This window comes from Pinus tabuliformis, chromosome J (assembly GCF_031772625.1).
Source record: "Pinus tabuliformis cultivar Carrire ecotype Pingquan chromosome J, CPIR1, whole genome shotgun sequence".
NCBI lineage: Eukaryota > Viridiplantae > Streptophyta > Pinopsida > Pinales > Pinaceae > Pinus > Pinus tabuliformis.
Genome location: NC_142295.1, coordinates 1,292,702,350 through 1,292,774,438, shown reverse-complemented (window position 1 = coordinate 1,292,774,438; position 72,089 = coordinate 1,292,702,350). Strand labels below are relative to the sequence as shown.

Here is a 72,089-nt window from a genome sequence, read left to right as displayed (position 1 = left end):
TAGCCTCTGGAGGCACTACGTCAGCCCTTAGAGCCTCTGTGTCACCCACGCTGGCTCTCTAAGGCACTACACAACTCCTGGATGCCTCTGCATGAGCCCTGGCTAGCTCTGCATCCCTCTCTTTGGCTTTTGCACTGATTCTCTTGGTACTATCTCTGCCTCTCTGGTTTTGTATTCACTGCCCCTCAGTTGCAACTCTGATCACTCTTTCGACTTCTTTAGCAAACCTTGCCCCAAAAAATCAAAATCTTGATCAACTTGGTGTGTTCTCTAAGTGACCCTCAAGCCTCCTCTTATACTTTTCTCGTTGACAATTCAATGACCGAGATTAAGTCCCGAATCAATGGCTAAGATTAACTCTAGCTTGATCCATGACTTTTGGACCCTTCTAACACAATTTTATATTAATTCACATTAATATTTTATTTTCCCTAAGTTTATACTTAGGTACTCCATAAAAAATATTAATTATTTTAATATCTCCCAAATTGTTTAGAATCTGCCCAAACCATTTCTGGGTATTGGAGATCTCATGTGCTTTAGCCTCTTCATCAATTTTCGTGGCTAGAGCACATCCGATACTACCCCAAATAAACACTCCCTCTTAGCGAGGACTGTGCTCTAGTAATACTCCTCACTGAGCATCACCTTGATCATCCGGCATTGGTCCGTGTGCTGATGCTAGTGTTTCAGGGAAAACTAGTGTCGATTCGAACTGCTAGTCCCACTAAGATGGGTAGCTACCTTAGAAACAAACAATCAAAGAAATTCGAGATTTCCTTTAAGTGTAATAGATAAGAGGGAAGAAAAGAGGACCAACCTGGATCTTCCGCTTGGATCCTTGCTTGATTTCTCTTTCCCTTGATAGAATTTGCCACTTCTCTCCTACTTGTCTCGCTTCAAAGAGTACTTGTAGAGTCAAAGTAACAGAAAACCATCAAAGCATCTCTATCTAAAACATCATAAACAATGCAGAATCGGAAACACATTGACCATACAATTGCATTCATAAACAATAAGATTCACAAATACACGATGATATGGAGGACAACTCAAAGAACTTTATTAACAGTAGAAGAGAGGATTACAACCCAACTGTCTGATCTAGCATCATCCTCCCAGCATAGAAGCCCTCTTCACCTCATGAAAAGCAAGATCACCCAACAATACAATGTCTTTTCTCACAGATAAACCAACAACACTTCCTTACAAATTACAAAATTCCAGCCTCTAGATCTCTCAGATGAGGGATCCATTTATAGATGTCTTGCAAGGGTGTGAGTCAGCTCTGGGTTTTTGATTAGTGTCATTTCACTGATAGTTCTTGGTTCCACTTGGAGATTTCATTGATCTCTTACTCATCCCTGGGTGAATTCAGAGAGGCAAGTGTCCTGGGAGAAGTTTCTGGAAGATTCCATGAGCTTCCACTTAGCAAATTGTCTCTACCATTTGTCTATTCTTGCTCATCGCACCCTACAGAAGGCCATTTCAATATGCATCGCACCTGGCTAGTGTGGCAGCCAGTATGCATCGCACCTTGACCATGGAGCAGTCAGTATGGTCCAGTTTTGGCCAGTTCTGAGTGGTTTTTTAGGTGGAACTTCTGGGAAATGATGTAATCAGTTGACCATGATCCTTTAGGGTATGAAACAACACTTTTAGGGACTAAAGAGCCCTTGGTTTATGGACATATGAGTTTGGGGTTACAGTGCCCAAATATGTCTATAACAGCTAGGCTTGCTGCCTAACATTCTTTACATTGCTGCATCATGTACTGCTACCCATGGCCCTGTCACTGCCACTGCTGCAATTATACGGCAACCCCTCTCATCATGTTCCATCGTGCTGCCCATAGCACTACCATTGCTAACTGCTACACTGCAACTCAGTTACTGAGAAGTAAGTAACTGATCTCCCAACTCTGACATCTCTGTAAGGCGAGAGACACCCTCGATGCTAAAACTCCCTTTGTCGCTAACAAGTGCACGTCCTCTAACCTCTGCGCTGCTGCAACAACTCCATGCATCTCGCATTGTTGCCTCACGCTGTCCTGGGAAACCTGCACTATAGCTCCCTCTGTCGCTCCATCCGCATTTGTCTCTACCAACATCCGTCAGTCCTGCTACTCTTCGGGGCTCTCGTAGCAAGGTATAATCCAAGAGGTTGGGTACCTCAAGGATCTTGCCCCTCATTGCCTGTAGTCTATCTGACTACAGCTCGATGTCTCCCCACTTTTGCTCAAGTCGCATGTGAGCACTCATGGCACAGTCGTCATCTGTCTCCACTTCCTTCTCTGCCCTTGCTAGCACAACTTTGGTCTCGGAAGCCTCTCCCTTGCTCTTCTTCCTTGGACACTGGGTCGCATAATGACCCGGTTCCCAATAGTGGAAGAATTTGACCTTGGAGAGGTCCTTCTTCTTCCATTTCTCTTGCTTTCCCTCAGATGATAGGGCAGCGTCCTCCTCTTCCTCCTTCTTGATTCTGACCCCCTTGTCGTTGCTTCCCACCTTGCTCAGCCTTTTGATCTCTTCTTGGAAAAGAGACGCCCACATTTCCTCTCAATCTGGAAGGGTCGCCCTGCCCAGTATGCTCTAGACAAACACTTCCCAGTTTTCTGAGACTGCGTTCAGGGTTGTTCTCACCATCAATTCTTGATCTAGCGTGGCCCCTATGGAAGTCAGATGATCTCGGATCTCCTTCAATCAACTGAGGAAGGTGTCGATCTGTTCTTCCTTTTGCATCTGGTATGACCGCAACTAATTTTCTAGTAGCATCTTCCTCTGCACAGAAGTATGATGATACAACTTCTTTAGGGCCTCCAACATCTCATTTGCCGTATTCTTCTCGACAATGTGTGGTACTACATGGTCCTTGACCCCACCAAGGATGATTCTCTTGGTCGTCGCCATTGCGTCCTCGTACTTATCATTATCAGTCGGGTCAACTGGGACCACTATTGTCCTCAAGGCGAAGTGCTTGAGATGGTTCCTGTCTAGAACAGATAAGATTCTGGCCTTCCAAACTATGAAGTTCGAGGCTCCATTTGGTCTGTCCTGGTCTCTTAACAAGTTCACTGCCATCTCGCTGCTCTTCTACTTCCCTTCTAGAAGTTCTCGGTGTGACTCCCTCTGAGCCTCGATTTCCCTCCTGGAAACCCCTTTGCCAATGTTGAGATGCCCCCACTCCGATCCTTAGTGCAACTGCACCACTGATCTGGATTTCTTGGCTAGAAATCCTCGGTAGCAACTCCATCCTCCTTGGTCCTGCCCTGTTAGGTACTGTTATGACTACAGTGCCCCACCAGCTTCACTCTGCAACTTACCCACAGCCTCCTAAGCCCTAGCAATTGAAGGTTAGAGCTTCTAGGCTCTACGCAATCCCGACACCAGCAAAATTTGCACCTCCTAGACACGGGCGTCAATCCTTCCTAACTTAGAAAGATGACTAGGCACTACGTAGGTCGAGTTTGCTCCCCACTGCCACTGCGCTGATTCTCTTTCCGGCTCAAACTTGATGATGCAGGCACTGCATCACCCCTTCCTTTCTTCTTCTCTATTAGGAACAACTTCTATCACTCGAGACAACTATTTTTTGTTGTTACTGCTCTACTCAGTTGATGTCCTTAGTTCTCCTTTGATTTGTAACCACCCTTTGGTACCATGTTGGAATTTCTAAGTCTAACTGTTAGAAACCCTTAATGTACTTTTCTTATTTATTTCTGCCTACTTGTTATAATTAATTAGCACGTTATTTACCATGTAAATACTGAAAATAAATACAAGTACATGCTCAACACATTGCAGATCATCAACTGAAGGAAACAAAACAAGCACACTAGTGACACCGTTGTTTTTGGACCAATGTTCCTGGAAAAACCTAATGCGGGAAAATCGATGCAGCTATCTGAGGGTTTTATTATTATGCAGTTTTTGAATACAATCTGGGTGCCAAAACTAGTTGACCCAACAGATAATAATCTCGACAGTGCTACCTATCAGTCGGAGACAGATGTTCTGGCTGAAACCCCGGATAAACACTTTGACAGCTCCCAGCTCCAATCTGCCCCACAAAAACACCAGTGTCAACCTCTAGGGACTGCGTCAGCCCTTTCTGGCCCAACGTCTACCCAACGTCACCCTAGCTCACCTTGCATCAGCCTCTGGAGGCACTGCGTCATCCCTTAGAGCCTCTACGACACCCACGCTAGCTCTTTGAGGCACTGCGCAGTTCTTGGCTGCCTCTGCTTGAGCCCTGGCTACCTCTGCTTGAGCCCTGGCTACCTCTGCATCCCTCTCTCCAGCTTCGGCGCTGATCCTCTTAGTACTATCTCTGCCTCTCTGGTTCTATATTCACTAACTCTCAGCTGCAACTCTGATCACTCTTTTGACTTCCTTAGCAAACCCTACCCCAGAAAATTGAAATCTTGACCAATTCGGTGTGTTCTCCAAGTGACCCTCAAGCCTCCTCTTATACTTTTCTCGTTGACAATTCCATAGCCGAGATTAAGTCCCTAATCAACGACTAAGATTAACTTGGGCTTGATCCATGACTTTTGGACCCTTCTAACATAGTTTTATATTAATTCACATTAATATTTTATTTTCCCTAAGTTTAAACTTAGGGACTCCATTAAAAATATTAATTATTTTAATATCTCCCAAACTGTTTAGAATCCACCCAAACCATTTCTGGGTATTGGAGATTTCATGTGCTTTAGCGTCTCTGCCAATTTTCATGGCTAGAGAACATCCGATGCTACCCCAAATCAACATCTTCTACATCCTTCAAGGTCTGACACACTTCCCTATTGGTCCTACCACTGGTGGTGGGAGGTTCAATCTGTTCCTGCTGCTCTGTCTGCTGATAACTTCTTGGATCTCCTACTACTGAGGAGATGATGGTACTAGTCATTGTACTCGAATCCTTTGACTGTTCCCCTCCTTGTTCTACCTGTGGTCCCTATTGTTGTTGGACTAATGGAACATCTGATGACTAATCTCTTGCAGGCATCTTTAGAGATCTTCCGAAAGCTCAATCTTCCATGAACTTTACATCTCGCCTCACTACAATCTTCGTGCTGCCAAGAACGTAGATTCTATATGCCTTTGAGCTCTCGCTATATCCTATGAGATACCCCTTTTCTACAGTCTAATCCAACTTACTGCGTTTCTCATCTGGAATGTGACAATATGCCACTCCCGAATATCCTCAAATGACTTACCTCAGGTTTCTTCTTGGTGAAGACTCCCTCTAGCGTTTTCTTCCCCAAAGATCTATGAGGTGTCTTGTTTTGAATGTACATGGCTGTGTTGCAGGCTTCTACCCATAAAAATCTAGGAAAATCCTGATCATACAACATGGTCTTTGCTACCCCAACTATAGTTATGTTCTTCTGTTTTGCTACTCCATTTTGTTGTGGATTATAGGGAGTTGTCCACTCTCTTTTGATACCTTTCTTTGCATAGAAATTTGTGAAGTCTTTATCCGTGTATTCTCCACCATTATCTGAACGTAGTACCTTGATCTTTTTCCTTGTCATGTTTTCTACGAGAGCCTTGAACTCTCCAAACTTATCAAAGGCCTTATCCTTGGTCTTTAAGAAGTAGATCCAAGTTTTCCTGGAATGGTCATCAATAAAGGTGATGAATAATCGCCATCACTAAGAGCTCTGGTGGACATAGGGTCGCAAATATCTAAGTGTATTAATCCCAACACACCATTGGCTCTGCTGTCACTTCTAGGAAACGTTGTTTTTGCATACTTCCCAAGTACACATCCTCGGCTAGATCATCGTGCTCGGTGCTGAGAGTTGGAACTCCTATTACAGTGTCTTTGAGCATCCTAAGTGCTCCATGGTGCAAGTGTCCCAGCCTCCTGTGCGATAGATCATTCAGCTCCTTCCTACTGGTGTTATCACTGCTTATCAGTGCCATTGGAGATCCAATCTGCAATCTATATAGTTTATTGCTTCGAGCTCCAATATGTCTCACCCTCTTCGAGATGGGATGCTTGGCATATACTTCTTTTCCCACAAAGTATACATCGTACCCCTTGTCTTGCAACTGGGATACTGAAATTAGGTTCATACCCAAACTTGGCACATGTAGTACATTCGTGGTGCTAGTGCTGGTTCCTGCTTCCATCTGAAAATCTATGGTGCCTCTCCCTATTGGAGTACACTTGGTTTTGTTGCCCATAGTGATCTAGAAGTCCATTTGCTCCTTTTGATAACTCGAGAAATATTCCCTTACTCCAGTCATGTGAGTTGAAGCTCCGTTATCAATATACCAGACACCAATTGATGCCGATCCTGACAGACACTCAAACTCATCTTCCAATCTGAAAGATAATTTTGAGACTTCTTGACTATCCATAATTCCTTGTGTTATTTTTCCTTCCCAACACTTAATCGCAACTGCAAAATATATGCCCTGCTCTACGTAGAAACTGCGACGCTACTCCCTCTGCCTCTGAAAAATATCGATCCAGAAAATTTTATTCTTTGTCAACTCACTCAGAGAATTAATTTCCCATGAAAATTTGCCAACCTAGCCAATGGACTATGCAGCCTCTCTGGGGTTTCGAACTGCTACCTATGCAGTTATTTCGAAATCCTTCTTCCATCTGCAACCGAGCTCTTCCTTCTTTACGAGTGCTATGATACCATGTGAAAATTTGGTTACTAGAATCCCTACTGCAACAACTAATTAAATTTCTCCTACTTGTTAATTTCTGAATCAAGTTATTTATAGTGTTACACAGTAAATATCGAAATAAAATCTACTGCAACCTTCACAACATAAAATACCGCGAAAAATAAATGCAAGGAAAAATATAACCAGAATGACCCAGTTATTTTTGGACGCTCGTCGCCAGAAAAACCCAATGTGGGAAAACTGATGTAGCAGATGAGGGTTTCTTTTATTAATCTTCAGCAATAATTTATGTACAAGATATGGATAGCCAAAATAGAGGAAGAATCACTGAGAGAAATTTAGTGATGAATTTCTCACACTCCACAAGGATTTTTAGACCTCGAAGGGGACCTTCTGCCCTTTTGTTGTCCTCACTGCGTCACCTCCTGCGTAGTGACTGCATAGAGCCTGCGTCACTCCTCTGCGCTGATGAACTGCGTCCCTCTTTTGTGCTGCCTCTTCCAGATTTGTCCTTCACTCTCAGACTGTTGCTAATGCCCTCTCTCTCCCACCTGCAACTCACTCTCTAACTCGATTTTCTCTTGCCGAACTTCAACCACTGAGAAAATCGATCTGCTTGAGCAACTGAGTATTTGCCCTGGTGTGTTCTCCATCTACCCATAGACTTCTTCTTATAATCTTCTATTGGAGAACCAATGACCAAGATTAAAACATAATCGATGGCTAAGATTAACTAGAAATCGATCCCTGTCTTCTTCTAGAAGATTTTCACCATGATTTAGTTAATACCCTTTAATTAACCAGAGTTCCTAAGTTTAGACTTAAGAACCATTAGAAAAAAGTTAGTTATTTTAATTAAGTCGTCTCTAGGTGGAATTTCCAGAAATGATTTATGGGTTTTGGAGAATACATGTATTCTAGCCTCCCTACAAAATTTTGTGGCTAGAAAACATACGATGCTAAAAAAATCAACATATATCACTATCAAGATTAAGGGGAAAGCAAGTGGAGAAAGCATCATCTACTCAAGTAAGTATATGACTTCATCTGAGTCTATCAAAATTGTTCAATTTCCATGACCTTGGGTCTAGGTTAGAGTCTTAAAATCATTGACGCTACCAAACCAAGAATCTCAACCATACACTACTTTGCACAACGGAAATATAAAGTAGTAAATCACATATGCACAAATATACACACTTTTTAACAAAATTGTACAATATTGTACAATCACTAATCTTCGTTATATTAAACCAAATCTGAAAAATACAACTGTCTATGTTATACAAGATACAATGACAAAATTCGTTGCATCTTCTATGTCGTATTTTGTCCTACTGGTCCTTCACTTCTGTACTGCTCACTAGTAGTGCCTTATTCCATCAAGGCCACTACACATCGAGACTCTAGGAGGGCTGCCACCTAACATTGTTGCAGGTCACTTCTGCTACATGTACACGGGCTCATAAATCTGCTCTCTAGGGTGGTCAATTCCCGAGCTCCAATCTGCCTTCTAGTAGCCTCTTTTGTCCATCAAAGGGCTACACATAAGGTTGCAAACTTCACCCAATCATGCACCAAACAGCATCCTTCTTGTATGATTTTCTAGGACTACTTTGAGTAGCCAACACGCTACCCTCGACCAGACTAATGGCACCCAATCCTACACTGCGGAATATGCATCGATGAAGGCTTATGGTCACTCAAACAAGCCTCCAAATTGGCTCCCATGGTTGCGTAAACAAACAATCCAAACTAGTCACTTCTTGACCCAACACTTCTCCAAAGTACTGCTCCAAATTATGTTTTCATACTGTTGTTTGTGGCAGTCCTAGATAGGGTTCTTCCTGTAACCCTAAATTCATCCAACAACCAACAAACCGTCCCTTAAAGGGCTGCGACACACCCTTGAAGGACTCCTCCTTAGCCATGCTGCAACGTAGGATGGATGTCAAGACTTGATCACCTCCTACGCAACCCAGTTGTGGTGCTATGGCCTACGGCCTAGCACAACAACACACCTATAACCACTGGTCCCCAAAGCAGTGCCCAAACAACCTCAAACTAGCAGCATTTTAGCCCTCAAGGGCTTGACCTACCAGTAGTCTCCCTCGGTCTCCAACAATACTTGGTCCCCTGTTCCAGCCCTAAAATAGTCCCTTCGACCTTCCTGTGTGTGCCCTCCTCTTGCTGCGGCTAGGGCATAGGTTGTCCCTTCCTCCACGGAGTCCTTCTCTAGAGAAAATGTTGCACAATTGGATGCTCAAATGCTTTATATTCACCTTGTATTTATATCCAATACAAGGGCTCCTCCAATGTTATAATTTAGGGGCTGCCAACCTGTCAGGTGCCTAAAACTCCTTAGGCTGACCATTACATTCACATTGCAATCCCACCATATAACTTCAAAAATTCATTTCTCCACTTCTACAACTCAGAATTCGATGATTCTCAAAGCATTAGATTCGTCTTTCCGCCCTCCATCGTCTCATTCCATCACATATAGAAATGTGTTCCCGGAAATGCCCCAAACACGATTTGGTGCAAAACCCCATACTTGGGTTCCAAGCCCACAAGTGACCCTTATGGTGCTTTGCCCTCCAAACCCTAAACACTAGAGCTTGGAGTACCTCCCAAGCTACACAAATCAACACTCCCTCTTAGCGAGAGAGGTACTTCCAAGACTAGGAAGTAACTCATCATCATCATCACTACTCGCAACACTTGCCCAACTCTTGGCGCTCACAATCGCAGCAATCCCGGTACGGTGAACTACGCCCTTCTTAGAAGTGTTGTTGTCATTGCTAGAAGCACCCTGCTTCTTCTTCTTATCTTGTAACGTCTTCCACTCTCTCCATGATTCCTTCTTGGCAGTGGTAGGAGCACCTTTTCTCCCCACTAACCACACGCTCTTCTTAGACTGCAGAGTCTCCCTCTGAATCTTCAAGCTCCTTCTCGAACTCGACTCCCTCTGAATCTCTGGAACTTGGAACTTCTTCTTGGGAAGGTGTATCTTCTTCTCAGGAACTTGTACCTCCTCCTCTGAAGACTACACCTACACTTGCTCCTGCTTCTCTGGAACTTGTACCTGCTTCTTTCCATGATCCACAGGCTTTCCTTTCAACCTACAAAGACCATGCTCTCTAACTCCAAGCACAATCCCATTGGAACTAGAGCCTATGGGCCTTAGTATTTCCTTCCCATCCCGGAACAAGACCTCAAACCCCTTCCTCTTGATCATTGAGATGGAAATCATGTTATATCTAAGTCCTAGTACAAACAATACATCTTGGACCCGCGTCACACATCCTGTCTCCATCTTGAATGGCACAACACCCAATCCTCGAATCTCCAACTGACTCTTGTCACCCAACACCGTGTGAAACTTTGAGTCCCATTCAATTAGAGTCTCAAAAACCTCCTGTGACACTGTCATATGTTTCATCACACCACTGTCCACATACCATCCATCCTCATTGACAATACCCTGTGAGAAATGAGAAATCATAGCAAATCCCTTCTCTTCCAATCTCTTGGTGAGATCATTTATCTCAGCTGAAGTGGCAACACTAGTGACCTGCTTCCCTTTCCTTTTCTCATCATCTACCTTCTTCTTCATTGGACATCTCGACAAATAATGATCCATCTTGCGACCGTTGAAACACTTGACTTTACTCAAGTCCTTCTTTTGCTTACCCTTCATTCATGTTGCAAGTGCCACATCACCATCAAAATACTTCTTCTTTGGATAAAGATCCTCGTCTTGCAATTCTTCCTGAATGAAGTCATCCCACTGCCTATCCCAGTTTGGAAGCTTCTCCATGTCAACGATCACTTTGATGATGGGCTTTCGTTCCTCGGTGAACCCTTTCAAGGCAATCTTTACCATATCTCCATCTGAGATAGTCACACCGATGGCAGCAAGCTCATCTTTGACCTAAGACAATCTTGTCAGTTACGAGGTCACGCTTTCACCCTTTATCATCTTGGTGGACTTCAACTTATCCTCCAATACGAGTGCTCAATTCTCGTTCTTATTTTGGAACAAATGTTGAAGAGCCATCTGAATCTCATTTTCATTGTTCTTCCCTGACAAATGAGGTAATAGGGCATCCTTCACATCATCTAGGATGATCAATCTCGTGCTCACATCCAAATATTCATATATTTTGAGCTCCTTAGGGTTGGTTAGCTTCTTGACCTCTTTCATGGCAAACTTGCAAATCCTATTGATCTGCAAAACCAACTTGATCCTTTTCTTCCGAGTATAGTTGGACAATCCCTCCAACCTATCCTCATACTGGAGACCTACCTGCAACTTCGACATTATAGTGAGCCCTTCATTTACAATGTGACCAACTCCCTCACACGTTGTACTTCATTGTGAACAACTCTGATTCACTGACTTTCAAAGTAGCCCAGACACCCTCTGATACCATGTTGAATTTTCACAACATTGGGTCTAGGTTAGAGTCTTAAAATCACCGACTCTACCAAACCAAGAATCTCAACCATAAACTGCTTTGCACTGTGGAAATATAAAGGAGTAAATCACATATGCACAAATATACACACTTTTTAAAAAATTGTACAATATTGTACAATCACCAATCTTTGTTATATTAAACCAAATCTCAATAATACAACAGTGTATGGTATACAATATTCAATGACAAACTTCGTTGCAACTTCTATGTCGTATCTTATTTGGTCAGTCCTTCACTTTTCTACTGCTCACTAGTAGTTCCTTAGTCCATCAAGGCCACTACACATTGAGAATTCAAGAGGGCTGCCACCTAACACTGTTGCATTTCACTTCTCCTACACTTACACGGGCTCATAAATCTGCTCTCTAGGTTGGCCAATTCCCGAGCTCCAAGTTTCCTTCTAGTAGCCTCTTTCACCCATCGAAGGGCTACACATAAGGCTGCAAACTTCACCCAATCATGCACCAAAGAATGTCCTTGTATGATATTCTAGGACTACTTTGGGTAGCCAACACGCTGCCCTCCACCAGAATAATGGCACCCAATCCTACACTCCGGAATCTACACTAATGAAGGCTTATGGTCACTCAAACAAGCATCCAAATTGGCTCCCACAGGTTGCATAAACAAACGATCCAAACTAGTCACTTCTTGACCCAGTGCTTCTCCAAAACATTGCTCCAAATTATGTTTGCATACTGTTGGTTGTGACAGTCCTGGTTAGGGCACTTGTTGCAGCCCTAAATTCATCAACAGTCAAAAAACAATCCCTTAAAGGGCTGCGAAACATTCTTGAAGGACTCTTACTTAGCCATGCTGCAACCTAGGATGGATGTCAAGCCTTGATCACATCCTACGCAGCCCAGCTGTGGTTCTATGGCCTGCGGCCTAGCACAATCAACACACCTATAAAAACCGGTCAGCAATTTAACCCTCAAGGGTTCGGCCTAGCCGCAGTCTCCCTCGGCCTCCTCTAGCGATACTTGAACCCCTGTTCCAGCCCTAAAATAGTCAATTAGGCCTTCCTGTAGGTGCCCTACTCTTTTTGCGGCTAGGGCATAGGTTGTCGCTTCTTCCACTGAGTCCTTCTCTAGACAAAATGTTGCACAATTGGATGCTCCAACGCTTTGTCTTCACCTTGTATTTATATCCAATACAAGGGCTCCTCCAACGTTATAATTTAGGCACTGCCAACCTGACAATTGCCTAAAAATCCATAGGCCGAACATGACATTCACATTGCAATCCCACCATATAACTTCAAAAATTCATTTCTCCACTTATACAACTCGGAATTCGATGGTTCTTGAAGCGTTAGATTTGCCTTTCCGCCCTCTATCGTCTCATGCCATCACATATAGAAATGTGTTCCTGACAATGTCCAAAACATGATTTGGTGCAAAACCCCATACTTGGGTTCCAAGCCCACAAGTGACCCTTGTGGCAACTTTCCTTCCAAACCCTGAACCCTAGGGCTTGCAGTACCTTCCAAGCTACACAAATCAACAAAAATGTATTTTTGCAAGGAGAGGAACAAATTAGTTGGGGCTTCAAAATTTTTTGCATGGAAGAAAAGAACAGACCTAAACCTCGTTGAGAATGAAGTCATGGATCACATCAAGGTGTCAATAACCCAACCTCGAAAAGAAGATACTCAAGCACTTGCTAAATTCATGAAAGGGGAAGTGAGGGCCCAGAGGATTCTCTAGAATCCATCAAAGACTCTCTCATCCCATATGTATCAAAACTAGACACCTCAAAAGAAATATATGACAAATTGGTAGAGTTGTTTTCCGTAAGTTCTGTAGGAGAAGTTATCTCTCTAAAGCAAGAACTCTACAAATTGAACATCTCGAAGGAAGAGGGAATAGCCTCATATTTAATGGGATATCAGAAATAAGATATCAACTTCAAGATCTGGGTGAAATAATGTTTGACAAAGAAATGACCATTGTAGTATTAAATGCACTACCAGAGGAATGGGGCAACTTCACTTCAAGTATCTATGGGAAGAAAGAAGCCACTCCTTTCCAGGATCTATGGTCATTATGCGAAATTGAAGAAACTAGACTAAAGGCAAAAACTAATGTGGGATCACATGAGCAAAATTAAGCATATGCTGCTATGACAAAAAGAAAGGGAAAATTTGGTAAATTTGGTCCTCAAAAGAAAATGAAGAACATGGCTAAGGTGTAGTGCTATGGATGTCAAGAATATGGGCACTATAGAAGAGATTTCCCTAAACTTAAAAGGGACAATAACAAGAGAAATAAGGAAGAAGCCCATATTACCGAAGAAATGGAAGAACCTGAGACGAAGAAGCCTAAGAAGGAGGAAGTGAGAGATCTCTACTATGAATGAGATAATCTCCTTCACTAAAAGGTACTCTTCTGTTGTGTAAATTATAGATAGGAAGCATTGAGAATAAGATAGGATGCATCATATTAGAGTATGGCATCATGGTAGAAGCATTAAAAGAGCTCGTGTCATAGGCAACATGAAGGATGTCTGGAACAAAACCTATGTCAATCAACTATGTAGGATATAGCTCTTAACGGAAACCTCATTGAAAGCTCAAATGGTAGTTATGGAAAAAGGAAGAAGTCATCTAGGAAAAGGGTCATCATACATCTATCAAAAGGAAACATCTATTGATGGGGATACTTTAGATCCTCAAGATTCTCTGATGGAATCTTCATTGTAAAGTTCACCAATCACGAGGGGAAGCAAGTGTTTCATAAAAAATTCAAAACTTGTGGAATTCACAGGATGATGGTATGATGACATAACAATGAAGCCAATCGAGGAAGCGAAGCTCCTTCATTCAAAGGAAGTTGTTGCAAGAAGTCTAGATGGCCCAAAGAAAGATGAGGTATGTATGCTTACATGTCATATTATGGAAGTCATGTCATATGGTTGCATACAACATGGATCAATGTTCTATCTTGAGAAGCATTATCAAAGAAAGGATCTCCTCCCTCAAAGGATACAGGAGTGCATGGGTCACATATTTACTAGATGAAATCAACATAATATGTCCTCATATGTAGTATGAGGTGACTAATTACAATTGAGGAACTCTAATTGGAAGTTCCTGGGAATGATATATGTGAAGAAATAAAGGAAGAGATCGTGGAATATGCAATAGTGGTAAAGGCAGTCAACATCTGAAAGACCAAGAAGATTTGACTACGATGTCTCCTAGAAAGATATGAAGACTCTAATGGAAGTCTGGAAAAGATGGAGACCCTTGAAAATACATATCTTTAGGAGATGTGTCAACATATACACTGGATGTTGATGCCTACAGGAAGATGTCATAATGAAAGACCATCACAAGGGTAATTATGATTTAAGTGTTCATTTCTTATTTATGAACTAGTATCTAGATGGGCTTATGCAAGGCTGCCAAAGGGAAGAACTGTGGATGTATTTCAAGAGAACCATGTAGAAGGATGTAAGATCATTTCGAAGAAGAAAACATGATTAATGCAACATAACATGAAGCAAGGCCAGATGTAGACTAATGGATCACTTTCTGATGAAAGGAATGATGACATGACTAACTCATGGATGAAAGCGATGGATGGTCTGTGCCCTATTAAGCAGTCCCAAAAGATGAAGACTCAGTGACAAAGAAATTCATGACATCAAAGGATGAAGTTTTTCAAGCTGTTGGTTGTCCCATCATTTCCACCTAAATAACTGTTGTAGGCCCCTAATTAAGAGGGAGCCTAGAAAAACGTTTCTTACTTGGAAGAAACTTGGAAATTCCTAAGCCAAGTAGGAGCTTAGGTACATTCCTTTCGTAGGAATGAGTACATTCCTTTATTGGAATAGATATGTCCTCCCTAATTAAGAGGGAGAGATAGACACATCATTCTGGTCTTCACCTAGGAAGACAAAGTGGAGGATTGGGTAATCATTTGACATCTGATGCTCTTTGAGGATGAGATAGGGCATCCAAGATAAGAGTAGTCGTAGAGGACCGATATTATTTGAGGACTGGGGAGTCCAAGATAAGAATAGTCTTGATGGAACACACCCTGAGAGAACCCGGGTAGGGAATGTTCCGAGAGAGACAATGATGAGAGTGTCTATAAATCATTGGTCTCGCTAGCATTGAGCTCAGATCTTGTGGAGAGATAGCGTTTTTAGTCAAGGCCTTGCAATGTAACAACGCTGGTTGATATGATGCTATACAAGTGAGTTACCAATCTGATTCTTCTTATGAGAAATTCTTCAGATTGAGAATGACTAAGTACCATTATGAATACCTCCCTAGTTAAGAGGGAGTGTTGAAAAATGTAACTAGGTTCGGTTTTCATAATGACATGTAATTATGATTTTATGTAAGAGATCTAAAAGAAAAATAAAATTATTATAATGCTTGCATCATGGGTTTTATGAGCAAGAGATTTATTTTTAGTTGAGGTTCCCATTGAAAGCCCTTAGGAATTTTGTCATATAGTTATATAAGTCTGAAGAGTCATTGTCATGTATTGAAGGCATGTTACACTTTGTAAAATAGTCATATTTGTCTATGTAAAGTCACCCTCCAAGACCTTGTCACTAGCCCTCATTAAGTCAGACTACTATGAAGGGAGAATCCTAGAAGATGAAGTCAGCCTAAACAGTCATATCCAATGACTATATATACTAGTGCTTGTCCTCATTTGGAGACAAGCAATTCGGTGAAGCAAGTCTTCAATAAGAAGTGTGTAATACATTGTAGAAGAAGCCTCCAAGCTAGCGAGGAACGAAGCAAGGTTAGCGAAGGAGAGAAGCATCATTAAGGACTATTTTGGGCATAGTATATTCTCACACATGCAAAGGTTGCAGGTCTGAAGTTGGAAAGAAGAGGTCGAAGATTGCAGTCATACTTAGGTACTCTTGTTTGGGTGGAAATCTTCGTTGAAGGAAGCTGAGCAAGATAGAGAAGGAGTCTCTCCCTTTTGAAGAGATTATTCAAGGAACAAACCTAATCTAGCATTTCTGCTATCAAGAAAAGGAGTCGTAGAATGTCAAGGAGATGTTGAAATTCTAGAGGAAGCCGAGAAGGAGAAGAGGAAGAGTAAGGTTTAAGAGGATCTTAGTGACTTTGTCTTGGGAGGACTCTAGTGTCAAGGGTCTTTGTCAAGGTCTTAGTATTCGTCAATTGAAGATCTATAAGAAGAATTTCGTTTGGGTTTTCCTCTCAAAGAGTAAGAGGTTTTGGACTTGGTTGACAAGCCTATACCGTGTCTCTTGTCTCTTTATTGTTCATGATTTGGTAATTTTCATGATCAAAAGAACACAATAATAATGCAAGAAGAGAAGATCGTAATCAAGAAGTAAAAGGGCTATCAAAATAAATTATCATAAGTATAGAAATCACCTAACTATTGATGGCCTAGATTTCTCAACATGGAATCAGAGCTAAGGTGCTAAATTCAAGTTGGGGCATCTAATCAAGGAGACAAAGAATACCAAGCAATAGATCAAGATATTCATCATACCGAAATCATAGATCGAAGAAATATACTTTACCAAGAGTCTTGGAAACATCATCAAGGAGGAAGCAGAAAGAAAGACCAAAACCCTAGAAGCATTTCTGAGATCATCACTCATCCATCATATAAGGAGTGGAAGCTTTTCAAAGACTAAGGAAGGCCAGATCTAAGAACATTACCATCATCTTCAAAAGGGTTTGTAACGCAAGCTGTCTCTCATCAAATATTCTATCAAGGAGTAATGTTCTTCTATCTATATCACTATTAAGATTAAGGGGGAAGCAAGTGGAGAAAGCAACATCTACTCAAGTAAGTATATGACTTCATCTGAATCTATAAGAATTTGTTTTTGCAACGAGAGCAACAAATTAGTTGGGGCATCAAATGTTCTTACATGGAAGAAAAGAACACACCTAAACCTCATTGAGAATGAAGTCATGGATCACATCAAGGGGTGAATAACCCAACCTCCCAATGAAGATACTCAAGCACTTTCTAAATTCATGAAAGAGGAAGTGAGGGCCCAAAGGATTCTCATAGAATCCATCAAAGACTCTCTCATCCCATATGTATCAAAACTAGACACTTCAAAAGAAATATATGACAAATTGGTAGAGTTGTTTTTCATAAGTTCTACGAGAGAAGTTATCTCTCTAAGGCAAGAACTCTACAAATTTAATATCTCAAAGGAAGAGGGAATAGCCTCATATTTGATGAGGATTTCAGAAATAGGAAATCAACTTCAAGATCTCGGTGAAATAATGTCTCACAAAGAAATGACCACTGTGGTATTAAATGCACTGCCAGATGAATGGGGCAACTTCACTTCAAGTATCTATGGGAAGAAAGAAGCCACTCCTTTCCAAGATCTATGGTCATTATGAAAAATCGAAGAAACCAAACTAAAGGAAAAAACTGATGTGGGATCAAATGAGAAAAATCAAGCATATGCTACTATGACAAAACGAAAGGGAAAGTTTGGTAAGTTTGGTCCTCAAAAGAAAAAGAAGAACATGGCTAAGGTGCAGTGTTATGGATGTCAAGAATATGGGCACTATAGAAGAGTTTGTCCTAAACTTAAAAGGGACAATAATAAGAGAAATAAGGGAAAATCCCATATTACTGAAGAAATGGAAGAACCTGAGACGAAGAAGCCTAAGAAGGAGGAAGTGAGAGATCTCTACTATGACTGAGATAATCTCCTTCACTAAAAGGTACTCTCCTGTTGTGTAAATTTTAGATAGGAAGAATTGAAAATAAGATAGGATGCATCATATTAAAGTATGGCATCATGGTAGAAGCATTAGAAGAGCTTGTGTCATAGGCAACATGAAGGATGTCTGGAACAAAACCTATGGCAGTCAACTATGTAGGATATAGCTCTTGGAAACCTCATTGAGAGCTCAAATGATAATTATGGAAAAAGGAAGAAGTCATCTAGGAAAAGAGTCATCATACATCTATCAAAAGGAAACATCTGTTGATGGGGATACTTTAGATCCTCAAGATTCTCTAATGGAATCTTCATTGTAAAGTTCACCAATCATGAGGGGAAGGAAGTGTTTCATCAAGAATTCCAAACTTGTGGAATTCACAGGATGATGGCATGATGACATAACAATGAAGAAGATCAAGGAAATGAAGCTCCTTCATTCAAAGGAAGTTGTTGCAAGAAGTTTGCATGACCAAAAGAAAGATGAGGTATGTATGATTACATGTGATATTATGGAAGTCATGTAATATGGTTGCAGGCAACATGGATCAACGTTCTATCTTGAGAAGTGTGATCAAAGAAAGGATCTCCTCCCTAAAAGGATACAAGAATGCATCGGTCACATATTTACTAGATGAAATTAACATAATATGTCCTCATATGGAGTATGAGGTGACTGACTACAATTGAGGAACTCTAATTGGAAGTTCCTGGGAATGAAATATGTGATGAAAGAGAGGAAGAGATCATGGAATATGCAACAATGGTAAAGGAAGTCAACATCTGAAAGACCAAGAAGATTTGACTATGATATCTCCTAGAAAGATATGAAGACTATGATGGAAGTCTGGAAAAGATGGAGACCCTTGGCAATACATATCTTTAAGAGATGTTTCAGTATATACGTTGGATGTTGATGCCTACATGAAGATGTCATGAGAAAGATCATCACAAAGGTAATTGTGATTTTAAGTGTTCATTTCTTATTTATGAACTAGTATCTGGATGGGCTTATGCAAGGCTAACAAAGGAAGAACTATGGATGTCTTTCAAGAGAACCATGTAGAAGGATGTAAGATCCTTCTGAAGAAGAAAGCATGATGAAGGAAACATAACATGAAGCAAGGCCAGATGTATACCGAAGGATCACTTTTTGGTGAAAGGAATGATGACATGACTACCTCATGGATGAAAACAATGGATGTTTTGTGCCCTATGAAGAAGTCCCAAAAGATGAAGACTTTGTGACAAAGAAATTCATTACATCAAAGGAAGGATTTCTTCAAGTAGCTAGTTGTCCCATCATTTCCACCTAAAGAGTCGTTGGCATCCCTAATTAAGAGGCAACTTAGAAACAAATTTCTTACTTGGAAAAAACTTAGAAATTCCTAAGACAAGAAGGAGATTAGGTACATTCCTTTATTGGAATAGTTATTTCCTCCCTAATTAAGAGGGAGAGATAGACACATCATTCTGGTATTCACCTAGGAAAACAGAGTGGAGGATTGGGTAATCATTTGGCATCCGATGCTATTTTAGGATGAGATAGGGCATCCAAGATAAGAGTAGTTGTAGAGGACCGGTATTATTTGAGGACAGGGAGTCCAAGATAAGAATATTCCTGATGGAACTCACCCTGAGAGAACCTGGGTGGGGTATGTTCCGAGAGAGACAATGATGAGAATGTCTATAAATCATTGGTCTCACCAAAATTGAGCTCAGATCTTGTGGAGAGATAGAGTTGTTAGTCAAGGCCTTGCTATGTAACAACGTTGGTTGATATGATGCTATACAAATGGGTTACCAATGTTGAGAAATATAGGGCATAAAGATTAAGTGATTTCTCTTCTATTAGTAATTGTTGTGAGTGTTTTTTACTTCTTTAGATTAGGATCTTCTTTTACTTAGGTTATTAGTGTTCTTCTTTATCAAACAACTACCAATGCATAAACCATAAAGAGACAAGAGACACAAAATATAGGCGATCAACAGGGGCCAAAACCTCTCTCACTTGAGAGGAAAACCCGAACAAATTCTTCTTCTTATAGAGATTCCAATTAACAAATACCAAGACCAAGACCCTTGATCTATTTTCCACTCCAAGACCAAGATCAAGACACAAGATCCCTTGATGATAGTGACCCTTTTGTTCCTTCCTTTGTCTTGGCTTCTCTTCTACTTTGACCTCCTTCTACTTCAAACCTTCGGCCTCCTTAATTTAGAAATCCTGGCATGGGTGAAAGGAAGAAGGTCTCGGATCTCTGTTTCAGAATACAATCATAATCTTGGCATCCCTTATGAACAACTCTCACAAAGACGTACACTATCTCAACATACAAATTGTCTCGATGCAATACTCTATCAACATATTTTACATAGTCATGATCATAAACCCTCCGAAGATAAGGTCATAATGAAGAACGATATGATGACCTTGTAGATACAATGAAGATCTCTATGGAAATGCAACAGTGATGTTCTCAGTAAGTGCAACAGTGATCTAGATGAAGGAGCACTCATGGTGCAACAGTGATCTAGATGAAGAAGCAGTTTTGGTACAACTATGATGATAATCTCAGCAGTGACTTCAAAGAGGATTGGTGTCTTGGTCTTGGAGTGGCATAGTATGTCAAGGGTCAAGGTCTTGGTATTCATCAATTGGAATCTCTATAAGAAGAATTTTGTGCGGGTTTTCCTCTCCAAGAGGGAGAGGTTTTGGCCCTGATAGAAAGCCAAATATCTTGTGTTCTTGTCTCTTTGTTTTGGTAGCAGTTTGTTGAAGCAAACACACACACTAATAATAAGAAGAATATCAAGCTAAGATAAATTGTAAAAGCACTTCACAAATTGTTTTCAAGTCTAGAAGAATCCTACTAATACTAATTGCCCTAGATTCTTCAACACCTTATGACTTGAACTACTTCCAATCTCGGCTGTCTAAGAGGATTGTGATTACTACAGCATAAGTCCTGAACATGTGTCTCAAAACAAACCCCAAAAACATATCTAAATAATGCCACAGGCGTCACTCTCCCTTTGCTTCACTTCGTTGGCTCTAGGACTATCCTTTTTTACCCTTTCACTGATCTTTGCATCACTTGTTGACTTCAGAACCTCACTAAAATTTTCTGCAGCAGTGACCCTAAAACAATCCCAAACAAATCAGCCTATTGTTTTCCTCCTTTGCTTGGATAGATAGACTTCTTATAAGATCTTCGCACTTCTTTCTCTGCATCAGGACTTAATCGAATTGCAGACCACTGAAATATTTATCTGAAATTATGTGCCTAAATGAAATCCACACTGCCCTATTTATAGTTGTTGGAGCCTGTAATAAGCCGACATGACTTGGAGATGAACCAACATGTCTTTTGGAGAGATATTATTATTTCTTTTGCAGCTGACTTGAAGGAGGTGACCTTTTCTTGGTCTTGGAGGGATTTCTAACTTATTTAAGGACTTATATAAATATATAACATACCCAAGAAGGGTCCTTCATACATGACATAGACTCAAATTGACGTTTATGACTAAATGACAAAACCTAAAGGCTAAAAATGGGAGCCATCACTAAAATAACATTCTTTGCTCATGAAACCCATGAGACAAGCATTACAATAATACTTTTATTTTTCTTCTTTTCATCAATTACATAAAATCACAATTACATGTCATTATGAAGATCGAACCTAGTTACATTTTTCAACACTCCCTCTTAACTAGGGAGGTATTCATAATGGTACTTGGGCATTCTCAATCTAAATAATTTCTCATAAGACGATTCGAATTGGTAACCCATCTGTATAGCATCATATCAACCAGCATTGTCACATAGCAAGGCCTTGACTAATAGCTCTATCTCTCCACAAAATCTGAGCATAATGCTAGCAAGACCAATGATGTATAGACACCCTCATCATTGTCTCTCTCAGAACATACCCCACCTGGATTCTCAGGGTGTGTTCCACCATGAATATTCTTATCTTGGATTCCCATTCCTCAAAGAATATCAGTCCTCAATGACTACTCTTATCTTGGATGCCCTAATACATCCTCAAAGAGCATAAGATGTCAGATGTTTACCCAATCCTCCATTCTGTCTTCCCAAGTGAAGACAAGAATGATGTGTTTATCTCTCCCTTTTAATTAGGTAGGACATATGTATTCCAATAAAGGAATGTACTCATTCCTATGGAAGGAATGTACCTAAGCTCCCTCTTGGCTTAGGAATTTCCAAGTTTCTTCCAAGTAAGAAATGTTGAAATTTCTAAGTCTGACACGTCAGAAATTCCTACTGCATTATCTGGTTTATTTCACTTACTTGTTTATTCCTTAACAGGTTATTTAACCATATAAATACTGAAAATAAACACAAATGCAGTCTCAACTCATATACAAATCATCAACTAAAATAATAGACAAACACACAAGGGACACTGTAATTTTGGGACAATCGTCCCCAGAAAAACCCAATGCGGGAAAATCGGTGCAACTGTTCTGAGGGTTCTATTATTAAGCAGCTTTCTTGAGTACAAATAGGGTGCCAAAGTGGCTCACCCAACAGAGATTTCTACATGATAGTAATACCTCTTCTCGGAAGCAGATATTCAACTTCTCAGCACTAGTTTGCCCCACGAAAATCCTTCTGATGCTTCTCCAAGGCTCTGTGTCAACCCTGCTATCCTCTGCGTAGCTCTGGAACCCTTTATGTCAGCCTACTGCCTCTCTGCGTTAGCTCTCTGGCCTTCCGCGTCACCCATGCAGGCCCCTCAGCCTCTGCGCAGTCTCTAGCTGCCTCTGTGTGGCTCCTGTTGCCTCTGCATAGCCTCCTCAATCACTTCGCTGACCCTTTGGCACTATCTATGACTCTCTATTATGTGCTCACTACCCCTCACTACAACTCAGATCACTTGTTCGAATTTTCTCAACAAACCCCGCTCCAGAAAATCGAACTGATTGATCAATGTTGGTGTATCTCCAACTGACTCTCAAGCCTTCTCTTATACCTTTCCTGTTGAGTCTTCAACGACTGAGATTAAGTCCCTAATCAACGGCTAAAATTATATTTGACTTGATCCATATCATTTAGAACCTTCCCACCCAGTTTTATATTAATACCCATTAATATTTTAATTTTCCTAAGTTTAGACTTAAGAACTCCATTAAAAATATTAATTATTTTAATATCTCTCTAACCGGGTGGAATTTCCCCAAACCATTTCTGGGTCTTGGAGATCTCATATGCCTTAGCCTCTCCACCAATTTTCATGTCTAGAGCACATCTGATGCTACCACAAATCAACACTCCCTCTTAGCGAGGAGTGTGCTCTAGTAATGCTCCACCAGTGAACATCACACTAATCATCCAACACCAGTACCTATGCTGATGCTTGGCTTGTTGCCCAACATCCACTGCACTATTGCCTCCTGTACTATTGCCCATGGCTTTGCCACTATCACTGCCACTACTACATCTGTACTGCAATGCCCTCTCAACATGTTGTATCATGTTGCCCATAGCACTACCACTGCTAACTGTTGCACTGCAACTCAGTTACCGAGAAGTAAGTAATTGATCTACCCAACTACTGACATCCTTGTAAGTCCATAAGCCTCCTGATGTTGAAGCTACCTCTGTTGCTATCCTGTGCTCCCTTTGCTGCCTCTACATTGTTGCAAGCACCTCTGTGTCTCTCGCACTGCTGCAACCATCTCTGTGCCTCTTTGCACTGCTGCAACCACCTCTGTGCCTCTCGCACTATTGCAACCCCCACTACGCTGCTACAAACCTCTGCACTCTAGCACTGCCTTGTTGCTCCATCCACATCTTGCTTCTATTGACATCTGTCATCCTACTACTGTCATTCGAGGCTCTTGTAGTCAGATATGATCTAAGAGTTTGGGTACCTCAAGGATCCTACCCCTCATCTTCTGTAGTCCTCCTGACTACAGCTCGATGTCTCCCCACCTCTTCTCTAGAGGTGCATGAGCACTCATGGCACAGTCGTCATCTGTCTCGACTTCTTTCTCCACCTTAGCCGAAGATGACTTGGAGTGAGAAGCCTCTTCCTTATTCTTCTTCCTAGGACACTGGCTTGCATAATGACCCAGCTCCCCACAATGGAAGCACTTCACCTTGGAGATGTCCTTCTTCTTCCTCTTCCCCTGTTGTCCCACAGATGCCACAGCCACATCCTCCTCCTCTTATTTCTTGATTCAACCTCCTTTGTTGCTACTTCCTGCCTTGGTCAACTGTCTGATATCTTCTTGGCGAAGAGCTACCCACATCTCTTCCCATCCTGGAAGATCAGCTCTGCCCAAAATCCTTTGGACAAATGTCTCCCAATCCTCGAAGACTGCATTCAGGGTGGTCCTCACCATGAACTCCTGATCTAGTGTGGCCCCTATGGAAGTAATTTGGTCCCAAATCTCTTGCAACTTGCTAAGGTATAGATATGTCTACTCCCCCTTTTGCATTTGATACAACCGCAATTGATTCTCCAACAACATCTTCCTCCTCACGGAAGTGCCCTAATACAATGTCATCAAGGTATCCCACATCTCCTTTTCCATGTTCTTCTCAGCGATATGTGGTACTACATGATCCTTGACCCCATTAAGGATTATGAAATTTACCTTCGCCATTGCATCCTCATAACTTTCATTACTAACTGGGTCGACTGGGATAACCATGGTTCTCAAGGTGAATTCCTTGATGCGATGTCTATCTAAAACAGACAGGATCTTGGCCTTCTAGATGACAAAGTTGGAGGCCCCGTCCAACCTGTCCTAATCCTTCAGTCTGTTCATTTCCACCTCTGTTGCTTTTCTGGACTCCCTCTGAGTCTCGACTTCCCTCCTAGAATCTCTCTCCTAAATTCCCTCTGAGTCTCGATTTCCTTGCTGGAAATCTTCCCACCAACTATTGATCTGCTTCTCTTCGATCCTCTTTGTAGCTGCAACTCAGATCTAGATTTCTTGGCTAGAAATTCGTCAAGGCAACGACTCCCTCTACCTTGGTTTTGTCCCGTTAGGTACTGTTTTGCTTCGAAAAAAACATCACCCCACCAGCTTCCTAATCCAAAATCTGCTCATAACTCCCTATGCCTCAACAACTGAAGAAATTGAGCCTTCTAGCTCTACGCAATCCGGTAAAGGTTGAATCATTCCTCTGGCCAATTACGTCAAGCCTACCTGACTGAGTAGGATGATGTGGCTCTTCGTGAGCCTCTTCTGCCTCTCTCTTTCTCTGCGCTGGCCCTCTCTCAGCTCGAAATGATGACGCAGGCCCTCTGCGTCACTCCCTCTCTGCTGCTTTCTGCTTAGGAGTAACTCTGTCTCTCGGGACAACTGCTACTACTGCAAATATTTCTGATTATGTTTGCGCCTTCAATCCTCCTATGATATGCAATGCTCTGATACCATGTTGAAATTTCTAAGTCTGACACGTCAAAAATTCCTAATGCATTATCTGGTTTATTTCACCTACTTGTTTATTCCTTAATAAGTTATTTATCCATATAAATACTAAAAATAAACAAAAATGCAGTCTCAACTCATATACAAATCATCAACTGAAATAATAGACAAACACACAAGGGACACCGTTATTTTTGGACAATCGTCCCTAGAAAAACCCAATGTGGGAAAACTGGTGCAGCAGTTCTGAGGGTTTTATTATTAAGAAGCTTTCTTGAGTACAACTAGGGTGCCAAACTGGCTCACCCAACAGAGATTTCTACACGGCAGTAATACCTCTTCTCGGAAGCAGATATTCAGCTTCTCAGCACTAGTTTGCCCCACGAAAATCCTTTTGGCGCTTCTCCAAGCCTCTGCGTCAGCCTTGCTAGCCTCTATGTAGCTCTGGAACCCTCTGTGTCATCCTACTACCTCTTTGCGTCAGCCCTCTAGCCTTCTGTGTCACCCACGCAGGCCCCTCAGCATCTGCGCAGTCTCTAGCTGCCTCTGCGTGGCTCCTGCTGCCTCTGCGTGGCTCCTGCTGCCTTTGCGTAGCCTCCTCAATCACTACGTTGGCCCTCTGGCACTATCTCTGCCTCTCTTCTATGTACTCATTGGTCCTCCCTGCAACTCAAATCATTTGTTTGAATTTTCTCAGCAAACCCCGCTCCAAAAAATCGAACTAACTGATCAATGTTGGTGTATCTCCAACTGACCGTCAAGCCTCCTCTTATACTTTTCCTGTTGAGTCTTAAACGACCGAGATTAAGTCCCTAGTCAACGGCTAAGATTAGATTTGGCTTGATCCATGTCATTTAGAACCTTCTCACCCAGTTTTATATTAATACCCATTAATATTTTAATTTTCCTAAGCTTAGACTTAGGAATTCCATTAAAAATATTAATTGTTTTAATATCTCTCTAACCGAGTGGAATTTACCCAAACCATTTCTGAGTCTTAGATATCTCATGTGCCTTAGCCTCTCCACCAATTTTCATGGCTAGAGCACATCTAATGCTACCACAAATCAACAATAAACTTGTTTCCAGGCTCCCTCTTAATTAGGGACCTACACCAGCTCCTCAGGTGGAGACGATGGGACAACTAGCTGCTTGAAGAACTCCTCCTCACGATGTCATGAACTTCTTTTCGTAATTCAGGAGTCTTCATATTTTGGGACTTCTTCTTAGGGCACAGGCCATCCATCACTTTCATCCACGAGTCAGTCATGTCATCATCGAAAAGTGATCCATAAGTCCATATTTGGCCTTCCTTCATGCCATGCTGCCTTCTTCATGCCATGTTTACTTAAGGATCTTTCATTCTGCTACATGTGCATCAGTGGTGGAAGACATCCATATATCTTCCCTTGGTAGCCTTGCATAAACCCATCCAGATTTTTGTTCAGAAATAAGGGAATGAACATTAAAATCAACATTACGTTTATGATGGTCTTTCATCGTGACATCTTCTAGTTTGCATCAGCGTCCTGCATACATATCGACACATCTCCCAAAGATATATATTGTCAACGATCTCTTTCTTTTTCAGACTCCATTAGAGTCTTCATATTTTCCATTGAGATATCCTAGTCAAATCTTCTTGGTCTTTGGATGTTGATTGTCTTCTTCCATGGTTGCATATCCCATGATCTATGCCTTCCTTTCTTCACACATTTCATTCTTAGGAGCTTCCAATCAAAGTTCTTCAATTATAGTCCACCACCTCATACTTGATATGAGGACATATTATGTTGATTTCATCTAGTGAATGTGTGACCCGTGCATTTCTGCATTCCTTCGAAGGAGGAGATCCTTTCTTTGATTATGATCTCAAGATAGAGCATTGATCCATGTTACCTGCAACCCTATGACATGACTTCTACAATATCAAATGTAAGCACACATACGTCATTTTTCCTTTGGGTCATCTAGACTTTCTGCAACAACTTCCTTGATTGAAAGAGCTTCAATCCCTTGATCTGCTTCACTTTTATGTCATCATACCATCATCCCATGAATTTCACAATTTTGGAATTCTTGATGAAACACTCGCTTCCCCTCATGATCAGTGAACCTTTCAATGAAGATTCCATCAAAGAATCTTGAGGATCTAAAGTATTCCCATTAGCAGATGTTTCCTTTTGACAGATGTATGATGAACCTTGAACTAGATGACTTTGCCACTTAATGAGATTCCCAAGAGCTATATCCTTGACTTCCATATATTATAACCATATTTCATGCTCCTCTATGATGATGTCCCGAGCTCTTGCTTCCAATTCTTCTATGATGCCTTGATGTGTCCATTTAGTGAATCATGATAGCCATATCTTACAATAGAAGACTTAGGAATTTGAAAAGAATGTAGGTGAGGAAGATTATCTCAGTCATAGTAGAGATCTCTTACTTCTTCTATCGTGGACTTCTTTTTTTTAGCTTCCTCCACTTCTTCAGTGATATGAGCTTCTTCTCTTCCTCTTTTGTTATTGTCCTTCTTGATCTTAGGACAATCTCTTTTGTAGTGTCCATATTCTTGACACCCATAGCATTGGATCTTAGCCATGTTCTTTTTTTTTTTTTTTTTTCTGAAAATTAAACTTCCCAAATTTTCCTTCTCTTCTTGTCATTGTAGCATAAGCTTGATTTTGCTCACCTACTCCCACATCATATTTGGCCTTTAGTCTAAATTCTTCAATCTTGCACAGTGACCATAGATCCTCAAATGGAGTAGCTTCTTTCTTCCCATAAATACTTGAAGTAAAGTTACCCCACTCCCCCGGTAATGCATTTAATACAACTATAGTCATTTCTCTATCAAACATGAATTCTCCTAGGTCTTGTAGTTGGTCCTAGATCTCAGATATCATCACAAAGTATGAGGCTATTGCATCTTCCCTTGACATGTTCAGCTTGTAGATTTCTTGCCTTAATGAGATGACTTCTCCAGCAGTGCTTATGGAATACAACTCTACCAGTTTGTTAGAGATTTTTTTTGAAGTTTTGAGTTTAGATACATATGAGATAAGGGGATCCTTGATGGATTCTATGAGAGTCCTTTGAGTCCTAACTCCCCCCTTCATATTCTTGGTAAGAGCTTGAGAATATTCCTTTCTCAGTTTAGTGATAGAGCGTGTGACATTTTCCATAAACTCATTTTCAATGAGATTCAGATCTATCCTTTTCTTCCATGCAAGATTGTTTGAAGCCCCAACCAGTTTGTTGTTTTCCTTGTAAAAAGACATTTTGACAAATCTAGATGTGGACATAAATATACTTACTTGATATGATGCTACTTCTTATTATTGCTTCCTTGATGTTGATGATGATATAGAGGATAGAAAAATTCTCCTTGATGAAGGTAGTTTTCTTCAAGAATGATCCTTGATCCCACATGGCGTGAGATGACACTACCTTTTGATCTAGCTTCCTTTGGATGAATAGTCTTCAAAGAACTTTATTTTGAGTAGATGTAGGGTTTTGGCCTTCTTTTCTTGATGGTGATCTCAATACTTCTTTGTAGACTTCTTTGATCTAGGGTTATGATGCTTCCTCTGACTTCAATATGATATTTTCTTTGATGCCTTCCTTGAGATTTGATCCTTGAGTGTCCCTTGATAAGATGCCTTTCCTTGAATTTATCACCTTAGCTCTGATACCATGTTGAGAAATCTAGGGCATAGAGATTAATTGATTTCTCTTCTATTAGTAACTGCTTGTGAGTGTTTTTTACTTCTTTAGATTAATATCTTCTTTTACTTAGGTTATTAGTGTTCTTCTTCATCAAACAATTACCAATGCATAAACCATAAAGATACAAGAGACACAAAATATAGGCTATCAACTAGGGCCAAAACCTCTCCCACGTGAGAGGAAAACCCAAACAAATTATAATCTTCTTATAGAGATTCTGTTGGCATTATGATACAGGTGTTGTCCTTGATGGCAATTCACTCATATGACAAATCATAATGCAGCATGTCAATAGAAAATATTTAATGATCAGAGAGAGGTATATGCAGGTTCACCTTGACAAAGGAGCATATACACACGAGTTAACAGACCAAAAGAAGCATATAACGTACATACACAGTTTCACAGAAGGAAAGGCGCGTACATGTTGGAAAACTAAGTTTTGGTCCGAGGTATTTGGTCCATGCTATTTTGATCCATGGTATTGGTCCAAGGTATCTGGTCCGAAGTATTGACCCCAGGTATTTGGTCCGAGGTATTGACTCTAGGTATTTGGTCCAAGGTATTGGTACTAAGTGGTTTTGGTCCATGGTATTGAGAAAGGCTGAAAACTATAAAAGGAGGTGAAGATCATTAGGCCAAGTGTGCAAGTATTGAATATCTGATGAAGTGTGAGATCCAGTATGCAGGTTATGGGTTTATGATGCTTTGCTTGATTTGAACCAAGGATGCACCTATGTGAATGATGATGCATGATGGATTGGGATCATAAGATCTATACGCAGGTTCGCTTTGGTAAAAGCGCATATACACGCTGGTTCGATTCACCAGAGTAGCGTATACATTATGAAATGTGATATCTGAATTTGCAGTTGGTTCTAGTGGTTGTTGCAGAGTTCTGGGTTATGCTCTATGTTCTGGTGATTGTGTTTTGATGACAGGGCTTTAGTGATTCAGTTGTTGGGTGATTCAGAGATTGATGATTGAGTGCAATGGTTGTGTTGCAGTGGTCATTGATTTTGAGCTTTAATGTTGTTGATGGGTCCAGTATAAAAATTGGATGAAATGTGGACTTCAGATTATGGTGTTGTGTTCCAGGAGTATCCAGTCTGAAAATTTATGAAACGTGGTCCCTGGAGGAAGAATGAAGGTTGGAGCCTTCAGTAGGCCAGCACCTACGTACTGGTAAACATATCAGCCAGTATAAGAGTCAGGGGGTTGGAGCTCTCTTTCAGTAGCAGCTGGAAAACGAGAGAGGGTGGTAGCCTTCTGTAGGTCGGTGCCTACGTACTAGTAAATATATCGGCTAGTACAAGAGCCAGGGGAATGTAGCTCCCTTCTAGTAGTAGATGGAGAACGAGAGAAGGTTGTAGCCTTCTGCAGGTGGGTGCCTGCGTACTGGTATGAGTCTGCGCCAGTACAAGATTGTAAACATGTTTTTCTTATATTAAAGGGAGACGACAGTAGGTGGTTTTTGTCCCGCATTGTGTTGGCATTATGATGCATGTGTTGTACTTGATGGCAACCCACTCATAGAAGATCATCTCACTTGTATACATTCAGATGAATCCACAGAAGAAATATCAGATATGACAGAATACATGGATGTAGGACAGTTCAAAGGGATCAAATGACAGTTCACAAGTAAGCTTTGCCATCAAGTCCAAAGGGGGAGATTGTTGGCATTATGGCTAAAGTGTTGTCCTTGATGGAAACTTATACAGGTGATGGATCACAGTACAACCAGTCAGTAGCAGAGATTGATGATCAGCTCTCAAATATTGAAGAAAATAAGGGGTACGCAGGTACACCGTACAAAAGGTGCGGACACGCAGGCATGTCTTAGATAAAGTGCGTACATACACGCAGGTATCCCGTGTAAAAGGTGCAGACCCTAGTTCACGCACTTTCATGCAGTGAAAAAGTATTCTCACGTGGGAATCCAATGGTGGACCATAGTATTTAGCCCGACGTATTTGATCCTATGGTTTGGTCAGTGGTATTGTTTTATATTATTATTATTATTATTGAGCCCCATGTTTTTGGGCCCCTTGTTTTGGTTATCTATGGTATTGATCCATGATTTTAGGAAGAGCTTGCCTATATAAAGCAAAGGAGATCATTTGGCTAGACACTTGTGAAATTAGAAGATCTTAAGAGAAGCTAGATCTGAAATTCTTGTAATCGGTTTGTGAGAGAGAGTTGAATCAATATCAAGGAGAAACATGAGAATTACAAGTCGGATCTACTAATGGGTTGATATCTCCTCGGCGCATGTTCAGATCTGTAGATCTGACAGTCTGGGTTATTCTTGAAGTCTTGAAATTATCTATACCCGTAGGTACGCAAGTACAGTGAAAGAAAAGTGCGGAGATACGCAGGCGCAGAAGCACTGCAGGTGCGCAGATACGCAGGCCCAGAAGCGCTGCAGATGCGGAGGTGCGCAGGCAGTTCATTGGACACAGAGCGCAGGTACGCAGGAAGTCTGTGAGGCACAGTGCGTGGGTACGCAGGAACGCAGTTGGAAACAGTGCGGATGTACGCAGGTGGTCTATGGGTGAAGCTGCGGACTTTTCATGAAATCTATTTAGCTGCCCCTGTTTATTATTGTTGTGTTTTGGGTTTTGAAGTGATGTTTGGTTTCTGATATTATGTTCTGATAACAGCAGTGATTGATTGAATGATTATGATTAGCTTCAGTATTGATAGATGAATGGATTAGGTTCATAATGACTTATCCTTATATGATCTGGTGGACTAGATTTGGTTGATAACTCTCATTGTATATGTATTGATCTGGTGATTGGGTGATTCAAAAGGTTGTTTGATTATGAGCTTCAATGTTGTTGTTGGGTCCAGTATGAAAATTGGATGAAATGTGGCCTTTCAGATTATGTGTTGTGCTTCAGTGTATCCAGTCTGAAAATTGATGAAACGTGGTACCTGGAGGAGAAAAGATTGTAGGCCAGCACCTACGTACTAGTATCTAAGCTAGTACAAGAGCTAAAGGAAATCTTTGGAGCATTGTAGCAGGTAGCAGCCTGCGTACTAGTAAATGGATCGGCTAGTACAAGAGCAAAGGGGGTTGTAGCTCCCGTACTGGTATAAGATTGCACCAATACAAATATTGTAAAAGGATTTTCTTATTAAGAAGAAGATTGAGATGACTTGCAGCAGGTGGTTTTCTCCCGCATTGGGTTTCCACCTTATATCATGGTGTTCATGTGTGTGCCTTATGTGTGATGATCTATTCTATGTTACTACATCTGTTAACTGATAATATGGTTGATAATGTTCTAATGCACTCATTGAAGATCAATTAACTTAATCATAAGAAGTTGTGAAAGTAGCATATATGAATCTGATTATGGAAATGAAAAAGTTTTATTAATGTGATAATACTGATTCACCCCCCCCTCTCAGTATTATTTCCAACACATTGGGTTTCCACCTTATATCATAGTGTTCATGTGTATTTCTTATGTGTGATGATCTGTTTTGTTTTTACTATACCTGATTACTGTTAATATGGTTAATGAAGTTCTGATGCACTGATTAAGGATCAACATATGATGAATTAACTGAATCATTAGTTTGATGAATATACGCTAGTTGCATTAAACACTGTTGCGTGTACACGCGAGTTACCTTAACTGAAGTAGCGTATATGAATCTGATTATGGAAATAAAAAAGTTATTGATTTGCTAATACTGATCCCCCCCTCCCTCTCAGTGTTATTTTCAAAAATTGGTATCAGAGCAGGTCCTTTGGTAGAATCTTGATCACTTAACAATGTAAACTTTGAAACGGGAACTATAAACTCAAAACGAGAACTCTGGCAAAAAAACCCTGAAAAAACATCTAAAACAGTGCTAAAAACAAAAAGTGTTTATGCTGGAATAACACCTTTTTTTTTCTTGGGTAAATTTTCAACATGTTTTAAAAATGGCGGTGAAAACCAATTTTTTGCGCAAAAATTATCCAAAAAACACCCTCAAAACGAAAAGTGTTAATGCTAGGAGAACACTTTTTTTTTTTTTTTCAAAAGTAAAATTTCAACATTTCGAAATAATGGCGTAAAATATTTTATCATGACCCCGAAAAACATTAAATTTAAAAAAATAATGAAAACATAAAATAAAAAAACACTAAAAAAAAATAAGACAAAAACAAAAACAAAATTAATGATAAGAATTAAAAAACTAAAAAACAGAAGAAAAATTTAAACAAATAAATAGTAAAAAAAATATTTAAAAAAAAAGGGGAAAAAAAGAGTTATCTTGTAAACCATAAAAAAAATTGGCAAAAGAAAAAATAAATAAATAAATTAATTAAAAAAATAAAAATAAAAATAAAAAATGAAAAAGAAAAAAAAAGAAAAACATTTAAAATAAACTAAAAATTAAGTAAGTAAAAATAGAAAAATTAAGAAAAAACAAAAAAAATAAAAATAAAAATTAAAAACAAACTAGATCTAAAAAAATAGAAAATTAACCAAAAGAAAATAAAAACTACTAAAATTAAGATTAAAATGTTGATTATTTAAAAAACAAATATAAAAATATATATAAAAGAAAAAAATAAAAAATAATAAAATTGTTAAAAAAAATTATCTCAGAAGCCATAAAAGAATTTGGTAAAAAAAAAACAAAATTAAAAAAAAAAATAATATATATATATATATAAGTAAAAACAAAAAAAACAAAACAAAACATTAGCAAAAACTGGGAAAAAAAAAAAACAAACAAACTAGTTTAAAAAAAAATAGAAAATTAACCAAAAAAAATTTAAAAACTATTTAAAATAAATAAACAAATTATAAAAATAAAATAAAATAAATACATATTTTTTATTAAAAAAAAACTAATTATTTTTTTATTAAACATACCTATTTTATTTAAAAAATAAATAAATATTTTTTTTTAAACAATTTTTTTTTTTACTAAAAAAAAATTATAATTTTTTTAAAACAATTTTTTTTTAATTAATTATATATATATATATATATATATATATATATATATATATATATATATATATATATAATTTTTTATTTTTATTTTTTAGACACAAATCACAAAAAATATTTTATTTTTTTAAAACAAAATTAATTTTTTTTTAATTTAAAATTTAAAAAATTATTATTAAAAAAAATAAAAAATTAAAAGTTAATTTTTTTTTTAATGAAAAAAAAAAATAAAAAAATTGGCCTCTGCCCGTGGTGGCGCAGCCGTGGGCGGAGGGAGATTCCGGGAATCGCCCTCCCGCCCCTTGGTCGCCTGTGGTGGCATGGCCGTGGGCAGAGGGCCTGCGTGTAGGCCCCTCCAGGAATCGCCCTCCCGCCCCCCGGCCGCTCGTGGTGGCATGACCGTGGGCAGAGGGCCTGGGGGCCGGGAGGGCGTTTCGCCACCACGGGCAGCCGGGGGGCGAGCGGGCGATTCCGGGAATCGCTTGCCCGCCCCCCAGCCGCTCATGGTGGGCGGAGGGCCTGCGTGCAGGCCCCTCTGCCCACGACCGCGCCACCACGGGTGGCCGGGTGGCGGAGGCCAATTTTTTTTTTTTTTTAAACAAACAAAAAAACAATAACTTTTAAATTTGTTTTAAAAAATTAAAATATTTTTTGTGATTTGTGTTAAAAAAAAAAATTATAATTTTTTTAATTTTAAATTAAAAAAATTAAATTTGTTTTAAAAAAATTAAAATATTTTTACGCCGTAAGGCGTTTCCCTCTGAGACGAACTTCCCTAAAATCCATTTGTCATTGTTGTGTGCCATTAGATTATGTGTTAGACGATTAGAAGATTGTTAATCGTTGGATCAAGAGAAGGTTAATCGTTCGATAAAGGAAAGATCGGAGCCTGAAAGATTTGCCTGTACCTTTTTCGTCTTCTCCGCTCTTGCTTCCCGTGCTGCCTGACAGACCTCTGAAACGGGCTCCATCGAATCTCTGGGGCAAAGTTTATCCATGGCTTTCCTGAATGTTTAGCTGTTTCCCTCTGTTCAAATCCTTCACTTTCAGCCCCCTTTACCCCAGTTCCATTCTGGATTACCCTCCGATCTGTCTGAACTGGATCATAGCTTCTGCCAGGGATTTGGGGTTTTGAAGGTTGCTCAATCCGCGGTCTGTGGGAATAAATGGCATCTGCGCTGATTAGCGATCTCTGTGTTCCGAATTTGCACGGATTTTCGCAGGATAAGAAGAAGAGGCAGCAGGGGTTGCGGTCAGGGTTTGCGCATTCTGTGAACTTGCATTTGGCTAAAGGTCGAATTGAACTGCAGAGTAGAAGGATAAAATGCAATGCCAGCGTCGAGGAGGCCGACGCCATTGCTGAGGCAGAGAAAGCGGAAGATCCTTTTAAATCCCTGAGTCAAGTGGGTGTAGTGCTCGGAACTCAGTGGGGGTGACGAAGGAAAGGGAAAGCTCGTTGACATTTTAGCACAGCGCTATGATATTGTGGCCCATTTTCAGCTACTCACCCATCCTCCATTTTTTTTCATTGTCGTTAAATCCATCTTAACTGGTAAGTATATTTACCGATTATACTACATCTTTATCGCAGGGAGGGGCAAATGCAGGTCACACCATATACAATAGCGAGGGAAAGAAATTTGCTCTTCACCTTGTCCCTTCTGGAATAGTGAATGAGAAAGCCCTATGCGTTATTGGGAATGGAGCCGTTGTGCATCTTCCAGGGCTATTTGAAGAGATAGACGGGCTTGAGTCTAATGGAGTTTCTTGCAAAGGAAGACTGTTGATTTCTGACCGTGCTCATTTACTATTTGATTTCCATCAAACTATTGATGGAATGAGAGAAGCAGAACTTGCAGGGTCGTTAATTGGAACGACAAAAAGAGGGATTGGTCCTTGCTATGCAAGCAAGGCAATCCGGAATGGTATTCGGGGCAAGTGATTTGAGGCACATGGATACATTTCCTGAGAAGTTGAATATTCTTTTGCATGATGCCGCATCCCGTTTTAAAGGCTTTGAGTATAGTAAAAGCATGTTACAGACTGAAGTGGAGCATTACAGGAGATATTCTAAGCGAATAGAACCTTATATTGCTGACACTGTTCATTTGATGAATGCATTCTCAAGCGAGAAGAAGATTTTGGTTGAAGGCGGCCAGGCGACCATGTTAGATGTCGATTTCGGAACTTATCCATTTGTCACTTCTTCTAATTCATCTGCCGGTGGAATCTGTACTGGACTTGGTATTGCTCCAAGACATATTGGTGATATGATTTGTGTGGTATGTGAGATGATTTTTAACATGCATATGCAAATTCATGCAGGTTAAAGTTCTAATGAAAATTGGATTCATCAAGAAAGTTTTAAAAATTTACTGATGACTAACCACGGTTTTGATCTGCAGGCTAAAGCGTACACAACAAGAGTTGGTTCAGGTCCTTACCCGACAGAACTCTTGGATGAAGCGGGTGAAGATCTTCGATCAGCTGGACATGAATATGGCACCACAACTGGCCGGCCTCGTCGTTGTGGTTGGCTAGATCTGGTTGCACTTAAATATTCTTGTCAAATCAATGGTTTCTCAGCACTCAATCTGACAAAGCTTGACGTACTTTCTGGGTTATCTCGAATTAGGCTTGGGGTAGCCTATAAAGGGCCTGATGGTAATGTGTTGAAATCTTTTCCTGCGGACCTTGACCTTCTGCAAAAAGTAGAGGTACCTTCCTTTCAATTCAGAGCCATGGATCTCAATTACTTAACGGGCAACTTAAAATAGTATGCTTCTGTAATTATTATGTATGAGTATTGCAAGTATCTTGAAAAACATTTTGTGATGCATAACAGTTGAAAAAGGGGAACTTCAGGCATAATAAGTGAAAAAATACTGTGACTAGATGTCAGGCCGGCATCTACAAGCCTGTGTTTTGATCTTTAGATTATACGAATACATATATGGTTCAAATCCATAATCAGTAGAATAGTACCATGTAGGCAACAACTAAATGAAGCATATTTGTTTGTACCATGGAGGCAACAGTTACATTAATGTCAGCCTATCTGATGCTGTCTGCTTAAGCTTCACATCCTTGTGAGGTTTAATCAGACAGCTTCATTTACGATGATCATTATATCGAGTGCTATGCTGCAATCTCTACCTTTAAAAAATCAGATATGAATTATTTTGCTAAAACTTACAGAAAGCTTTTTTGCACTGAGGCTTTGGCCCCATAATTGTCGCCTCTTGAACCTTTGACCCTCAATTTGTTCTTGACAACACATTTTTGCATTCTTTTGACTAATAAATTTCATGGATCTAACTGTTAATTTTATTTTATTTGGTCATTTTTGTTGGACCTGCTACCAGTTTGAGTCTCTCTCGTTATATAGTTTTATTTGTATCTTTGTAGATAATGTTCTGCATATGTCATATTCCTTTTTCCTTGCAGTTTGTTTCTAACATTATGTCATGTCAAGGTTATTTGAAATCTTGTTTCCTTGAGAAAGTTTCTCATTTCAAACTCAAATTTTGATAAAAGCATTTTTCTCTTCTCTGGTACCCAATTCTAATATAACTTGGTCACATGCAGGTTATTTATGAAGATCTGCCTGGATGGCAAGCTGATATATCTAAATTGAGAAGCTATCAAGACTTGCCATCTGCTGCTTGCTTCTATGTAGAAAGGATCGAGAATTGGAATACCAATCGATTATATTGGTGTTGGGCTAGGCCGTGATGCTTTAATAGTGAAGTAATAGGATCAACAGATTTTGAAGTCATCCCATGGAGTTTGCTGTCCAAGAAGCAGGTCAAAAACATGCATGGGAACTTTTAATGGCCTAACATTCCCTGTGTCATTTTTGGCTTTTGTGACTTTTTTATATCAGTCCCTTGTCCAGAACACTTTGGTTAGTCTAAGCAGGAATAAATTCAAGAAATTATAGGCTCTTGTTTTCTACAATGCATGAGCATTTAATGATAGAGGTATTAGTAACTCGTCACTGCGAAACTGAAAAAGGGTATGTAACCAACAAATCATACTACCGTATCTGAAGAAAAAGCAGCAGCTAAAAAGAGAAATTATACTAATGCATATATAGTTTACTTGCATGATAATGATGTGTTTTCAGCTATAAAACACTGTTTGCAGTGGCTGGTAAAATTTAGCTAGTTCAATTGTGTTGGATAATGAAATTTTCCATCATCTCCTGATTTTCTGCCACTATTTCACCACTCGTTGATAAACTCACAATGTTTCTAGCTGATATTTTCAAGATTCTTGGAATTAGTGTCCAGTTAATGCCTAAGGGTCGTAAAAAGGAATGTCAAGCATGTATTAAAAGGTTCATGATGATAATGGGTTCCATAACCAGTGAAGGTATCATCCGAAGATCTTTCTGTCTTTTTCTTTCCGATCTTCAAACAAAGAAGAAATCAAATTGCATTGTTGTGAAAATTAGCGTGTGCAAAAGTATTCTGTTTTAGGTAAAAGATGTGTTGATTGTCTGAATGGTCAGTTTTTGGTTTGGAATGAGGAAGTACAATCTGATGAGGGGCTTGAAAACATTTTAGACACTACAAGAATTTTTTAATGATATTTTGATTATATCAAAACTAGATTTACCGTTCACTTAACTGCCAGAAAATTGTTATTATTTTGACAGAGTATCTGATTTGACAAATGGGAATCGTCAAGTGTTTTTAGACCTTTCAACTAAAAAACCAAATTCTTGGAGACCCTTGAATGAAATGTATTTTTGGTTCTGGACCTTGGAGACCCTTGGACTAAGAGTAGGGTTTCATTATTGGTACATCTCTAGGTTTGGGATCGTAGCAAAGCTCAGGGATCAAACTTAACTCCATGCTTATGAGGCATCCGCGTTCTCACAGTTTACTTGCAGCTCATTCTCAGTTTTAATGGGAAGGTGATATATGGTGTATTATTGTTGCAGTGGCAGGGGATGGATTTTAATTGCTGGTTGGACCAAAAGAAATTGATGCAAATCAATATTGAAAATTAGATTTATTGGTTCCGCTATAGTTTGCATATACAAAGAAGAAATTGCTCTTTTTTCAAGTTAGAATATTTATCTATACATGTTCAGCTCGGCAACAAATGATAATTTATCAAAACCATGAGAATGCTACACAACTTCCTTCATAAGCCTTCTTAGGAAGACCATGAAATAAGACAAGTGACCCTGTGCTTGTATTTGTATCTTATTCTACATAACATATTCTTACTTAGATGGATAACAATTAGCGGCAATATTTATATCAGTTTCTATGGAATGCTTCTGCTGTTATATATTGAACAGGTCCATTATACCATATTCCTGGTAAGCCATATTTTATTGATGACTGCATTAATTACTTCAGTTTGGAGACTGAACACATCATAATGACTCAATTAATTACATTACAGTATTGGGATATTGTGTTGCATCATAACAGTATGGATTGAATTGATGGGAAAATTACATTGTATTGTTATTGTTTTGCATATTATGAGTTTCTTATGGATTCCACAATCTCCCCTGTTTAGCTACTATTGGTAATCACAAGCTTGCATATTATGAGTTCCTTATGGATTCCACACTTTTCCCCTGTTTAGCTACTGCTGGTAACCACTAGATATTCAATGACATTTGATCCTGAGAATTCCTTGAGCATTTGCACTAAAGCATCTTCTAACCAAGCTAATCCTTGGGACTATCTCTGCTAGATTGTTATCAACTAACCTTGGTGGCATTTGATATTATAGTGAATTTTCATTTGCTATTATTCCAAATAGTCTGCAGGCTTATTCAGAAGTATCCCACTGGCTTGGTAATTGCTCAAGTCCCTGAAATTGAAGCCATCACCAGTGAGGCTGATTTCTCCATGCCTTTTAGAATGACCGTGTATGAAACTGTAGACCTTGAAAGTCTTTTTTATATTTTCTGAAGGATACAAACACCAGGAATAAGAAAATGAAGGAAAGTGAAAGTTGCAGGTTTTTTTTGGCAGAAGCATCATAGATGTGAATGAAGGTTGTTACATCAAAGAACTAAAGAGCGATTATACAAGATCCCCATCTCTACATAAGCAAGGAGAGCTAGAATATAGAGTTTGGTTCCAACTTCAAGAAATATAACTTTGAAAGTGAAAACGAGAAGTTTAGGAATAGGAATCAACTTTCTGTGATGTGTCAAATTATTTGGGATTTTTCATCTTTGCTGCTTCATATAAGAATTTATTAAAGATAACAATATCAGTGAATCTTGTTCAGATTCTGGATTCTGCAGAGTCTATCCCTGTTTTCATGAAAGGAAGTTTGTTCATGGAAATGTTTAGCCAAGAAACATCCTTCTGGGCTTTGACATGGAGCCATACTTAGCAGATTTTGGGCTAGAAAAGCTACTGGACACTGCCAGTGTCAAGTATAGTAGCTCTTCTATCCACCTAAGGAACCTTGAAGGTATATTTTCAGGGAGCAAATGCTCCACTGGCTCCCGCGATAGCCTGCAAACAACACCTGATTTGCTGGGCAGTCCAGGCACATCCAAGAACTTTGTATCTCCTTACCAGGCCCCAGAGGCATTGAAAACTCTCAAACACAACCAAAAGTGGGATGTTTATTCCTTTGGGGTTATTTTTCTGGAGATTCTTACTGGGAAGCCACCATCAGATAAGGATTTTGCAGCATGGGGTCAAAACTTTGTTGATGACAAGCATCGCGTTTTGCACATCATAGATCCTACTCTTCGACCAGAGGTTGAAGGAAGGGAAGAAATCTCAGTGTCTGTGGGGATTGCATTGAATTGTGCTTCTGCTTCCCCTCAAAACAGACCATCAATGAAAGAGGTATTGCATTTTCTAGAAATAAATGCCATCATCCACAACGGATTAACCAATTCTTTCGTAGCATCCTTTGCTTTGACATAAGTTGGACAGAGATGAGGACTTACACCCACATTCCATATTCAACAGCTCTACTTAGACATTGACATAACTCATATAGACACCTCTATGATTGGGACTCAGCGACAGACAAACTCTGCTGTCAACTCAGCTGCTTATGAAATGGCCAGAGTCTTCTTAAAAATTTCAATATTTAGGCCGATAGGCCTTCCTTTGAGTGAGCTTTTCGCCTACACTTTGTTTCTATGTTTTCCAGCTGGCGTGCACCTTCAACTGGCATATGGTTGACATCTGTCGTGCAACTTCATTTCTGTTTCTCCTCTTCAGTTTTCTGCTCTTCCTGTTTTCTTCCACGACCATTTCTGTTCCTCCTGTTTCCGCTTTCTGCTCTTCCTGTTCTCTTCCATGCCTGCTGCAATAATGTTTTCGTGTTGTTCCACTAACTGCTGCAATAATGTGTCCTGTTTCTGCTATGCAATCTGTTGTGCACGACCTACTGTGTTGTATGGATCAATTTCGAGAAAAAACCGACGATGCAAATTGACAGAACAGGGGGTGCAAACCCTACTTGGAACGACAAGGCCATATTCAGAGTGGAAGAGAGTTTTCTCCACTGTGAAACCTCTGTTGTGATGATGGAGATATACTGCGTGGGTTGCCTCAGGGATACCCTGCTAGGCACTGTGAGGGTCTTGCTTTCCACTCTCCTCAAGGGCTACGGGAGCACATATTTCAGTGGGATGAGTTTCTTGGCACTGCAGGTCCGTCATCCTTCTGGTCACCCACAGGGCATTCTCAACCTTGGCACCATGATTCTTGATGGAGTAGATCTTCACAGAATGAACAGATTCATCCCTGCAACTGGGGGGTTGTGGGTTTCAGAGATTTGATGGGGAATCCTATCGAACCCAGGCCTTCGTTTGTGGGAAAATTACTGTCCATTAAACCTAATAATGTTGTTGAAGCCCAAGAAAAACAATCCCGTTGTCAAGACTTCAACAGTAGTGCATGCAAGGCACAGGGCAAAGATCAAGAAAATCAGAAAGATGGTGGTGAGATGGTTGAGAAGGAGAAGAAAAAAGTTGTTGGCTGCTATCAGATTCACATGGCCCCAAAATTGAAAAGGAATAAAGTTGGATTGAGGAATGGGGCTGCAAAAATTCATCTCAGTCCATCTGACAGTAACATCTGTGCCAAGGAAGATCAAGATCCTGCTCTGGCTTACAACAAAGAAATAACAATTTATGCATAGTGTTATCATCAATAATATTATTGTGCAAGAATATGTTGGTTTTCTGTTATTATATTCTTTGTGCAAGTGCCTTCAATTCCTAGTTGATTCGTGAAGTGCTTATTATGGCATACATAAATATTTTGAAAATCACGAGCCACTGTGGATGAAACACTGGCTTATGTAAAAGTTTGAATAGATATATGAATCTGAAAAGGCCAAGTTCAGTGTCTTCAGTCTGCTACTTCGATATATATTCTTAGCCTATGTGGATGAAACATTAGTTTGTGTAAAAGTTGAATAGATAAGAGTCTGAATTTTGCAATGGGCATGTTCAGTGCTTTCAGTCTGCTACTTTGATATATACTCTTAGCCACTGTGGATCACACATTGGTTTGTTTAAAAATTTGAATAGATATATAAGTCTCAAATGGGCAAGTTCAGTGCATTCAGTCTGCTACTTTGATATATACTCTTAGCCACTGTGGATGAAATATTGGTTTGTGTAGAAATTTGAGTAGATATATGAGTGAATTGGGCAAGTTCAGTGCCTTCAGTCTTTGATATATACTACTCTTAGCCACTGTGGATGAAATATTGGTTTATGTAAACATTTGAATAGATATATCATATACGAGTCTGAAATGGGCAAATTCAGTGCCTTCAGTCTGCTGCTTTGATATATATAGAGTATATATATTTGTTTACAGGATGATCACTACATTTTTAACTTATGTCCTTCATTAATCTAATCGATCTTTCAAAGACACAATAGGCTTTCCTAATCTTGCAGAAAATGGTCCATCCATATTAAGCCACAAGGATGAAAACCAAGCGAGATAATAATCAACTGATGCAAGTGACTATTGTTGAAAAATATTTCTAACTCTCGTTTTACTTTGACATTACTTTATAATCAAGAAAATGTGGGAAAGAAGGCTATATTACAAGCCCATTAGATGAAGTTGGGGTAGATTTTATGGTTTGAAACTAACTCAACCGAAATTTTCTACATTGTTTATCAATATGAAAGCCTGAGAAGATAGGTGCAGGTGAAGCAATGGAGTTTTGAAATGGGTAGATTTTATAGTCTAACACTAACAACCAGCCACTGCAAACAGTGTTTTATAGTCGAAAACATATCATTATCATGCAAGTAAACTATATATGCATTAGTATAATTTCTCTTTTTAGCTGCTGCTTTTTCTTCAGATACGGTAGTATGATTTGTTGGTTACGTACCCTTTTTCAGTTTCGCAGTGACGAGTTACTAATACCTCTCTGTCATCAAACGCTCATGCATTGTAGAAAACAAGAGCCTATAATTTCTTGAATTTATTCCTGCTTAGACTAACCAAAGTGTTCTGGACAAGGGACTGATATAAAAAAGTCACAAAAGCCAAAAATGACACAGGGAATGTTAGGCCATTAAAAGTTCCCATGCATGTTTTAGACCTGCTTCTTGGACAACAAACTCAAAGACACAATAGGCTTTCCTAATCTTGCAGAAAATGGTCCGTCCATATTAAGCCATAAGGATGAAAACCAAGCGAGATAATAATCAACTGATGCAAGTGACTATTGTTGAAAAATATTTCTAACTCTCGTTTTACTTTGGCATTATTTTATAATCAAGAAAATGTGGGAAAGAAGGCTATATTACAAGCCCATTAGATGAAGTTGGGGTAGATTTTATGGTTTGAAACTAACTCAACTGAAATTTTCTACATTGTTTTTATCAATATGAAAGCCTGAGAAGATAGGTGCAGGTGAAGCAATGGAGTTTTGAAATGGGTAGATTTTATATTCTAACACTAACAACCAGCCACTGCAAATAGTGTTTTATAGCTGAAAACACATCATTATCATGCAAGTGGCTATTGTTGAAAATATTTCTAACTCTCGTTTTACTTTGACATTATTTTATAATCAAGAAAATGTGGGAAAGAAGGCTATATTACAAGCCCATTAGATGAAGTTGGGGTAGATTTTATGTTTGAAACTAAATCAACCGAAATTTTCTACATTGTTTTTATCAATATGAAAGCCTAAGAAGATAGGTGCAAGTGAAGCAATGGAGTATTGAAATCAATAAAGGAGATATTGCATTTTCTAGAAAAGATGCCATCATCCAAAATTGATTAACCAATTCTTTCTTCCTATGTAGCATCCTTGCTTTGACATAAGTTGGACAAAGATGAGGACTTACACCGACATTCCATATTCAACAGCTCTACTTAGACATTGACATAACTCATATAGACATCTCTATGATTGGGACTCAACAACAGACAAGCTCTTCTGTCAACTCAGCTGCTTATGAAATGGCCAGAGTCTTCTTAAAAATTTCAATATTTCTACAGTTGAGGATTGTAGCAAAGCTCAAGGATCAAACTTAACTCCATGCTTATGAGGCATCCACGTTCTCACAGTTTACTTGTAGCTCATTCTTAGTTTTAATGGGAAGGTGATATATGGTGTATTATTGTTGCAGTGGCAGGGGATGGATTTTAATTGCTGGTTGGACCAAAAGAAATTGATGCAAATCAATATTAACTAGTTATTGATAATTTTGCCCACTGAGTTCCCTGAGGTCGAGTATAATGCTTTCCTTGCTTATCAAAGAGTATTGATTCCTTTTCAATAGGAGTAGCATGTGAGTGTCAGTTTTATAAAGAAGATTCTTTTTATTATTAATAAAAATATAGATAGTTTGTTTCATTTTAAAGGGTTGTAAATATGAGTTATAAATACAAGACTTAAAAGGTTGTAAATATTTCAAGGGTTGTAAATATGATTTATTAATTGTTTTCACTGAAAACCTGATAAATAGCAATTTAGCAATTTCTTTTTAATTGAGTGACTCAAATTCATGTTTCTTTAGGTTGAAGGTAAACCCACTAAAGTGGAAAAATTTGTGATTCCAATAATTAGAGGGATTGTCATCATGGGGTGATAAGAAATTTAATATTCCAAGAAGAGGAGGTAGTAGTAGATTCTGAATAAATTAGCAATGCAACAAATTAGATAGATCCACCTTGTTGAATAATGCACACACTACATGGATAATGGATTTCCACACTTTATGCCTTACGGCGTTTTCTTTGCAACCTCTGGTGCAAATGCTAGTTTATGATTTGTGTTTAAAAAAAATTTGTTTAAAAAAAAAATTATAATTTTTTTTAATAAAAAAATAATTGTTAAAAAAAGAGAGTAAATTTTAATATAAAATGTAGCTTTTTTCTTTTTTCTTTTTAAATGTAGGTTTAATAATTTGCATTTAAAAAAAAATAAAAAATAGATAAATAATTAAAAAAAATAAATTATAATAAATTAATAAAAAATAAGATTGTTAAAAAAAAAAAAAAACAGATTTTAACTTTTTTTATTTTTATTTTTAAATAAAATATGTATGTTTAATAAAAAAAATAATTACATTTTTTTTAATAAAAAATATGCATTTTTTTTAAATATTAATTTTACCAGCATTTTAATTTCTTTCATTATTTATTTATTTATTTATTTTTTAACTAGTTTGTTTTTAATTTAATTTAATTTTATGTTTTTCCCCAGTTTTTGCTATTTTTTTTTTTTTTTTTCTCTATTTTTACTTATATATATATATATGTTAATTTTGTTTTTCTTCCAAATTCTTTTATAGTTTGTGAGATAATTTTTTTTTAACATTTTTTGTTTTTTTTTAATATTAATTTTACTAGTTTTTTTAATTTTTTCGTTAATTTCTATTTTTTTTTTAACTAGTTTGTTTTTAAATTTTTTTTCCTAGTTTTTGCTAATGTTTTTTTTTTTTATTAATTTCTCAATTTTTACTTACTTATATATATATATATATATATATATATATATATATATATATATATATATATATATATATATATTAATTTTGTTTTTTTTCCCCAAATTCTTTTATGGTTTATGAGATAATTTTTTTTAACATTTTTTATTTTTTTTTGTCTTTTTTATATATATTTTTATATTAGTTTTTTAGAGACAATTATTTCATGTGGATTGAAAATTTAATTAACAATGTATAAATATGTAGAATATCAAAAATGCAAAATATCGACCTTCTTCTTTAAATATGCAAATCAATAAAAACCTCATTACAATATATATATATATATATATAAACAAGAAAATATGAAGAAGAAGACCACTTCCAAAATTATTAAATTTACAAAATAATTATTTACATTTCATACATTAGAAAATTTAAGGTCAAAAAATAGATTTAAAAAAAAAAGGGTCTGATGCATAATAACCACTTTTTTAAATCAGCATAAAAATCACTGCCATTCTAAAATGCAATGTAGATAAAAAAAAATTAAAGTGCCAAAAACTATGCTCTAAAAAAAACATGTGTTCTGCATCACCCATTTTCAAAATCGGGTCACTTTTTTGCTATCTCTACAAAACGGGTAACAATATCAGTTCCCGTTTCAAAGTTTACATTGTTATTTGAAGGAGATCCGTAGAACAATGGGAAAGAAAGCACGTCAAAAGAAGAAGACAACTCAAAGGAACAGTGACAGCGTGCCGTTAGGTGGAAGCAAGTTTTCGGATTCTGAATCACCTCAAGATGAACAAGCAAATGAAGCATCAGATAAAATCATAGATCAACAAGATCTATTTAACAAAAGGGAGTGTGCCCTCAAAGAAGAAGTTACCAGATTAAAAGCTCAGCTGGAGTGTGCCTTCAAAGTACGTCAAATGCTGTAGGATGAAGTGATATCATTAAAAAATAAGCAAAATGAAGCAGATAAAGAACAAGAAAATGAGATTCTCAAATTAAGGCAACAAGTGGAAGAAGGAAGAAAGGCTGCAGAAATCTTGAAGAAACAACATCTGGAAAAGGAAGAGCAATATCAGGTTGAGGTAAATATCTTAAAAGGTAAATTAGAAGAAAAGGATAAACTATTACAATTTCAAGACAGTACTAAGATTTTGGATGATATTCTTAGTAGTCAAAGATCTCCAGCTATCAAAACTGGTCTTGGTTTTTATAAATCTGTTGAAGGTGAATCTACCTCACAGGATGAGGCAAGGAACTCTAATGCAAAACCTGAAATGCTCAACAAGGAAATAGAAAGTCAACCACATCAACAACCAAGGAAAGAGATTCTTCAAAGAAAATCTGTTACTCCTAACTGTGGAAGTAATAGTCGGTTATTTCCTTCAAAGAATGATGTTGAATGTTTTATATGTCATAATTTTGGACATGTTGCAGCCAAATGCAGAAGAAGAATGGTTCAAGATCATCACACAGAAAAATCATCAAGTTCCAGGTACTTTAAGGGATATTGTTTTGCTTGCAATATGTTTGGTCACAAAGCTATTGATTGCAATAAAAGGAATATGAAACATATAAGATGTTATGCATGTAACAAGTTTGGACATAAAGTAAAGGAGTGCAGGAGAAAAATTCGGACACCAAACCAAAAGAAGCATACATCATCTCAATCCCAGGTATTGAAGAAGACAGAATTATTGTCAGAAAGATGTGGCATAGCTCAGTTTGCAGACATGACAGACCCAGGGGAAGCTGAAAGTGTAAAACTTTAGTATTCCAATTTTCATACGCACTTATTATGAAGAGAAGTCGCGTATATACGTGAGTTAGACATTGCACAGTCGCGTATATGGTGTTCTGAAGAAAAAGTAGCGGTACAGACTACAGAAAAGGAGTCTGATATGGTTCAGTCACTTATCTGCTTTGGTTGATGATGGTATGGCACAGGTTCAGGGGGAGCATATGCTTCGAATAATGCATTGTTGGCATTATGGTTAGAAGTCTTTGGTGATGATGCTTATGATACATCTTGCTATTTATTGTTGGTTGGTCAAGAGAATGGTATTGCAGGTTACAAATGTTGTTGTCAGATGCTTATGGTGCAGATCATATATGGTGTCTGATAGTTGCTGATGACTATCATGGTTGTTGGTCCTTGTTATAAAAGTCATGTATATCATTTGATGTAAAGGTCATGAAAAGACCTAATTTGTAAACCCACTTTGCATGGGAAGGATGATGTAATAATGTCTATTTCAGTCATGTATAAACATTTGGCATATCCCCACTTGGTTGGGTGGATGAGTAAAAAATGGTGTATCCCCACTTGGTTGGGAGATTGATGTATGTATGAGTCATTGGTGATAGGAAGGTCATACTCACATAGTTGAGTCATAGAGTCATGTTGTTCTTTTGAATATATTTTTGCAGACTCTGCATGTGCTCAAGGGGACATGGACAGTTTAGTACATCTCAACATGTACAAAGGGAGAGCTTAATCAAAGATTTCAGCGTGTACTCAGGGGTAGTATGGACAACATAATGTATATCTAGGGAGAGAATATCTTGGTCCACCCTTTGCCCTTGATGTCAAAGGGGGAGAGTGACTTGGTGTTTTTGTTTCTATTAAGTCCAAAAGGGGAGATTGTTGGCATTATGATATAGGTGTTTTCTTTGATGGCAACTCACTCAGATGACAGATCATAATGCAACAGGTCAATAGCAAAGATTTAATGATCAGAGAGAGGTATATGCAAGTTCACTTGACAAAGGAGATTATACACACGAGTTAACATACCAAATGGAGTGTATAACGTACACATGTAGTTTCAAAGAAGGAAAGGCACGTACATGTTGGAAACTAAGTTTTGGTCCGTGTTATTTGGTCCATGGTATTTTGATCCATGGTATTGGTCCAAGGTATCTGGTCCGAGGTATTGACCCCGGGTCTTTGGTCCAAGGTATTGGTCCTAAGTGATTTTGGTCCATGGTATTGAGAAAGGACTAAAACTATAAAAGGAGGAGAAGATCATTAGGCTAAGTGTGCAAGTATTGAATATCTGATGAAGTGTGAGATCCAGTATGCAGGTTATGGGTTTATGTTTCTTTGCTTGATCTGAACCAAGGATGCACCTATGTGGATGATGATGGATAATGGATCGGGATCATAAGATCTGTACACGGGTTCACTTTGGTAAAAGTGCGTATACACGCTAATTTGGTTCATCAAAGTAGCGTATACATTATGAAATGTGATATTTGAATTTGCAGTTGGTTCTAGTGGTTGTTGCAGAGTTCTGAGTTTTGCTCTATGTTCTGGTGACTCTGTTTTGATTATAGGGCTTCAGTGATTCAGTTGTTGGGTGATTCAGAGATTGATGATTGAGTGTAATGGTTGTGTTGCAGTGGTGATTGATTTTGAGCTTCAATGTTGTTGATGGGTCCAGTATGAAAATTGGATGAAACGTGGCCTTCAGATTATGGTGTTGTGTTCCAGGAGTATCCAGTCTAAAAATTTATGAAATGTGGTCCCTGGAGGAAGAGTGAAGGTTGGAGCCTTCAGTAGGTCGGCGCCTACGTACTAGTAAACATATCAGCTAGTACAAGAGCCAGAGGGTTGGATCTCCCTTCCAGTAGCAGCTGGAAAATGAGAGAGGGTGGTAGCCTTCTGTAGGTCGGCACCTACATACTAGTAAATATATTGGCTAGTACAAGAGTGAGGAGGTTGTAACTCCCTTCCAGTAGTAGCTAGAGAATGAGAGAAGGTTATAGCCTTCTGCAGGTGGGTGCCTACGTACTGGTATGAGTCTGCGCTAGTATAAGATTGTAAACAGGTTTTTATTATATTAAAGAAAGATGGCAGTCGGTGGTTTTTGTCTCGCAGCAGCTGGAAAATGAGAGAGGGTGGTAGCCTTCTGTAGGTTGGAGCCTACATACTAGTAAATATATCGGCTAGTACAAGAGCCAGGGGGTTGTATTTTCATTCCAGTAGTAGCTGGAGAACGAGAGAAGATTGTAGCCTTCTGTAGGTGGGTGCCTGTGTAATGGTATCAGTCTGTGCGAGTACAAGATTGTAAACAGGTTTTTCTTATATTAAAGGAAGACAACAGCATGTGGTTTTTGTTTCGCATTGGGTTTCCACCTTGTATCATGGTGTTCATGTGTGTTTCTTATGTGTGATGATCTGTTCTATTTTTATTGCACCTAGTTATTGTTAATATGGTTAATGAAGTTTTGATGCACTGATTAAGGATCAACATATGATGAATTAACTGAATCATTAGTTTGTTGAATATACGCTAGTTTCATTAAACACAGTTGCGTGTACACGCGAGTTCCCTTAACTGAAGTAGCGTATATGAATCTGATTATGAAAATGAAAAAGTTATTGATTTGCTAATACTGATTCACCCCCCCTTCCCCTCTCAGTATTATTTCCAACAGATTCCAATTGACTAATACGAAGATGAAGACCCTTGCCTTATTTTCCACTCCAAGACCAAGACACAAGATCCCTTGATGATAGTCACCCTTCTACTCCTTCCTTTGTCTCGGCTCCTCTTCCACTTCGACCTCCTTCTGCTTCAAACCTTCGGCCTCCTTAATTCAAAAACCCTAACTTGTATATAAGACCTCTTCTTATGCCTTAATTTCCCTTGCTTGGGATGGAGTCTCTTCCTAGCTTTGATTCAGCCTCCCTTATGACTTGAATTGCTTCCAATCTCGGTTGTCTAAGAGGACTGTGATTACTGCATCATAAGTCCTAAACGTGTGTCTCAAAACAGACCCCAAAAGCATATCTTCCACAAACATCGCTCTCCCTTCGCTTCACTTCGCTGGCTCTAGGACTATCCTTTTTTACCCTTTCACCGATCTTTGCATCACTTGTTGAGTTCAGAACCTCACCAAAATTTTCTACGGCAGTGACCCTAAAACAATCCCAAACAAATCAACCTATTGTTTTCCTCCTTCGCTTGGATAGAGAGACTTCTTATAAGATCTTTGCACTTCTTTCTTTGCCTTAGAACTTAACCGAATTGTAGACCACCAAAATATTTCTCTGAAATTATGTGCCTAAATGAAATCTGCACTGCCCTATTTATAGTTGTTGGAGCCTGTAATAAGCCGACATGACTTGGAGATGAGCCGACATGTCTTTTGGAGTGATATTTTTTTTTTTTGCATCCAACTTGAAGGAGGTTACTTTGTCTTGGTCTTGGAGGGCTTTTTAACTTATTTAAGGACTTATATAAATATATAACATTCCCAAGAAGGGTCCTCCATACATGACATATACTCAAATTGACTTTTATGACTAAATGACAAAACATAAAGGCTCACAATGGGAGCCATCACTAAAATAAAATTCCTTGCTCATGAAACCCATGAGACAAGCATTACAATAATAATTTTATTTTTCTTCTTTTCATCAATTACATAAATCAAAATTACATGTCATTATTAAGACTGAACCTAGTTACACTTTTCAACAACCAATCTGATTCTTCTTATGAGAAATTCTTCAGATTGAGGATGACCAAGTACCATTATGAATACCTCCCTAGTTAAGAGGGAGTATTGAAAAGTGTAACTAGGTTTGGTCTTCATAATGACATGTACTTGTGATTTTATGTAAGAGATGTAAAAGAAAAATAAAATTATTATAATGCTTGCATCATGGGTTTCATGAGCAAGATATTTATTTTTAGTTGAGGTTCCCATTGAGAGCCCTTCGGAATTTTGTCATCTAGTCATAAAAGTCTAAAGAGTCATTGTCATGTATTGAAGGCATGATATGCTTTGTAAAAATGTCATATGTGCCTATGTAAAGTCACCCTCCAAGACCTTGTCACTATCCCTCATCAAGTTGGCCTACTACGAAGGGAGAATCCCAAAAGATGAAGTCAACCTACTCTAAAGAGCATGTCGGCCTAAACAGTCATGAACAACAACTATATATACTAGTGATTGTCCTCATTTGGAGACAAGCAATTCGGTGAAGCAAGTCTTCAATAAGGAGTGTGTAATACATCTTAGAAGAAGCCTCCAAGCCAACGAGGAATGAAGGAAGGTTAGCAAAGGAGAGAAGAATCATTAAGGATTGTTTTGGGCATAGTATATTCTCACACGTGCAAAGGTTGCCGGTCTGAAGTTGGCAAGAAGAGGCCGAAGATTGCAGCCATACTTAGGTACTCTTGTTTGGGTGGAAATCTTCATTTAAGGAAGCCAAGCAAGATAGAGAAAGAGTCTCTCCCTTTTTAAGAGACTATTCAAGGAACAAACTTGATCTAGGGTTTCTTCTATCAAGAAAAGAGTTGTAGAACGATAAGAAGAGGTTGAAATTCTAGAGGAAGTCGAGAACGAGAAGAGGAAGAGCAAGGTTTAAGAGGAGGCTAGTGACTTGGTATTGGGAGGAATCTAGTGTCAAGGGTCTTTGTCATGGTCTTGGTATTCATTAATTAAATATCTATAAGAATAATTTCATTTTGGTTTTCCTCTCAAAGAGTGAGAGGTTTTGGCCCTGGATGACAAGTCTATATACTGTGTCTCTTGTCTCTTTATTGTTCATGATTTGGTAATTGTCTTGATGAAAAGAACACAATAATAACACAAGAAGAGAAGATTGTAATCAAGAAGTAAAAGGACTATCACAATAAATTATCATAAGTAGAGAAATCACCTAACTATTGATGCCCTAGATTTCTCAACAGATTCCATATGGGAAAATGAGAATTTTATACAAAAGCATCCAAAACTACTCAAGCGTTGAGGACAAATTTTTTTTGGAGGAGAGGGGCATGTTAGGTCCCTATAATACTAGTTTAACCCCTTATTGTTATTGTTAGTGTAGCCCCCTTATTGTTATTGTTGAGCCCATGTAGTCCCACTATTTTTATTGTTGTGCCCTTACATTATTATTGTTATGCAGACTCTGATTATATTGTGACCCCTTAGACTCCTATATATAGAAAGGAGGTCTTTTTATTTGTATCATCCAAGAATTGTTCATTTATGTAATGTAAAGGATTTTTCTCCCTTGAAGAGTATAATTGTTAAGTCGTTGATCTATCTGTTTGTGAGCTGGTTGCATAACAATTTTATCCATTAAGATGAGGTAGTTTATCGCTTATTAGGGTTAGGACATGCAAGGGTTCATTTTGATATAATGGAGCATCAAGTGCTTAGGAACTGAGTGATGGCCAAACGAGGAAGGTCATTAGAGAAATGTTGAGGTCTAAAATGGACCTCCTAAGGAATATTATAAAATAATAGTGGAAATAATAAAATAAGATTAGATTACCTCATAAAGTTTTGGAGGGAAAAAAAGAAAAAACTATTTTTTCAACTCATATTTTCAACTTATCTCCACATGATTTTATTCAAATTTTGAGTGAGAGCACTCATTGGATGCAAATTTTAATTTTACATCCAAGGAGTACCCATGTTGCATACTTTTGATGGATCCTACTACATAAAAAATTTGAAATACATGAAAAACGTTCAATGCATGTTTTTCAGATTTTTCATGTAGTAGAGTCCATCGAAAGTATGCAACATGGGTACTCCTTGTCCCACAAGTGCTCCTGCTCGAAATTTGAGTAAAATCGTAGAGAGATAAGTTGAAAATATGAGTTGAAAAAGTAGTTTGTTTATTTTTTTTTATTTTTTATTTTTTTTCTCTTTAGCTTTTTACTCCAAAAATGGTGAAGCATCTCCCATAGTTGTCATCATCATATTGAATCATATTGGTTCTTATAAAGTATAGTTTTGTTGTGCATTTTTTTTAGGGCCCATTTTTTACCTCAAAATTTCTCTAATAAGCTCGTGCTAGGCTTTTGCCCACACACTATTTTATGTCCCAACCATCTTTTGCATTTTGATTTTCTTCTTTCTTTCATTGTGGACATAATATGTTTTTTCATTATTTTTTTTAGCTGTACCAACCTCCAAGTCTACGTTTTCCAACCCTACCCAAGGAATGTGGACATGATAGTGCCAACTCTCAATGAACCAATGACAAGTTAGACCAAAAGAATGGAGATGGTATATTGGGCTTGTAATGTGGCATGGAAAGTGTCAAGTGTGGTATAGGGGATAATGAACACACTATCTCAATCTGAGTTTTCCAAGTAGTGCCTTTCCTATAACTTTAACGCCTCAAGGGACATCCCACTGGACTAGGGCCAAAAATTAACCCCTTGGTAAGGTGAGAGAACAAGTTTATAGTCAAGACCAGTCAATCTTCTAGAACAACCATTTATCCATACTAAATGCCGAAAACAAACAAGTATAAGCACCTGATTGTAAAATGATCAAGTATCTTTTTAATAGAAACCCACCTTCATCCAGGTGGAAATGCTAGATGGTGAGAGGTATGTGGCTGATGTAGATAACAGAGGCACATGACATATCAACATTGAACAGTGAATATAAGGGGTTGTTAGTCTTCCTCATAAATAAAGAAAAAAAATGAACGTTGAGTTTTGTTCCTTATCAAGTAGAACGTCTCTACCATGCCATTAGTTTGTGGATGATATGACATCATCTGGTGGTGATGGATCATGAATTCCTTTACTAGCGTAGCCACCATTTTTCAAATCAAATGTTTACACTAATCGCTAGTGAGAATATGTGTGCATCCAAATCTTGGGAATGGGAAAAGGCGAGTAATAGGAGGTATCGACTACTAGTAAGAAGCAGTAGTTATGTGAATTAAGTCTTTACATGTCATGGCTGAACATGAATATTACTTATGATTGGATTCCATTGGTTGGAACCTTCTCCGATTAGCTGAGTGGATGCAAACCTGATTTTGTATGGTTTTGGTCTGGTACGTGTAGCTCGGAAGGAATTAGGTCCAGAACTCTTTAAAAAAACATTTTCAAAAGAACAAGAATTTGATTCTCCTCCCTTTTCATCAAAAGTGGTAGCTTGTTCACAGAGAGAATGAATTTGACATTCAAATATTCCCCAGATAAATCCCCTAGCTAATTCCTAGTAAAAGATACAGAATCTGAAAATAGAAAACCTATTTGACCAATGAAATGCTCTTTGATTAATTGCCTTGATTTAGAATCATTTTGATTTTTCTATGTTGGATGTCAACTGTAGGAGAAAAATTTCCTCCAATGGTGGTTACCCATTTTGGTGGGTAACAAGTGGCTCCAACTTGGGGACATGAGCTCACTGTAGAGCACATGATCCATAAGCTCGAACAAGAGTTCATGAGATATCCAACAATCACTGGGCTCGTAGACCTGTTAGTTGCACATCCAAGTCAATTTGTTTGCAAACATGTGCACTGGATGTTGGTTATCACGTTGGTTTTATATGATGAAAAATCTATACAGAAAAATAAAAAAGTATCTAAATGCATTTTAATCTTTAATGAAACACAACAATATGAGAATGCAAGATTTTAGAATGCACACACAATATGCAATGCAAATAACTATATGCAAAATTTTAATTAGTTCCCATCGAACAAATTGTGGTGGCTTACCTTCAATAGTGATGGTAATAATTCACCATCAAGCTTAGCAATGTAAAAGTACCCAAGCCCTACTTTTCCATTGATTTTAACCAGGATAGGGTTCTGTTGCACCCATTTTTTCACAATTCTAAGGAAGCATTTGTGCCAAAATTTCAAAGTTTAGAATCATCAACCAGCAGCTTATTATGTCATTGTAAACCCAATATTTGCACATTCTAATGTAAATGATGCTAGTACGACCATTAATTATGTAACAACCTAGGTAAGCCTATGATTTGGGCAATGAATTTCATCCTAGGAGGTTTTTCGTCTCACTGCATTATGTGTGTTTCTAAACACGGATAATCGGTAGAGTTTTTCCCTCTAGCTTAAACCCCAAAGCTAGGGTGGAGTTTATTGTCAAAGTCTTAGGTGAGTCCTAGTGTTCTTAGTCGAGACTGTTGTAAAAGTGATTTGGGAATAATTTAAGCTATTTGGCTAAATTATTTTATTATAGATCACTTGATCTAATAGATCATATTGTGTTGCAGAATTGGGTAAGTTTTATGAGGGTCTATAACAAACGGGTATTCTCCCTTTGAGGGTTGAATTATTGTAATATCTGATGTAAAAATATTTTAGAGCATGGTCCTTCATGCTTAGACACCATAGCTAAAATATTTGAGGGTGGAAAACTAATTAATCCCCTCATGAGTCAATTAATTAATTTTTCTGACAAAAATAAAATTAAATCCTAAGCTAAAAAATTAATTAATTTAGAGTCAAAATTAAAATGTTAGAGAAATTAATTTCTCCAAGTGGAAAAATTTGTGGGTCTAAAAGAAGTTAATTTTTGGAGGTTCCCCACCAAGGGAATATTGGAAATTTCAAGAAAATTTGGACTCTTGGACCTTGGTGGTTGAGTCAAAGTCAAATTTTTAAGGAAATTAGTTCAAAATAATTATTTTTGAACAAATAAAAAATGTTTTTAATGAAAAATTCAAAAATTCCTCAAAAAATAAGTATTTTCGATGACAGAGATTAAAAGTTGATCAAATATTTATCAAAGGTCGAGATTATTTTGACAGAGATCAAATCAACTAGCCGTTATTTTCCACTTGGAGGGATTTCTCTATAAATAAAAGACATTTTGCTTCGATTGGCATCTTAATCTTTGGTGAGATGTGATTTTGCAAACGCTGGTGTGAAAACATTATTCTGTTGGGGACATTTGAATCTCATAGTAAAAGACTTTGGGGTACAATTCATGGTGTCTTTGTCTCATTGATTTGTGGTATATGTTGGGTATGTGCGTTCCTATATTGTGCTTCAAATATTATATGAATTTTCATTTTATTTGTGCTTCCAATTCATTATATGATCTAATGATTTTTCTTAAGAAATATATAGAGTTCGCAAGTTCCCCGACCCTTTGGCTCTAAGTTCACAAACTGTAGGTACAAACTGACCTTGCTTGGACTTCAGATATTTTATGTGATTTTCTTACTTTGCTAAGGTTGTGGTTAATATCTATCTTTCGAAATACATCTAGCCATTGTCAAAATTTGCAAAAATATTATTTCTCAAAAATCTTTCAAGCATTGTATATTTGTATATAACTTGTAAATTAATTTTGTAGAATAATTTTTTCTAATCTTTTTTTTTTGCAGTTGGGGTTTTGAATTTTTTTTATATGTATCAGGGTTCTGGATACTTGTATTTTCATTTGTGCAGGTGATATTCAAGAAGATTTGTTGGGCTAGAGCTATATCTAGGCCCTTGAGGATAAGATCTAGTTAAATTGAAGATCTGAAGCAAAATTAAAATTTTGGCGAGGGTTTTCAAATTTTTAGGGCCTCAAAGCCTAGCGTCCTCCCCTACTCTAGCCATATAGCCTTCCTAACTTAGCCGCAAGCTAGATATGGCATTTTCTATTGATTTTGGGTAGCATCAGATGTGATCTAGCTTTGAGATTTTGTGGAGGGGTTAAAATACATAAGATCTCCAAGACTTAGGGGCAGAGGGAATTTCCGGTGGAGCGGTGAAATGCGTTGAGATCGGAAAGAACACCAACAACGAAAGCACTCTGCTGAGCCGACACCTGAGAGCATTTGCTGAAATATGTTCGTGAGTCCTTCCATCTCTTTTATGGCTCGTTTGGAGAAATTCCACCTAGATTGTGAGTTATTAAAATAATTAATATTTTTAATGGGGTTCCTAAGTCTAAACTTAAGAAAATAAAAATATTAATGGGTATTAATAAAAATATGGGTGAGAAGCTTCTAAGATACAAGGATCAAGTCTGTTTTAATCTTAGCTATTCATTAGGGACTTAATTTCATTTGTTGATTCATCAATAGGAAAAGTATAAGAGGATGCTTGAGGGTCAGTTGGAGACACACCGTGTGATCAAATCAGTTTGATTTTGCTGGGGCGTGATTTGTTGAGAAAATCAAACTAGTGATCTGAGTTGTATTGAGGGGCAGAAGCAGATATTTGGATTGGAAAGGAGTTCCAAGCCAAAGAGTATTGGGCAGAGAGGGAAAAATAGCATCAGAGGGGCAACGTAGATGCCTACATAGCCCAGGAAGGGGCTCACGCAGTGCTGACGCGGGCCAAGAAGGTCTCTTGTAGTGGTAGTGCAGGTTATTCGTCAAAAGTTTGATATTTTGCTGGAGAAGCAAGTTTCTTGTAGGAATTTACAGGGTAAGTTCCTCAGATATAACACCAAAGGACATCGCTCACAAACAGATCACAAATCAATACACCAGTATTCTTGATGTGGTTAAAAAAAAAGAGGGAAATAGTCCATGTCCTGAGCCAACGTGGCCACTTCAAACAATTTATTAATAAAACAAATAAAATTTACATAAGATTCTCTCATGAACAGTCACCCTACAAATGACCCTCCATGCTCTTTAAATAGAGATCATGGACTAATCGGGTGTTAAGCCATAGATCAAGTGTCGATAATACCGAGGAGAGAATGAATTGTCAGATCACTCAATGTCTAGAATATATTGTGACCATCGGATTGTAAATTACAAAAGTACAGAGTAAAGAAACACACTTTACCTAACTCTACACTAGACCAAGTTATCCTTAACTATTTCCTATGTGTCGGAATATCCTAACATCCCCCCTTAAGAACAACTTGGAATAGGATTGAAAGATGTACAAATATGACAGAATAGGAGAAGGAAGGAGGCATTAGAGCCTATCCCCCCTTAGTGACAACTTCCTGAACTCCAACCATAAATCCAAGTTTAGTAAACTTTGTCTCTATGAGAGCATTTGTAAAGATGTCTGCAACTTGATCATCTATTGAACAATATTACACGTCAAGAACATGGTCATGAATGAGATTTATGATGAAGTGCATGTGCAGCTCAATGTGTTTGGTGCATTGATGTTGGACTGGATATTTGCATAGTTGAATGGCACTTTGATTATCACACCAAAGTGTAGTCAGATGCTTTTGCTAAAAACCAAACTCTGACAAGATCTGACGAAGGCACAGGGCTTCCTTACTAGCTTCTATAGCACCATGATACTCTGCTTCTGCTGAAGAAAGAGATATGGCACTTTTTTTCTTGCAAGCCCATGTAATAGGTCCAAAACAAAGAATGAATACATAACTGGCAGTAGACTTCCGATCATCAGGGTCACCAGCCCAATTAGAATCAGTGAAACCAACCAATAGAGGAGATGCTTCTGCACTGTAATGAATCCCAAACTGAACTATACCTCAAACATAATGAAGTATTCTTTTAGTTGCTTTCCAATGACTTTCATTTGGGTTTTGCATAAACCGAGCAATAAGGACAACATCAAAGGAAAGGTTAGGACAAGTATGGGTCAGATACAAAAGTTTTCCTACAAGTTGACGGTATAAGGTAGCACCAACTTCAGGGGAAATACAAGTGACTGAAAGTTTCACTCCAGACTGAAAGGGAGAATGGGTTGGCTTACATTCTTTCATGTGAAAATGGCATAGAAGATCACAGGCATACTTGGACTGGGAAAGGGAAATACCTTCCTTGGATTGCAAGACTTGAAGACCAAGAAAATAATGCAAGTGTCCTAAGTCTGTCATTTCAAACTTCTTTTTAAGGCTGGACTTCACATGGTTTATAAGGTTGGGATCACTACCAGTAAGGATAAGATCATCATCATAAAGAACAAGAATGATAAGAGACTTTCCCACTTTCTTAGTGTAGACAGTATTGCCAAAATGACACCTAGAAAAGCTAGATTCTAAAAGAAAGCTATCCATCTTGGCATACCAAGCCCGAGGGGCTTGCTTGAGACCATAAAGGGATTTCTTAAGTCGACATACAAGGCTAGAGTCTGTTTGTATAAAGTCAAGAGGTTGTTCCATATAGATTTCTTCATGCAAGTCCCCATGCAAGAAGGCAGATTTAACATCCATCTGATGGACTTCCCATTTGAAAGAGGCAGCAAGGGAAAGAACAAGGTGGATAGAGTTCATTTTGGCAACATGGAAGAAGGTTTCGGTATAGTCAATGCCTTCAACTTGTGAAAAAACCTTAGCAACAAGACGAGCTTTATGTTTATCAATTTTTCCATCTGGTGCATACTTGGTTCTGTAAACCCATTTGCATCTAACAAGTTTTCATCTCTTTGGAAGAGGAACAAGATCCCATGTATCATTTGCCAATAATGAACGATATTCTTCATTCATAGTTGCGTCCCAATCTGGATGGCCTGAAGCTTCTGCAAAGGTGTCAAGATCATGATACGTTGAAGCTTGAGCCAATAAAGAAGAGGCTCTATCAAACTAAGAACGTGTACGTCACTGATCTGTAGGATCACCTGCAAGAGCACCTTTTACATCCCGAGTAGCACAGACCCATTTTGGAAGATGAGGAGTTGAAGGAGGATCCTGAGAAGGTGGGGAAGGATTGTCATCCTCGATGTCATCATCTGAAGAAGAAATGTTTTCAAAAGTAGAAGGGATAAAGAGAGGTGGCACATCTGCTGAACTAGGCTCATAGGCCAATATATTTTCAAAAAACTTTACATCTCTTCTAATGATAAAATTTTTGGACTTAAGTGGAATAAGTCTATATCCTTTGGCATCTTCAGAATATCCAACAAAAATACATTTTTCACTCTTAGGTTTTAAAGCTTTATGTTTCTCATCTGGAATATGGGCCCATGCTTCACTTCGAAAAACACAAAAGTGACTTACATCTGGTTTAATTGAGCTCCATGCTTCTTCTGGAGTGATATTCTTTAAAACCTTAGTAGGAGTGTGATTTAATATGTAATTTGCACATTTAATTGCTTCTGCCCAAAAATTAAGACTAAGTCCTTTAGATTGAAGAATACAATTATCCATTTCCTTTAAGGTGCGATTCTTCCTTTCAGATACACCATTTTGTTGTGAAGTATATGGAACAATATGTTGCATTTAAATTTCATGCTCAGTGCAAAAGTTGATGAATTTGTTGTTAACATATTCACCGTCATTATCAAATCTTAGCTTAAGAATTTGATGTCCAAATTGTTTCTCAACAAAGGCCTTAAAAGCCAAGAACATGTTAAATACTTCACTCTTGAGTTTTGAGAAGTATACCCAAGTGCGTCTGGAGAAATCATCAATGAAAGTTAAGAAATACTTGTAGCCAGAGAATGAAACAACTGGAAGTGGACCACATAAATCACTATGCACAAGCTGTAAAGGGGCTGAGCATGCCAAAAGGAACATTTTTTAAAACTATCCTGATGATGTTTTCCGAGTACACATCCGGAACAAACACCATCTCTGCAAGATACCATAGGAAGACCTGTCACCATATTTTCTTTACATAGATTTTGAAGGGAGTGATAGTTTAAGTGACCAAATCGCTCATGAAAAAGTTTGCTCACTTCATCATTATGAACAACAAATACCGAGGGAAGTGTTGATGACCCAAAGTTGTTAAACTTATACAGCCTTGTAGAATCATCAGCAATGCCAGTAGCTAAAATCTATCTAGGATTTCTTAGGTCCTTAATTACAACATTGTGAGGTGAAAATTCAACGATTTTATCTTCACCTAAATGAGTTATCTGATATATAGATAGAAGGTTGCGGGATAAGGTTGAAACACATAGTACATCATTAAATTGACCATTGTCTAGATGAATATTTCCAGTCCCTACAACACTAAGAAATCTATCATCACCAACATATATATTTTTGGTGTTACAATCATTTAAAGAAGAAAACATGGTTTTGTTTTTGGCCATGTGATAAGAAGCTCCAGAATCAATGAGCCGCTCATGAGAATGAGAAGAAGAAGATACATTTAGTGCATAACTAGACCGAGATGCTTGACAACCACATGCAGAAAGTGTTATTCCTGAAGATGAATTTGAAGTTGAAGAGTTCTCCAAATGGATGTTATGCTTCTTCATTGATACTTCCAAGGCTTCCATCTTCTTAAAGCATTTGGATTCGAAGTGGCCATCTCGATTACAAAAGTTGCAATGCCTATCAGTCTTCTTCCCTTTGCTTTTATTTTCCTTATCATTTTATTGAATTGATTTTTCATTTTGAGAATGAAATTGCTTAGGACCCTTGTTTGGTTTAGAACCATTATTTTTAGGATACTGCTTCTTAGGATTCTTTGAATTTGGTTGTTGTTGGGATGCTAAGGCTTTCTTAGAAGAGTTTCCAAGATTAAGAAGACCAAGATGTAAGAGTTTTTCTTGTTTTCTTATGAAAGAATCACATCAGGCATCGAAAGAGGGGGACTTGTAGTCTTGTCCTTGAGAAATAAAGGCTTTTCTAGTAGAATGGAAGGTGGAAACAAACATAGAGTAGGCTGGTCCCAACTTAGTAAGAGTGGAATAGATAGGGCTACCATCTTCTTTCTTAAACTTAACACCTTCCAAGAGAAGTCTAAGGGTCTTGAACTTTGACAAAAAATCTTCAATGGAAGAAACATTATTGGGGTCCAACATAAGCAACTCATTTCCGAGTTGATGGGCTCTAATTTCATTTTTAATTCCAAAAACTTTAGTGAGCTGTTTCATTTCTTCATTAGGGGTATCAAGTTCTGCGATATGGAATCTAAGGTCTGGAGAAATAAACGTCCCTATCAACCCACGTGCTTGATCTTGCCTACGTTCTCATTTGGTTGTCTTATCTTCATATTTAGGTTTAGTTTTTTGGCCTAAGGCTATTCTGTAAAGACCGTTACTTCTAAGTAAATCCACAATCTAGGACCACCATTGGAAGTAGTTGGTGTTGTTAAGAATAACTTGGCATGGAATTTCCATTTTAACAGAAACTGAAGTTGTAGATGTTGAAACTAAGTGTTCCAATGGAAAGATCTCAAAAAATTAGGCAGATTGAAAAAAACGGCTCTATAAACTACTTCCAAATGAAAACGTTATGGCTTTTTAAAGAAAAGTTGTTGAAGATGTTGATGAAGTACATAAATGTGTGAAAGTGAATAATAATGTTATATTGAAAAAAATATCCCCCCCTTCCAAACTTAATCTAATTAGCTGACTTTAAAAAAAAAATTATGTGACCCACTTTTATAAATAAGTGAAAGTCACTTTTACAATGGTACTTTATGAGCTACACACTAAATTGTAGCTTAAATAAAAGATAAAGAGACTTTAAAATTATAAGTGACTCACTTTTTATAATGGGTGAGAACACTTTTACATAAAGTAATTTTAAAACATAAGTTACATGTGATTTTTGAAAAAGTAACTCAGCAAAAAGGAGGACTTGAACTCAAGACCTCTATTATCATAAAGTAACTTTGGACCAAGTGAGCTAATTTAAAAGGTTGGTAATTTTTGGAAAAGAGGAAGGGGTATTTTTTTTTTTTAGTCACTGAAACTTTGGGGTGAGTGATTACTTGAAAAATATATTTTTTCCTACAAAACAAAAATCCACACAACCCAACACGGACGTAAAAAAAATAAACCTTACAGCTTGAAGTTAGCTTTCACTGGAAACTAAATATTTTCCTCAATGTTTCTGATTTTTCGAGATCACACTAAGGTGCGGCGGAAAAGAGCATACACATGAGAAAAATCCTTCCTTTATGTTTCTGATTTGCCCAGATCACACAGGGTCGCGGGGCAAAGAGCATACGCAAAAATGAAAGGTATAGATCTGGTAATAAAAAACAGAGAGATAAATAAATCGAAATAAACAGAGAGATAAATAACTAAAACTGCAATTAAAGACTGTATACCTCCAGGTCTTAAAAATGACGTAGCTAGGACTACTAGAAACCTTTTCATGTGAAATGAAAGGTGTTCCTCACTGGAACGGATGCTCCTAACACAATAGAGTAGTCCTCTCGTCCCGAAAGCAGTCAGAAATAGTAGATCTATGAAATGACAGTCGTATGAAGTTGTACCGAATTCCGATTTGGATCACCAACGGATGTTGCCGTCAAATAGCTCTGATACCATGTAGGAATTTACAGGGTAAGTTCCTTAGATATAACACTAAAGGACACCGCTCACAAGCAAATCACAGATCAATACACTAGTATTCTTGATGTGGTTAAAACCCTCAAAGAGGGAAACAATCCACGGCCTAAGCCAACGCGACCACTCAGGCAATTTATTAATAAGAGAAATAAAATTTACATAAGTGTATCTCATGAACGGTCACCCTACAAATGTCCCTCCATGCTCTTTAAATAGAGATCATGGACCAATCAGGTGTTAAGCCATGGATTAAGTGCCGGTAATATCGAGGAGAGAATGAACTGTCAGATCACTTAATGTCTAGAACATATCGTGACCGTCAGATTGTAAGTTACAAAAGTACATAGTAAAGAAACACACTTTACCTAACTAGACACTAGACCAAGTTATACTTAACTATTTCTTATGTGTCGGAATATCCTAACATTTTTGAGCTGGGAAGGATGAACAACGGTCTTCCTCCAATAAATCGATCCAGCAGAAGGTGTGACACAGTCTCCTAGAGTCAAGATGCTGGACCAAGCAGTGATTGCATTGGGATTTCTTAGTGTTTTACGGAGTCAAGCCACTCAGTGGATCAGTTTTGACTTGGAGAACGAGGTAAAACCTTGTATGTATTTCTTGTTTCCGTGATTTCTCTGAAAGGTTTGCCAATGTGAGAAGCAACCTGTTGTACTTAGATTCTTCTTGCTTAATAATACAAACCATCTATCTGTTGCACCGGTTTTCTCGCATTGGGTTTTTTCAAAGACATGTTGTCCAAAAATAACGGTGTCCCTTGTGTGTTTGTCTCATTTATTATTTCAGTTTATGATATGTATGTCTGTGTAGTCTGCAATAGTGTTTTCATCATTGTTTATAATTAAATAACTTGTTGAATGAAATAACAAGTAGGAGATGATAAACCAGTGACTACAGTAGGATTTCTATAGATTCAGAAATTTTCACATGGTATCAGAGGATTGCAGATCATAGGACACTGAAGCCATCAGCTGGGAGATCCAGCAAATCTGTTGTAGAGAGGCAGATGTCCCGAGTGACAACGTTGTTTCAGAACCACAGGAGCAGCTGAAGGGGTAACGCAGTGCCAAAGGAGTGACATAGAATCTCACACAGTGTCTGCGTCAGCTTTCTGAGCCAGGAGGAGGAGACACAGTAGCCAAGAGGATCTCACGTAATGACTGTGTCAGCTCTTTGGGCCAGCGTAGAGCCTAAGGGGCTCAGATCAGTTAGTTGTCAGGGTAGTAGGAGAAGTGTAGATTCAATCTATGGTGCTAGTGGGACGTTGTTACTGTTGTTGCAGAACAATGTCTGTGGAGACGAAACCGAGGTAGAGGGAGTCAATGTGTTGACATATTTCCTTCGAAAAGAAATCTAAGTCCGAGTTGCTGAGAAACAATAAAGGAGGATTGGAGAAGGGGTGATTCGACATTATTTGGCAGGAGGATTTCCATGAAGGAAATCAAGACTCAAAGGGAGTCTAGAAAGAACTTGTTCCTTACAGGATTTCTAGTGCCAAAGAAATCCAGATTCGAGTCTTGCTAGGGCAGCAGTAAGAAAGGGATAAGAGAACCTGTTATACACTTATTTGAGCAGAGACGGCAGTCAATGGACTAAGGGATCAGGACAGGTTGGATGGAGCATCCAACTTTGTCATCTAGAAGGCTAAGATCCTGGCAGTCTTGGACAAGAATCACATCAAGGAGTATGCCTTGAAAGTGGTGGTTGTACCGGTCGATGTTGATCCTCTCAAGAAATATGAAGAGGCTCAAGCGAAGGTGAAGTGCATGATCCTAGATGGGGTCAAGGATCATGTGATCCCACATATTATTGAAAGGGAAACAACAAGGGAAATGTGGGAAGCCTTCACCACCTTGTATGAGGGAACTTTCGTTCAATGGAAGATGTTGCTTGAGAACCAGCTAAGACAGTATCAAATGCAGAAATGAGAAGAAATCGATCCCTTCCTTCTCAGGTTGCAAGAGATTCGAGACCAGCTAACTTCTGTGGGGTCTACATCAGATTTTGAGGTCATGGTCAGGACCACCCTAAATGTTGTCACTGAAAACTGGGAGACCTTTGTCCAGAGCATCTTGGGAAGGGCTTCTCTCCCCATTTGGGAGGAGATGTGTGCAGCTCTTCGATAGGAAGAGATCATGTGGTTAACCAAGGAAGGAAGTAGCGGCAAATGAGTCAGAGTCAAGAAGGAGGAAGAGGAGGATGCAACTCTCGCATCAGCAAGACAACTAGGGCAGCAGAAGAGGAAAAATAAAGACATAACCAAAGTCATATGCTTCAAGTGTGGGGAACTGGGACATTTCTCCACTCAGTGCCCTCGGAAGAAGGGCAAGGAAGAGACGTATGACTCAAAGGATGCTCTAGCGAAAGCTAACAAGGAGGATGATGACGAGAATCGTACCATGAGTGCTCATGCACCTCTAGAGAAGAGGTGGGGCGACATAGAGCTGTAGTCGGGAGGACTACATAAAATGGAAAGATCCTTGAGGTGCCCAAACTCTTGGATCACATATGGCCACGGGAGCACAATGATACATGGACCATGGACAACACCATGATGAGTGTAATCATAAGCATGGGCAGCTTGATGATGAATGAGACCATGGAAGATGCAGCATGATGAGCAGCATGAATATGAGAACAGCTCAGTCATCTAGGTCTAGCACTGTGATAGGGCAGCATGGTGCTACATGGTAAGGTGCGGCAAATGGACAAGATGCAGCACTACGATAGGTGAAGCCGTCACCTTGGAGAATCAGTTGAAGCAGAATGTCTTCAACTGATCTCATCGTTATACGAAATGATCTATGCTAGATCTAGATAAGTCAAAGTGTTGACTTCTGTTATAAATGTACTATCTCTCTCTCTCTCTCTCTTTCTCTGCTGAACTTTGAAGAACATAAAAGAAGAATTGATCAAGGGTTTCCTCACACATTGTGGGGTTTGTCCTTGGATAGCGCCACATCTTGTGTCCTCTTGTCTTGGCTTGTCTTCTGTGATTTATATTTATGTTCTATATGCAGTTTAATTTATGCTGATGTGATTGCTAATATGGAAAAGAAATTAAATAAATTTCTCTAGCATAGAATATACCTAAAATCAACATGATTTCTCTTAAAGGTTTGCCGGTGTGGGAGGCAACCTGTTGTACTTAGATTCTGGTTGCTTGATAATAAAAACCCTCTATCTGTTGCACCGGTTTTCCCACATTGGGTTTTTCCGGGGACGTGTTGTCCAAAAATAACGGTGTCACTTGTGTTTTTGTCTCTTCTATTTTTTTTAGTTTATGATCTGTATGTCAATGTACTCTGCAGTAGTGTTTTTCATCATTGTTTATAATTAAATAATTTATTGAATGAAATAACAAGTAGGAGATGATAAACTAGTGACTGCAGTAGGATTTCTATAGATTCATAAATTTTCACATGGTATCAGAGGATTGTAGATCATAGGACATTGAAGCCATCAACCGGGAGATCCAACATATCTACTGCAGAGAGGCAGTTGTCTCGAGTGACAGTGTTGTTTCAGAGCTAGAGGAGCAGATGAAGGGGTGATGCAGTTCCAGAGGAGTGACGCAGAAGCTCACGCAGTGCCTGTGTCAGCTTTCTGAGATAGGAGGAGGAGATGCAGTAGCCGAGAGGATCTCACGCAATGATTGCGTCATCTCTTTGGGCCAGTGTAGAGCCCGAGGGGCTCCGATCAGTCAGTTTTCGGGGTAGTAGGAGTAGTGCATATTCGATATGTAGTGCTGGTGGGACGTTGTTACTGTTGTTGCAGAACAATGTCTATGGAGATGAAACTAAGGTAGAGGGAGTCATTGCCTTGATGGATTTCTTGCCAAAAGAAATCTAAGTTTGGATTGCTGAACAACAACAAAGGAGGATTGGAGAAGGGGTGATTCGACATTATTTGGCAGGAGGATTTCCGTGAAGGAAATCCGGACTCAGAGGGAATCTGGAAAGAACTTGTTCCTTAGAAGATTTCTAGCACCAAAGAAATCCAAATCCAGGGAAAATTTTAAGAACCACCCTAAATTTATATGTATAATAAATGGGCTAATCTCTATGATACATAGGAAAAATGGGAGGTGATTTTATCAATAATATAATATGTATATATAATTTTTTTGGCGAATCTCTCACCAGATTATATTATCTTGTATAGTGATGGAGGATCTTTCACTGAATTATAAAATCTTGTAAGATCTTGGCAAATATTTTACTGAATAATAAAACATTGTGAAGTCTTGGCGAATGTTTTGTTAAAGTATGAAACCATATATGATAATTAAATTGTAATATACTAACATACATGTTTGGAAAAAGAGACATAATTTTCTCTTCCTACAAACAATGTTCCAAGTTTCAGTGGCCGTGTTTGTCAAGGTTCTTACAATGCACTCTTTCATATCCTTCTATTAGTTTTGATAGTATTCCACAACAAAGTTCTTGTAGGTGTTGATATTGACAACAAGTTCTGTCAAGGTAGGAAAGATTAATCTTTTCTCTAAAACTTTTGTCAAGCTACCAATTTTTTCAAGTTATCAAATTTCTTTCTTATTCCATAGACTCCAACTGCAAGATAAAAAAACACATCAAGTTTGTTTACTCCAACACACCAACAAGTAGCAAGCCTCAACTATATTATATAAGAAAGTATTAGGTATCCCAAGGGCTTGAAGGGGATGTAATTGAAAGAAGTGACCATTGTGAGAATCCTTCCAATCAATATATGAATATATAAATGTAGATTTATTATTATTTTAATTGGAAATCTTCAATTAAATAATAAAATTTAATTACATCTCTCCCAATCTAAATTGTTTTTTAGCATAATTCACTACCCTCATAGGTCTGGCATTTTTTAACAGCGTTGTAACATGTAGATTAATTTCCTTTTTGGTGAACAATCTCCACCTTTTAGGAAAATATGGTGCAATGGCTCCAACCCCTACAGATCATTAGGACAAACTAAGAATAGCACAGAACATGAAAGGTTGTACAAACCAACTTATTTTTCAAACAACTAATCCAACATCAGTACCTAAACTTTTTCATGAAGATATCATATTGAGAATGTTTGAAAAATGGTGAGAAATCTTCTGTGAAGGTGATGCAGAAAGAGTGACAAGGTTTCATTGTTTTGAATTTTTTTTGTTAAATCAGAAAAAGTTGAAAACCAATATTAATGGAGATATTGGTATTTTTTACTAAATTTTGTGAAGTGACTAAATGTAGCTTTAACCATTCACCTTAAGATGTTTTTACAATATAATTTCCTAAGTCTATTTAATAACTTCATTATCATAAAAACCAACCTATATCCATCGTAACTCCACATCTACCACTCTTAGGGGGATGAAATCTATTTATCCCTCTGAGCACTTGGTAGACCCAGAATTAAGATGGATCTGAGATGATAGAATTTCCCCTTTAAATAGTCTATGCTCACATGAATACCATGGTATTACCATGGGTCAATACCATGGGTTATCATAAACTTGGAGTTTAAAAATTACTATTAGTAATTTATAAAAATTAATAAAATTAATAATTGATTTTTATTTTATTTTTTATTTTAACCAAGTTAAAATGTTTAACATACATTAAATTACAACATCCATTTTTACTCTTGATCCACCAAGCCCCGAGAGGGATCAAATATTTTTTCACTCTATGCTAGTTTGCATATCACGAGATCTAGAGTAAAGATGGATTTATGCTAGTTTAATTCCCCCATTTAAATAGGCTACATTCCAGGTGAATACCATGGGGCAATACCATGTGTTATTTTTATTTTTATTAATACTACAATTAGGATTAATAATGTTTTTTTTCATGGTATTAATAATAATCTAGCCCATAGTATTTTGCCCATAGGTTTCACCTAAATATAACGCATTTTTTTAGTGTTCCTAAATATAAGGTGACTTATGGAGTAAATATAAAAAAATGTTTTATTTGTTTACCATACCTCTCCTTTATTTATATTTTTATTAATTTACCATACCTCTTTTACAAGTATGGTATTTGGCCCATAGGATTCACTTAAATAAAACCTCTTTTTTGAGCCTTCATAAATAAAAAGAGGGTTATGGACTAAATATAAAAAGAGGTTTTATTTATACCATATATCTAGTTTATTTATATTTTTATTTATTTACCATACCTTGTGAGTAAGTATAAAAAGAGGTTTTATTTATTTACCATACCTCCACTTTATTTATATTTTTATTCGTTTACACCCTTGCATGTATATAAGGTGACTTATGGAGTAAATATAAAAAATGTTTTATTTATTTACCATACCTCTCATTTATTTATATTTTTATTAATTTACCATACATCTTTTATAAATATGGTATTTGGCCCATAGGATTCACTTAAATAAAACCTATTCTTGAAAATTAGGGCGAATGGAAGGTTGTAACTCCTAATTTTAAGGGATAAATTTACCTTTTGAACTCTCTCCCTTAAAACAAGGCGGGCTATTTGAGGTGATTTGTAAAAATGTACTATGATACAAAATATTCACCCACTAAAAACTTAAAACCCCTTAATTTCGCCAAAGGGCGAACATTCGCCCCTAAAATTTTCCATGTCCAAATCCGAGTCTTGTTGGGGCAGCAATAAGAGAGGGAGAATAGAACTTGTTCTACACTTATTTGAGCAGAGATGGAAGCCAATGGACTATGGGATCAGGACTGGTTGGATGGAGCATCCAACTTTTTCATCTACTGCGTTGAGTAAGTCAGTTTTCATATCTACGACCCAAAGGTGATTTTCCCGAGGTATGAGGGGAAGGGTTTAACTATGCCACTTCTCCATTTTAGGTGATCCTTCTTTTGGGAGGTAGTGTTAGAGCTTGTGCATAAGGTTTATCCTTCTTTTGGGAGGTGCATGAGGTTTATCGTTCTTTCAGGAGGTAGTGTTAGAGCTTTTGTTTGCTTGGAATTGATTAGCATTTCTCCTAGAATATTGCAATCCCTTGAACCTCCCATTGGTTTCCACAGCCATGATCGACTCATCTTGATCATGTGTCTTCATCATGGATTTGATCAGGTTGTGGATGGAAGTTAGAGTCACCAAGCAAGATATTAAAAGGGGCACCATCATTGATGACATTTAGGTGCTCTAAGACTTCCTCTTCCTACATTTGATTATATGGACACTCTTCTTGGGTATGGTAATCATCACAGGGTTGGCACCAACGAGAAGGCTTCATGTCCCACCAAGTTGGTTGGGGCAAGGGTGTTTAGAAGATTCTTTCATGCAGCCTGGTCTCCTATAGGTGCCTTCTTGAGAGGTCTTTCATTATTAAATTGTTGTTTAGGAGGAAAGTTTGACCATATCCCTTTTCTCTTTCGAACTTAGCCACCTTGTTTACCATTGACATCTATCTTTGCAATAGCTCATTAGTAACTTTATCAAACTTTTGGGAAAATGTTTGCAAGGAAGGATCCACCTAGGCACTAGGCTTAGATTTAGGTTCAATTTGAGCTCTAACATGGGTGAACAAGTCAATACTAGTTGCATTCATATTTTTCTCAACCTCAGCAACCAAGATTTTATCTTCATCCAAAGATTGAGGGTTCTTGTCTCTAGGGAGTGGGTGCCCTCAAGGCCTGGGCTATTATGGACCCCCTAACAAGACCAACATGAACTCAAGTGAAAGCAACCATCCATTAGATACTAAGGTCATGTGATGTTAAAATTGGCAACTAGAGCCAGCGTCCACTTTGGGTCAGCTAATTTGATGGAGATGATGATTGCATTAAATTCCTCTTTTCGAGAGGACCAAAATTGATATAAAGAACATCTCATTTGGACAAGCAGAAGTGTGATTTTGAATTTATGCCCACACATGTGCAAATTGTCAAGGTCAACCACATTATTATGTAGGCTCAAAAAGCCCAATGGATGTGTCACTTCACCCTCAACGACTTGTATAAATATAAGTGACCTCTCACCTCATTTAGCATCATCATCAACACTCATATTCTTCTCTCCTTCTCTCATTGGTTCGTACAACTAGTGTGCTCTTCTTTTCTCTCACACGTGTGGCACAAGAAGGACGAATTTCAAAGCTAAATTACAAGGCCGAAATCATAGAGTTGACTGTAGTTTGACCAACATGGACTTTGACCTTCCAAGGAGAGTTTGACTTCCATTTTTTGGGAGATTATCTATTTGGGCAGGTTGCATTGGC

General features: G+C 38.2%; 1 protein-coding gene and 1 pseudogene across 2 annotated transcripts; both read left to right on the top strand.

Annotated features, from left to right (window-relative positions):
* Positions 1-35,531: 35,531 nt before the first annotated feature.
* LOC149232016 (adenylosuccinate synthetase 2, chloroplastic-like) lies at positions 35,532-37,929 on the top strand (annotated as a pseudogene). Its single transcript, XR_016248117.1, has 3 exons — positions 35,532-36,251; positions 36,375-36,686; positions 37,558-37,929. The product of XR_016248117.1 is annotated as an adenylosuccinate synthetase 2, chloroplastic-like (transcript).
* Positions 37,930-41,404: 3,475 nt separating this feature from the next.
* Positions 41,405-41,761, top strand: LOC149232015 (uncharacterized). The gene has a single exon (XM_089381807.1). The coding sequence runs from the start codon at positions 41,405-41,407 to the stop codon at positions 41,759-41,761; it is 357 nt and encodes a 118-aa protein (XP_089237933.1).
* The last annotated feature ends 30,328 nt before the right edge of the window (positions 41,762-72,089 follow it).

Coding starts and splice junctions, on each gene's coding strand:
- LOC149232015 (XM_089381807.1), top strand. CDS start 41,405: ATGCAAATTGACAGAACAGGGGGTGCAAACCCTACTTGGAACGACAAG.